The sequence below is a fragment of the Apium graveolens genome, chromosome 3 (assembly GCF_009905375.1).
Source record: "Apium graveolens cultivar Ventura chromosome 3, ASM990537v1, whole genome shotgun sequence".
NCBI lineage: Eukaryota > Viridiplantae > Streptophyta > Magnoliopsida > Apiales > Apiaceae > Apium > Apium graveolens.
This window is the reverse complement of record NC_133649.1, coordinates 271,924,942-271,979,762: the sequence shown is the minus strand read 5'-3', so window position 1 is coordinate 271,979,762 and position 54,821 is coordinate 271,924,942. Positions and strand designations below refer to the sequence as shown.

The following is a 54,821-nucleotide window of genomic DNA, read 5'->3' as shown; positions in this document are numbered from 1 at the left end:
GTGAGTGAGTGGAATATCTTTTAATTGATTAAATGGGTTAGCTACTGATGCAAGTATCCGTTGATACTTGAGTATTCACATTAGGAATAGGATTATGATGAGAGATATTACTTTTTTCTTACCTAGAAACACGTTATCGTGTATGCTTATTATGTCTAATTATTGCATAGTCATTCAAAGAGTCTCTTTAGTTTCTACTTTCTTTCTATAAATAACAACCCTTCACTCACAAAGCCTCTCATTAATTTTCATTCACAAAATTCCAAACCACTCATCTTCTTCAGAATCTATAGCCATCTTTTCACTTTCACATGGAGCCTACCGTCCAGTAGCAAATCCCGAATATGGGAGGTTGTATTTCGACATTGCTCGACTCAGGGCAATTTTCCACGGCCAAGACTATCACTACTCTGAGATTCCTCAGTCGATTATTGATCGACTAAACTCAGATGATACTGAGTCCCTTTGCCTCTTTCGAATAGACGTTCAGTTTGAAGAGATGAGACGAGCTAATGTGGATGCACAAAGGCATCTCATGGAAGAACAACGCCGACTTGTTTAGTTGGCATTGCAAGAGAATATTATTTCTCTTGCAGGCTCTATGTCAAGGATCTTCCATCGAAGGGAAAAGAGAAGATTAAAGAAGAAAAGAAGAAGAAGCTAGAATAGATAAATTGTTTAGGGTTTTATTTTTAAAATTCTATGAAAATCTTGTATTCTACTTCTTAATTAATTAAAATCTATTATCTTCTTTTGCTTCATTAAATGACTGCTTGTTTACTTCTTGTATGTATGCTTAAATGCTCTTAATTGATAAATGTTAAATCAGTATTGCATGCTAAACTTGTGATATTTTTCAAAGTTCATATGACTAAACTGATCTATGTTTAAGCTACATGTGACCACTTCAGCACAAATTGAGCACTACAGGAAGTAATAGTTGTCAAAGAAGAAAATTTAAGGAAAGATTTAATTCTTCATCATTAAGGGTTTTATAATCTTTGAGTGTTTCTTACAATTCAAAATCTTCTTGAAACTTTCTTTTCTGATCAAGAAAGTTGTCCACACTCAATCTCAAAATTCATATATCTTAAATCTTAAATTTCTTCTTACAACTGAAACACTTGAATACTTTTCTCAAATGTTGCCAAAAATCAAGTGTCATAATTCTTGAATTATGTTCACCACTCAGAAACAACATTTAGTTGGTTAAAGACTACTTGCTGAGGTAGATCTTGATGATACTAACAGAGACACAGAGGTTTCATCAGTTTTTACTGAAGACTCTATGATAGCTTTAAATAAACACATTCAGGTGATAGTTCTTTGCAAAAAGAATAAAAAGGTTTAAGATCATGGTACATGATAGTAACCTGATCAAATCCTCTCCAATTCAAATGGAGGTTCTCATTATTGATGAATAACAATTGTCATAACCACAGTATCTATTGTGAGTCCAATTATGAAATTTACAAGGTATAAATACTGGTGTTACTTTATCAACATTTATTTTACATACTGATTTAGTTCTTTCAGCATTTATAGTATAATTTTTCATGATATAAATCCTGTTGACATGATTACATCTAGACCTTAATTAAGGACTACCTCTAGTTGTATGATCACAGATCACCCTTCTTTAGCCACCTCTTATTTCTGTAGGACAATCTTTCTGAGCCTTTTATTGTGAGATGTGTGAAAAGATTGAGAGAAAAACAGAATTTAAGAGAGGCATGATCCTTCTTGGCAAAAGGAGAGGTAGATGAGAGATAGGATTTAGTAATTTTGTGAGGAAGCTCTGACTATTAAAAGTCATGATATGTATGGTGTGAGGAGTACTGAGACTACTGTAAAAGAATAGAGAGATTAAGTTTTATTTGCTATATGTTTGCAGATGCTCAGAGTACTAAAGGAACAGATGCTGAACAGCAGTCTGTTGAATCTCCTGAACACTCTGATGTATCAAAGGCTTTTATTCTCCCTACAAGTCTAAGTACTGATACTTTCTTGTAGCCCATACATTCTACTATTCCACCACATGAGATTATCCCTGTTTTTGTTGAAAAACAGTCCATTCATTCTACTTTTCTATCACCTGAGGAAATTCCTGTTGTTGCTGAAGATGTAGTAGCACAACAGTCCATTCATAAAGATACATCCATTTCAGAATCACCACAACATGTTACAGGAACTGAAGTTCTGAAAGTTATTGAAGCTCCAATTCATTTATCTACAATACTTGAAGATGTGGAGATAACTGCTGGAGGTGTTGAAGCTTCTGAAGCCACTGGATCAGTTTCTCATTCTAATCTACATACTGAAGCTAAAGATAAAATTCAGAAATTAGTACAAAATCCAGCTACTATTGAAGAATCTAATTGTTAGGTCACACACACTGTAGAGGGGGTGAATACAGTGTAAAGTACAATCAAATCGAACTTTAATATCTCAAGTAACAGAAAACAAACTTTATTGAAATAATAAACTCTGTTACAGTATGGAACTATTACCTCTCAGTGATGAACAAATATCACGAGAGCTGCTAGGGTTACTACGAATAATCTTCTCGAATATGATAACACTTATAGTGTAAACCCTATGTCTGTGTTTATATACTACACAGTTACAAGATAATCGCTAATTGATATGGAATATAATTCTGCTTCCTAAAATATATCAATCAAATATCTTTTCTTCCAACTATTCTATTCTTTATAGAATTCCTTCTTCATGCATATCTCTTCTTATGTTTATCTCGATCTTCTTTCCTTTAATCAGCTACTGTCCTTATCTGAACGTCCTTCAGCACTTAAGTTCTGATATCCATCTTCTGATGATTATCTCCTGATAACATAAGTACTGATATCCTTAAGTCCTGACTTCCAGTAAGTACTTATTTATCCTGTTTAAGTAATATCTGAAAACTAAACATAAATCATATTAGCCATGACATTATCAAATATATCTAACAATCTCCCCCAACTTGTAAATTAGCATAATATACAAGTTTAACATATATTTGATGATGTCAAAAACATTAAGTACAAATGCATGAGAATTAGACTAGATAACTACAACTTACAGTCCTTAAAGCTTTACCAACATTTAACTTCTAATAACAGCTTCAGTCTGTACAAATATCAGAATTTAATCAGTTGTAGATCTTGACTTGGCTTCATCTTCTGATCTCTCTGATATCAGGAAGTTGTTCTGAGATAGTTCTTCAACAAACATCTCTCAGCATATCTAAGTTCATCAATCATCCTCCTTTTAGCATCTTTAAGCTCTACATTATCTTCACCAATTTGACAGATTGCAGCCCTGAGATCATTAATCTTTGCTTTTCTTATATCCTGATCTAGTCTGATCAAATAAGCTTTATCAGACTCAAGATTGAATTCCACAGCCCTGTAACCCAGAAAGGTAGTTATAATTTTAGCAGTGTTGGGCTTCATTTCAACTATATCACCCTTGTGATCTCTGTACTTTGGAACATATGTGCTGTCAGACTTAACAGAATAAAGCCTTTTCTGTCTCTGAATCTGATCCTTCAAATAGTTTACAGCACTTCCTGTCAATCTGTCATCCACTTGAAGTAAGAATAGTACATGCTCCAATTCTTCAAAATACTTCAATGGAATGGCATTTTGCCTTACATGATAAACCCTACCATCTGTCATGAAGTACAACAAGATGTGTTCTTTCAAGTAGGTATGGTAAACCATTTGTACAGATTCCAGTTGATTCAATCTCTCAAGAGTTACTCCAATACCTGGTTCACTCAAGGAAGTTGGATCATTGGTAGTGTTCAGTATTCTTCTTTCATCAGAACTTCTCAATCCAGTTTTATCTCTTACTTCCTTTCCAGTAACTACTCTTGCTTCAAAACCACTTGCAGCAGTCTTCAAAGGTTGAGTCTGTTTTGCTTTAGTGAATCCTAGTAGGAGTGTCTTTGATCTATCTTCTGATATCAAGTTAACTTGAGCTATGTCAGAGGTTACTTGCTTCTTTAAAATATCAGAACTTACTGTCTCTTGACTCTGAACAACTTGAGCCATGTCAGAGGTTGTTTTAAGAACTTTTCTTGAAGTCAGAGCAAGATCATCCTTTTTATCAGTGATTTCTTCATTCTCAGGAGGCACATAAACCTTGATAGGTTCACCAACCTTTTCTTTACCCTTGGATCTTGGATCTATCTGCGGTTGTGATTTAGCCAATGTTGCTTCAGTATTTGTCCTTTCTTTTATCACAATGCCTTTGAGTTTTGGAAGTGTCTTTTTACCAGAAGCTTCAGATTTTGATGCGACTTTCTCTGATTTAAGTCTGGCTTCTTCTTCCATTAAACTCTCCAAGTCCATTTCTGGATTTTCCTGAAGAAATAACTGTCTTGACATTTCTTCATCAAGATCTAAAAGTTCATCAGAACTTATCCTTTTACCAGTAGCAGGAACTAATTCTTTTCCCAGTATCAGAACTTGTCCTGTAACTTGTGATTTCAGCTTTTCTTGATGAGAAACCTCTACCTTGACTATGACCTCTACCCATTCCAGGGTTTCCTTGATCATCTTTTTCATCATCGTTCCCTTTCAGTGTCTTGGCAGTCTTGCATTTGGACTTAATTACTCTCTCCCCCTTTTTGGCATCAGCAGGTAGTAGAAGAGAGACAAGCAATTCCACTGAGGCTTGGATTTTAGTAAGTTGAGATTGCTGAGAAGCTTGATTTTTCAGAATATCATCAATCTGAGCTTGTTGTTTCTCTTAAGTCTTCTCAATATAAGCAATCATGTCAAAGGTAGGTTGGAAGAACTTTTTCTTATCAATCTTTTGAACTTGTTCTTGCTTCATTAGTTCTTCCCTTAAGAGATGTAACTTTGCATGAGTATTTGAATGAAGACCTTGTAAATGTTTAGTTATCAATGCGGTGACTCTAAGCTGTGTTTTGAAATCATCAGTATTTAACATTTCATCAGCTATTGTCAAGTGCTCAGCCAGATTCTATGCAGAAGGAGCACAGGTGACTGAGTTCCATTCCTTAGTCCACTCCTGTCCTGTAGGAGTTTCACTCCAAGGCACTGGTGCTTCTCTTGTAATAAACTGCCTAACAATTTCAGTTTTAAAAACAGTTTGTTGAGGGGCATGTCCTGAAGGACCTGCTTCATCAGCATCTGCAGTCGGAGCAGCATCACCAGTATCTCCAGCATTTGCAGCATCAGAACTTACAAAATCAGAATCTTCTGATAGAACAACAGTGTGAGTAGCAATGGAGGCTTCAGCATCCTCTAATTGCTGATCTGGTTCTAAGTTCTGATCAACAGCCATATCCTGATGTTCACCTATATTCTGATCATCAGCATCTAGATGTAGAGAAGGTGTAGTAGATAACTCTGGAGTTTGAACAGCATCAGTAACAGGTGTTGTTGATGGATTAGTTGTTGTTGGAGCTTCTAAGAGAATTACTTCAGGCACAACCAAGTTCTGGATATCAATATCAGCACTTGTGCCTATATTAACATGAGATACAGACTTTTGAGCAGGAGACACAGATGGTGTGTTGGTCTGTTCAGGAATAGCGTCCTGAGTTGGAGTTGATGGAGAAGTAATGACTTTAGCAAATTCTTTTTCTTGTGAGATCAGAGATTCCTGATCTCCTTCCTTAGCTGCTGCTTCTTTATCATCTGAAACTGGCCTTTTTGCCCTCTGTTTCTTGTATCTCTTTGTAGATATGGATTCCTTGGGAGTTTCAGGAACAGTCATTCTTCTAAGCCTCTTGAGAAGCCTAGAGCCCCCAATTCCAGAATCCTTCTGAGAAGTCACTTTCTCAGCTTCTTTACCAATATGTTCTGAAGAAGGAACCTGTTCCTCAGTATCTGATTCATCTCTCAAAGCAATCTTCCTTCTCTTTTGAGGTGTTTGAGGAACAGTCTTTGTTCTCTTTGGCTTGGAAGATGAAGGCTTCATAGTAGATGCTGAGGATGAGGGTTGAACTGTCTGTGAAGTGGAGAGATAGGATTTAATATATTGCCTGAGGGTTGATTGAGTAAAATGAGTGGTATGTTCTGATGGTTGTTGTGATGTTTGGGAGGTGGTGGTTGGTTGGACATCAGGATAAACAGATCTATAGGAATCAGGATCAGCATTTACTAAGATCTGTTTTACAGACTGAGGAATCTGTAAAGGTCTAACCACTGGTTTCTTAGTGTCAGCATTTACCAGGTCATTAAAGTATCATTTTGCAACCTTAAAAGGTGGAGTTAAGGAACTGACTAAGTGAGGTGCATCAGTACAAAAAGTATATATAAGTTGACAGAATCTAGCAAAGTAGACAACATTCCTATCCTCTATCATCCTATCCCCAATAAAACCTATTATAGCCGTTGCAAAATCAAAATGAGTTTGGTTTATAATGGCATACACGATGTGCTGACTCATTATGAGGATAACATCAAAATTCAAACACTTGTTCCCAAAAGCTTTAGTGATGCAGTCGAAGAAGAAGCTCCATTCCCTTCTGAGATGAGCCCGTTTCAACTGCCCAAGCTTTGCCAAACTCTGTTCATACCCCAAACTGGCCATTAACTCCTGAAGAGCCGATTCCTCTGGAATTGAAAAAGTACATCCTTCTGGGAGATGTAGAGCCTTGTGTATTGTACCAGGAGTGACTGCAAATGAAGAATCACCCACTTCGAAAACAATACTAGGAGTACCATTTGGACCACCATTATCAAAGTTTCCGGTCCTCCAAAGTGTCAGAACTTGTTGGCTTGAGAATACTGAAGGTTGGGTCAATGCATACCCGATTTCACTGTGTGAAAGAAGATCTTGCACAAAGTGCAATTCAGATCGAGCTTCAGCATTATCAAGAATAGCAGCATAATTGTTTGGAACAAATTTAGCTCCATCAATGATTAAATCCTTAGGTGCCATAAAAGTAATTGAGAGGTTTAAGTGCCTGTTAGGTGTTTGATAGAATGTCTATATGAAAAACCAATGTTGGAAGAAGAAAGAGAGTAAAAGAAAGTAGAGAGAAAAAATATGAAAGGAAATAAAAGATTAAAAAATCTTCTCTCTGTCTTACTTATACTTTTGAAAAAAAATGTAACCGTTGGACACCTGTCAGACATGCAGTAAAAACGAATAGTTAAATTACATTCATGAAATTTAAATTACATCAGAACTTGTACAAGATTTCCCTAAGCTGCTAAACCTAACGTCAACAGCCTTTGTCCTAGCTCAAGAAGCAGGGCAAGGCTGATGATGAAGAAAAATAGGAAGAAGAAAATAAATTATTTCTTCTTTCTACTCTCGACAAACAGAATAGTGAGTCGAATGATTCGCTCTTGCTGGCGGAGAGCTTCCAGCCTTTCCTCCTCCAATCGCTCCAGATGGCGATGGTAGTCCATGTAGAAGAACAGGAGGTGGGTAAGTACCTCCTGGGGAACGGAGTCCCATATCTCATCAGGAATGGCAGTAACGTGTCATTCCTGCTGCCAATCGGCACAGCTTAGCTCCATGTTGAATGTTTCGTAGTTCAAAAACATATTGTAATTGACCATGGTGTTTTTGATAGAAAAAGTATGAAGGTGGGTTTGTGATAAAAGAGGTGATGGGAAGGCTGATGTGAAGTGGTTGTTTATATAGGCAAGAGAATGCCAGGAGATGCAAAGAAATTTAATGCTGACAGGTGGAGTTAATTCCACCTCGTCTCCCCAGACTTGGAAAAAGAAAAACATTCATTGGAAAGAGAAAACATGGTTTAATGCGCACAAGAAGCAAGTAAAAATTGACTGTTCATGTACGAGTACCACTATCCCTAACTATAGTGATTATTAATCTTCCACTTCAACAGTATTCTGGTTTAAACTGAGACTGTTGTCAAATTTTATACAAAAATAAGTCAAGTAAAGAATCAGACTGTAATATCAGAACTTAGACTTATATCAGAACTTAACAGTCATCAGAACATAATTTCTTAACTCGAAAAAGGAATGCCTATTTTAGTAAGTCCTCACATAAATTCTGATTTATATTCTTTAGAACTTAATCATCAGAACATGCAATCAGAACTTGTCCTCAGAATTTGTGCAATGTGACACAATGATTGTTCATCTAAAACAACATAGATCCCCTCCACATTTCAGTGTAAGTGAGTCACGATTGCTTATCAGAATTTATGCTATTATCAGAGTATTTCTCCAGTAATCATAGAGTGTGAAAAGTCACCAAAGAAAATATTTTATTTGCTTTTCTGATGCATATTACTTAATACCAGTAATGCACTTGGGTCTTCCCTTCCACATTTTTACTCTAGATCTCAAAGGAGTACCTGATTTTTAATCCTTGTTTCGCTTTCTTTTTCTTTTGATAAGTGAGGTTTATTAGCACTTAGTACATTCAACAGATTTACTAGCATCAGAACTTAACAGATGAGTAGCATTATTCTAGTTTGTGACTTAGTAATAAGATAGACAAAGTAAACTCAACTAAGCTCAATTATCAGAATTTGCTTGTGTCAATAGATTTCCACAGAAATAATTACTTCTTACATGGGATCCCTTGTTTATTGAAGACTACTAGGTCAGCATCTAGCACAGTTATCCTCATAGGATTGAATAGTTACCTAAACAGACATATCACTATCAGAGTTTAGAAACATTGATCAGACAACAGTCGGTACTTAAATATATTTTTCAATTAAGCACAGAATACACAAAGAGATTGAATTCTGTAAATACTGATCATAAAGTCTGATGCAACAGAACAAAACTAAGCAGATTTAGAGAAAGAACCTGAAACCATTCCAAGTTCATTTACCAATCTTGTAAAAGTAGCTTCACACAATGGTTTTGTGAAGATATCTGCTAGTTGTTGATCTGTTGGAACAAAGTGCAATTCCACTGTACCTTCATCTACATGTTCCCTGATGAAGTGGTACCTGATGCTGATGTGCTTTGTCATAGAATGTTGAACTGGATTACCTGTCATAGCAATAGCACTTTGATTATCACAGTAAATAGGGATTTTGAAATATGTTAACCCATAATCCAGGTAACTGATTCTTCATCCAAAGAATCTGTGCACAACAGCTTCCTGCAGCAATATATTCTGCTTCTGCAGTTGATGTGGAAATTAACTTTTGTTTCTTGCTAAACCAAGAAACCAATCTGCCTCCAAGAAATTGACAGCTTCCACTTGTGCTTTTCCTGTCAATTTTGCAACCTGCAAAATCTGCATCTGAGTAACCTATTAGTTTAAAATCTGATTCTCTAGGATACCACAATCCCAGATCAGTTGTTCCCTTAAGATATTTGAAAATTCTTTTCACAACTGTTAGGTGAGGTTCTCTTGGATCTGCTTGAAATCTTGCACAAAGATAGGTAGCATACATGATATCAGGTCTACTAGCAGTTAGATAGAGTAGAGAGCCAATCATACCTCTGTAATCAGTAATATCTACTGATTTACCACTATCCTTATCCAGTTTTGTTGCAGTGGCCATGTGAGTGGATGAACTTGAACAATCTTGCATTCCAAATTTCTTCAGCAAATTTCTGGTGTACTTAGTTTGACAAATAAAAGTGCCTTCTTCATTCTGCTTGACTTGAAGGCCCAGAAAATAGCTAAGTTCCCCCATCATACTCATCTGATACCTTGACTGCATCAGTTTAGCAAACTTCTTGTAAAGTCTGTCATTTGTAGAGCCAAAAATGATATCATCAACATAAATCTGGACCAGAAGTAAGTGTTTTCCATGGTTGAGGTAGAACAATGTTTTGTCTATTGTTCCTCTATTAAATCCACTTTCCAGAAGAAACTGAGCTAATGTCTCATACCATGCTCTGGGAGCTTGCTTAAGTCCATAAAGTGCTTTATCAAGCCTGTAGACATAATCTGGATGTTTGGAATCTACAAAGCCTAGAGGTTGTTCAACATATACTTCCTCCTCCAATTCTCCATTGAGAAAAGCATTTTTCACATCCATTTGAAAGACAGTAAACTTTTTGTGAGCAGCATAAGCCAAAAATATCCTTATGGCTTCTAACCTAGCAACTGGTGCAAATGTTTCACATTAATCAATTCCCTCATGTTGAGAATATCCTTTTGCAACCAGCCTTGCCTTATTCCTTGTAATTATGCCATCACTGTCAGTTCTGTTTCTGAATACCCACTTTGTACCAACAACAGATCTATTTTTTGGTCGTGGCACTAGGGTCCAGACTTTATTTCTTTCAAATTCATTTAACTCTTCCTGCATTGCTTGCACCCAATCAGCATCTTGAAGAGCTTCTTCCACTTTTTTTGGCTCAGTCTGAGAGAGAAAAGAATTGTAAAGACATTCGTTTGAAGTACCTGTTCTAGTTCTGATACCTGCATCAGGATTTTCAATTATCAAATCAGGTGTATGTGATTTAGTCCACTTCCTTGCAGATGGAAGGTTTTCTCTAGAACTAGATGCTCCCCCATGATCCATGTTGTCTTCATTTTCATTTTCTGATGCTCCCCCTGAAACTATGCTCTCTGAGTTAGATTCTTCAAAATTTAGATTTTCAGAACTATCAGAACTTGGCTTATCAAAACTTGACGAATCAGAACTTGAAGAGCCAGATGTATGTTCTGATGCTTCTTGAGATGTGGTATGTTCTTGAGTATGCGCCCCCTGCATAGGTGCATCTTCCTTTGGCGTAGTCATCACAGTTTCAATAACATCAGAGTTTAATCCATCAGAGTTTACAGTATCAGGACTTAGACTGTCAGGATTTTCAGTATCAGAATTTGAGTCTTCATTTTCAAATCTCAGCTGATCATGATCAATAAAATCTTCAAGACCGGTAATATTCTTGTCATCAAAAGAGACATTGATAGATTCCATGACCACTCTTGTTCTCAAATTATAGACTCTGAAGGCTTTTGTGGAAAGTGGATATCCAACAAAGATTCCTTCATCAGCTTTTAGATCAAATTTAGATAGCTGTTCAGGATGAGTCTTGAGAACAAAACACTTGCATCCAAATACATGAAAGTACTTCAGATTTGGCTTCTTTTTCTTCACCATCTCATATGGTGTTTTTCCTTGCTTGTTAATAAGTGTTGCATTTTGAGTAAAACAAGCAGTTTGCACAGCTTCAGCCCAGAAATAGGTTGGAAGCTTTGCTTCTTCAAGCATTGTATGTGCAACTTCAATGAGAGTTCTATTCTTCCTTTCAACAACTCCATTTTGCTGTGGAGTTCCAGGAGCAGAAAATTCCTGTTTAATTCCATGGTTTTTGCAGAACTCTTCCATTATCAAATTCTTGAACTCAGTGTCATTATCACTCCTTATGGTTTTCACAGAATCTTTGACCAATTTATCCAGATGTTTGACATGATCAATCAAGATAGATGCAGTTTCACTTTTTGTGTGCAAGAAATACACCCATGTGTATCTGGTGAACTCATCCACTATGACCAACACATATTTCTTCTTTGTAATAGACATGACATTCACTGGACCAAATAGATCAATATGTAGTAGATGATAAGGCTCAAGAATTGATGATTCGGTCTTGCTCTTGAATGAAGATTTTCTTTGTTTGGCCTTCTGACAAGAATCACAAAGGTCATCAGGAGCAAATACTGACTTTGGCAGTCCTCTCACAAGATCTTTCTTGACTAGTTCATTTATATTGTTGAAATTTAAATGAGAGAGTTTCTTGTGCCAATTCCAGCTTTCTTCAATTGATGCTCTACTCATCAGACAGATTGCAGAACCATCAGTACTTATTGAAAGCTTAGCTTCATAAATGTTACCACGCCTGTATCTTTTTAGAACAACTTTGCCTTTGGATTTACTCACAACTTCACGGTGTTCTTCAAAGAAATCAACATGATAACCTCTGTCACAGATTTGACTTATACTTAGCAGATTGTGTTTAAGTCCTGAGACCAGAGCTACTTCTTTAATGATGACATTCCCAAGATTGATATTGCCATATCCCAATGTTTTTCCAATGTTGCCATCTCCATAAGAAACACTTGGGCCAGCTTTCTCCACAAAGTCTGATAGCAGGGCTTTATTTCCAGTCATATGTCCTGAACATCCACTATCCAGAACTAGAATATTTTTCATGTTGCCCTGCAATCACAAAGACCACTAATGATTAGTTTTAAGGACCCAGACTTGCTTGGATCCTTTGGCCTCATTAAGTTTGTTAACATTTGCAGCGGATTTAGCATCAAAGTTTATGTTAACATTTTTCTTATCAGAACTTACACTATCAGACTTTGAATCAGAATTTACACTAGAAGGAACAATGGAAACTTTCTTTAAAGAAGGTTTTTTTTTTATAATAATCATAGTACAAACTATGATATTCCTTACAAGTATAAATGGAATGCCATAAACTACCACAATGAAAACAAGGATTTTAGTGGTTTATATCTAACAGACTGACTCTTAACTCCTGATTTTGAAGGTAAGGAGTTTATGTTCTTATTCTTCCTGCAAAAAGAAGCTAGATGATTAGAACTTCCACAGTTATGACACATTTTTCTAGGAGCATCAGGAACAGGCTTATAATCATTGCTTTTATTCACACCTTCCTTTCCATTCCTATTATTCCTAGGTGATTTTACCTTGTTTGCATTCTTAACATCTTTCAGCTTATGCTTAAGCTGCTTCTTAGTCATTAAGCCTATGTTTACTTCAACTGTCTTTTCCTGTTCTAGTTTGTCAGAAGTTAATTCCTCTTGAACTTCTGATTTCTCATTATCAGACTTTACAGTTACAAACTTAACAGGTTTTAATTTTGGCTTTTGCTTAACAACAGGCTTAATTTCTACAGTTCCTTTATCATTTTTATACTCTCCATAACCTAAGCCCTCTTTCCAATTTTCACTACTTAGCAAATTTTGAGTTGTTCTGCCAGAGTTAGTCCAAGTCCTGATAATCTCTTTTTCCTTTTCTAACTCAGTTTTTAGAGATTCATTCATTTTTAGCACTTCATCCCTAACATAAAAAGCATCATCTCTATCCTTCTGAGTTTGATGGAACATAACTAACTCTTTTTCTAAGAAATCATTTCTTTTCTTAAAAGCAAGATTTTCATAAGTTAATCTTTCACATGTTAAAGTTTGATCTCTGTAACTAACAAACATGGTTTTAAGATATCTTCTCAATTCATTAATATCATCAGTATGAAAAGCATAAGTAGTCCGAGGTACCTTTATTTCAGCAGCTTCAGAACTGCTCTCAGCACTTTCTTTATCAGCATTTGCCATCAACGCATAGTTCTCCTCACTTTCAGAGTCTGAGGTGTCTGTCCAGCTTTTCTTCTTTGTGACAAGAGCCTTGCCTTTGTCACTCTTTACTTTCTTGCAATCAGGAGATATGTGGCCTTTCTCACCACAGTTATAGCATTTGACATTGGTATAATCTCCTCTATCAGACTTTCCTCCTCTGCCCTCAGATCTTCTGAAATTCTTCTTATCAGAACTTGTGCCTTTCCTGGAAAACTTATTTCCCTTCCTGAACTTCCTGTATGCAATCTTTGTGATCCCTTTCACCATAAGAGCACACAGCTTCATCATCTCCTCATCAGCATCAGTCTCAGGCAAGCTTTCAGAATCCGAGTCATCATCACTTTCAGAATTTGATGACTCAGTATCAGACTTTGTGAAAAGAGCTTTACCCTTGTCTTTCCTTGAGGTAGCTGCCTTGGGGAATTCTTCTTCAGCCTTAAGAGCAACTGTCCTTGACTTTCCTCCTTTCCTCTTGCTTCTTTGTTCCATCTCAAGTTCATGAGTCTTGAGCATTCCATAAATTTCATCAAGAGTTGTTTCATCAAGATTGTAGTTGTCTCTTATTGTTGTTGCCTTCAAATCCCAGCATTCAGGAAGAGCTAACAGGAATTTAAGGTTTGAATCTTCAAGATCATACTCCTTATCAACCAATGACAAATCATTCAAGAGTTTGACAAATCTATCATATAAATCAGTCAATGACTCATTAGCCTTTGAGTCAAAGTGTTCATACTCTTGAGTGAGTATTGTCTTCCTGTTCTTTTTAATTGTATCGGTTCCCTGACACCTTGTTTCCAGAGCATCCCATATCTCCTTAGCAGTCTTGCAGTTAATTACCCTATTTGACATTACATTATCAATGGCACTATGCAGTAAGTGTCGTACCTTAGCATCCTTAGCAATTGATGCTATATCTTCAGCAGTATAATCACTCTTCTCCTTTGGTACGGTCTTTGCTGCTTCACCTGCAACTGCAACTGCGAGCTTGGTTGGTTTGTGAGGCCCTTCCTTGATTCTATCAAGATATTCTGGATCTGTTGCTTCCAGGAACATGGTCATCCTCACCTTCCATATGGAATATTCAGATGGTCTCAGTATGGGAACTCTGATGGTCTCTTACCGACTTTGAATTTGTGTCTTTGGTGGTTCTTCAATTTTGGTAGGCTTAGTTGAAGTTTCTGTGTCAGACATGATTGTGTTTGGATCTTTAACTGTATGTGCGTTAACAGATAGGCTCTGATACCACTTGTTAGGTGTCACACACTGTAGAGGGGTGAATACAGTGTAAAGTACAATCAAATCGAACTTTAATATCTCAAGTAACAGAAAACAAACTTTATTGAAACAATAAACTCTGTTACAGTATGGAACTGTTACCTCTCAGTGATGAACAAATATCACGAGAGCTGATAGGGTTACTACGAATAATCTTCTCGAATATGATAACACTTATAGTGTAAACCCTATGTCTGTGTTTATATACTACACAGTTACAAGATAATCGATAATTGATATGGAATATAATTCTGCTTCCTAAAATATATCAATCAAATATCTTTTCTTCCAAGTATTCTATTCTTTATAGAATTCCTTCTTCATGCATATCTCTTCTTATGTTTATCTCTATCTTCTTTCCTTTAATCAGCTACTGTCCTTATCTGAACGTCCTTCAGCACTTAAGTTCTGATATCCATCTTCTGATGATTATCTCCTGATAACATAAGTACTGATATCCTTAAATCCTGACTTCCAGTAAGTACTGATTTATCCTGTTTAAGTAAGATCTGAAAATTAAACATAAATCATATTAGCCATGACATTATCAAATATATCTAACACTAATGATGGTAAAGAAACTTATGTATCTAATTCTTTGTTAGATCCTGAGAATGATCTTTTCTTTCCTGAAGATATGTCTATGCATGTAAGACAACAGAAAATGAATGAGTTAGATGCTAAGAAGAAGCAGGATTATTATGATAATCTATGGAATGCTCATTGGAAAGATGCTACGTATCCTATTTCCAGAACTCGAGCTGTTGAACATCTGGAAACAACATAACAGAAGATTACAAATCCTGATGTACTGAATCATCTGAAAGCATCAACTTTGGTTCTCAGATCCGTACACACAGCGAAGCAACTACAACTCAAATAAATCAGATTAAAGGATCACCGATTGCTTCAAAACTGATTACTCATCAGGAAATTCAGATTACAAAAAACACTGGTGCACCCCATGGGGATACACTTGGTCTAGTCACTCCCTTATCAAACAATTCATGGAGTTGCTTAGTCAATTCCTTCATTTCTACTAGAGTCATACGATATGGAACTTTTGAAACTGGTTCTGCCCCGGGTACTAAGTCAATGGAAAACTCTATCTCACGATCTGGTGGCAATCCTGGTAACTCATCTGGAAAGATGTCCGGAAATTCCCTTACTATTGGAATCTCGTCCAGATTAGGTGTCTCTTTCTCGGTGTCCACTATATGAGCTAAGTAAGCCTCACATCCTTGTCTTAACAATTTATTTGCCTTCAATACTGAGAGAAATTTCTTTTCTTGCATTTGTTCTTGATAATTTATCCTGACATTATCCTCTGTAAACATCACAATCTTCTTCTTCTTACAATCAATCTTTGCATCATGTTGGGACAACCAATCCATTCTTAAAACTATGTCAACCTTTCTCCTAGCTCGAAAGATATTAGGTTAGCAAAAAAAAGAGTGTCCTACGATTTTTATCTGACATTTAGGACATAACTGATTTACTGAGACTCTATCTTGGCTAGCCACTTCTATGATCAAGGATTTATTTAAATCCCAACCTTAAATTTATTTTATTCACATAATCTTTAGATATAAATGACTTAAATGTTCCCGAATCAAACAGAACTTTAACAGGTACAGAGTTGGGAGAAAGCGTACCTGCAACTACATCAGGATCCTGAGTCGTGGATCTCTTGGTCATCTTAAAGGTCCTAACTCTAGCCGTACTGGTCGCTGGTCCTTGGGATGCGCTACCTCCAACACTGCCTTGAGTAGCAGTCCTACAATTCCTAGAAATATGCCCAACCTTACCACGGCTATAACAAGTAACTCCTGGGTTTTACAATTTATATTCTGACGCGTAGTGACCTTTCGGCTCGCATCGGAAACATTCGACATCCACCTTGCACTGACCACTGTGCTTCTTTCCACACAACATACAATCTGCCATTAGTGACTTTAATTAACTTAGTTGGATATGAACCAACTGAGGCGGTACCAGGCCTAGCCTGGGAAAAAATCTATCTCCTAAATCTTCTATCCCTATTCCTTCAAAATCGCTTCTGAAACTTCTGGCTAGACTCTTCTTGTCGCATCCTCAAACTTCCTCTTTTCATCACCTTTCTCCTTGGCGGCTAACTACTGGTCGCTTTCTATCACTAGAGCGGCCTGAACTACAGAGATATATGTTTTGAGTTGTAAAGCTACAACTCTGCTTCGAGTCTCTGGCTTCAACCCTTGTTGAAACCTCTTCACTTTATGTGCTTCCGTACTTACATATTATGGTACCTCTCTGGCTAATTCCGTAAACTTGGATTCGTATTCTGTCACACTCTTTTCACGTTACTTTAATTCTTAAAATTTAACCTCCATCTGGTTCTGCAAACAATCTGGAAAAATACCTTTCCAAGAACATTTCTATAACCCCGGTCCATGAGATAGGACCTTCTCCACAATTCCTACTTTTCCCTTCTTACTTCCTTTTTCCCCTGACAGTCAACTTTTGTTTACTTTCTTTATAAAGAATTTAGCACAAAAATGACACTCTGACAGTGTCTTAGAGCATCTCCAATAGAGGTTGACAATGGGTTTCCGATTCTTATGTGCCATGGAAATCTTGGTTGCCAACCTATTGGAAATATATGATTGCCAAGAGGTTGCCCAATAAGGTTGCCAAAACTTGGCAACTTTCCAAAATGGTTCACATATAAATACAAGTGTAAAAAGGTGGATATCAATCATAATTCTTTTAGTTTATGTGATATTTATAATTTAATTTTGAGATCACATAGGCAACTTTTAGAGGTTGCTAACTATTGGAGTTGAATTTTGTCAAGTTAATATAAAAAAATAAAATTCTAATATATGTGATGATTTGGCAAGGTTGACAACTATTTTCGCAACCCCTTATTGAAAATGCTCTTAGAGGTTCTCAAGATCACTAATACATGACCTCATTCTTATTTTTAAAGAACAAGTAGTACCTCCTATATCATTTATTTATAAAAAAATTATTTTCCTCTCTTCTTTTTACTTTTTTTCTTTCTTTTCCTCCTCACTTTTGGTCCATATCTTTTCAAATTTATTAATAATAATAATAATAATAATAATAATAATAATAATAATAATAATAATAATAATAATAATAATAATAATAGGGATTATTGTTGGAGTTAAAATTCAAAATCATATCCTAAATTGTTAATAGTTAATATTTTATATTATTTATAAGTAGGCTATTAGCACACTGTTGTACTTGCTCTATATTATTTAACCAGTTTTATAGCCCGTGTAATGCACCGGAATGCTCTAATTCAAATTGATGTTGTTTTAGCTCATGTTGTTAACTATATATTCATGTTGTCGCCCGGTGAATGAATAATTTATTTGTTTGTGTATGTCATTAATACTTTTCGGGGAGTGGTGGCGTTGGTGTATGACATATTTTTTGATATTTGACATTAAGCTAGAACAACACATGCAGTGATATTCCCTGCCACTACTGAGGATGATTTATGAAGGTTACTGTAAAAATATTTGTGGTTGTTTAAATTATTGTAGAATATGGTAGTTTGTTACATATAATTTTATTTTATAATTGTTATTTGATTTTAAGTCTTCTTCAATTTTTATTTTTTACGTAATAACTCTTCCCTCTCCCTCATTCAATATTAACAAATACACATCTTAGGAAATGTTAGGCGCCTCCTGGTTGCATTTGATACATAAACATTACCAAGATTATTCAGTTTTAGTCGATATTGTTCTTTCACGCTATGACGTGTATGAATGGAACCATACATCAATATAAACCAACATGATCATGTATGTTTTATAAAAACTATAAGTTAAACCTTATGTATAATAATTTAAATATAGAGCCACTTATTTATAATAAGTGAAAATAACTGATATACCCATTTTAGGGTATACCTTGACCCAGTAAACATGTTGTCAGTTTGTTGGCCATATAGATCAACCTAATGCACAAAACACAATAGCGTATTTATTTCAATATACGCAGTAATATGTACTCATCTTTCCCCTCAACTTCACCTCATTCCTATTTTTTCGTCATAACGGCCTCCAACGACCTCTCTGGGTGGTTCCTTCTCTCTTATCTTTCTTGCCCATATTTACACTTATATATACTAGGTAACTCGCTGTTACAAGTTATTGAATGAATTGCGTCAATTCAGATCTCAATGAGTACCATTAATTATGCACAGTCTTGAGTTAGTATTATTCTTTTTACCTTTTCTTGTATTAAAATTTTTGTTGGATAATTTGAAGACTCAAACCGATATACATAAATTTATTGGAATATATGTGAGTTTTGCTGCCATATCATATGTACATCTACCCCTTCCTGGAGACTTTGCATTTCATGTGTACTTCTTTACATCAAGTGTATCAAAATTATAATTGTACATCAATCATTTATGCATTAGTTTCTTTTGTATGCTTTTACATGCACTTTCATAGATTCATTTTCTTGCCATGACGCCAGATGAAAGATAATAAATAGTTTGTGGATTGTTTGCTAATTGGTGTGATATATTTAGTTAATATGACACTAAGTTTGCCATTTTTGTCGGTATTTTGATCACCTCCATCCTAGATTCAGCAATTTAATGTGTCTTTCATTTTCCAGTTTTTGTTATAATGTATATTTGACTATATACGTATATACTAATATATGAATGCATGTATTCGTTCATGATCAGTAAAAAATTATAAGTTATATATAAACATGCATATTAAATATGCACAACTAATAAATTCTAATAAAGAATGATGAGATAAAATAAATATTATATAGATAAAATTTAAACTTAGGTTAAAGATAGAAAAATAACCATTAACTAAAATATTATTATACATGCGCGTGTATATGCATGTAAGTATATGTACATTAATGTATGAATGCATGTATTCATTCATGATCATTAAAAAACAATAAGTTATATATAAACATGGATATTCAATATGCAATAACTAATAAATTCTAATAAAAAAATGATGAGATGAAATAAATATTATATAGATATGTAAGGGCTTATTATCTAAATGAATTATAATAATTTTTTTGTTTAAAAATTATATATGTATTTATGATCAAATATATAATGATGAATTATATATAAATATGCATTAATGAATTAGATATATGTATTTATGATGAGAGTGTTAGGAATCAAGCCTAAATCCTGATGATAAATAAACCACATTGCGTAATTATATTAGGATAATTTGTAGCCTTCAACGGCTAACCTTCCCAAGGGATATCCGTTCAAAGAGTTTCCCATCAACTGATGAGGATTTTGCAAGATTTTCTTATAAGATTTCCTGTGTTAGATAGCAATGATGTTGTTCATTCAGAAAATATGTTGAATCAATGGATAATTTAGAATAGGGTGGCTAATTGTAAATACTCAATGACATGTAATTCTGATTAAGAGAAAGTGAGTTATCAACTGCTATATAAAGATACAACATCAATGGCTAGCAATATCATTCCACCAACGGCTATTCAAGTGGCTATCAATGAGTAAGAGAAATCACATAGTTGGTGATAGCAACTAGATAGTGGTCAAGTCTTAAGTATAAAAAAGCACGTGAGATGATGGGAATCTCAGTGAAGAAAATGGTAGACAAGACAAACTTTGCATGTAATTGTGGATTCTGAAGATGAAGAAACATTCCATTTCCATGCATGACAAATTGGAGGGATGTTTAAAGCAATATATCAAGATACAATCTAGCCTCATTTGTCAAGCCTCACGGGAAAGAGAATGAGGAAGCAATCTTGCTGGACATGTGTTATGTATTATCTAACAAGTTTTGTAACTTGGTGATTCATAACCAAGAGTAGCAGATGTTTCACTGAAGAAATAGGTTTTACATTTTCAGGGAGCAAAAAGAGAGAGATCCTACTCTTAGTGAAATACTGTAAAGGGAAGCTGTGAGATTACTTATGTAATTATAACAGATTATTTTTTCAAATAAACCTCATGTGGTAAGTCAAAAAACAAACCACCCGGAAATTTTGAATATCGGTGTTCATATTCCATCTCTCAAGTAGAGATTATCTTGAAAATTTTAATTTGTATTCAACCCACCTTCTACAAATTAACCTAAATTGATTATTAGTGAATAACAGAAAGTATTAATAATTAAATTTTGTTATATATTAGTAATAAGTTAGATATAAATATAAGTATTAAATACATAATAATGAATTAGTATTAATGGATGAAATGAATATTTATAAATATTAATTAGGGTATTTATGATTAAATTTGCTTATCGAAACCCCTGTTGTGGTATTATAGATGACTAGCATAATAACCCGTGCGAGGCACGGGTCATTTTCTAGAGTTTTTTTATGCATCATGCAATTATAATGTTCTTAGAGCAACTCTAGCATTATCCTTATATAGGATCTTAAGTCAAATTTTGAAGAAATGGAGATAAAATTTCTCTCCAACAAGCTCTCTGTCCTCCTCTATAATATTAGGAGTTTCGAATGCTTTCTCACTTATATGAGTGAATATCCCCTCCTCAACTATTATTATATTATATTTTTCTTACCCATCTATTTAACATAAATGACTTTAATGAGTAAAAAAAATAGATAAAAAGTGAGTTTAAGGAGAATTGTTGGAGAAATTGTTTGATTTTGGCTTCTAAATAATTAGGAACTCATTTATTTATATTAAAGTATTTCTTTCAAATGAGTTGTTATACAATAATGTAAAATTTACATTACTGTTAGTATTAAAGTTGATTTTAATGAAAAATATTAGTTTTTGAAATTCAACGTATGTATGTATGGGAAAATATTAGTTTTTTATTTACAATACTGTTAACAAAGTAAGATTAAGTTATATGTATGTGTGTGTTAGCATATAAATTATTGTATGTTACATTTCTTAATAAATTATGATGGTTTCAATTATTTATATGCTAAATATCTGATTCATGTACATGTATAATCATTATTACATCTAGTGAGACAATTGATTACTTAAATAACATGCATTTATAATTATTCAAAAATTAAAATTATGTAATAAATAAATTGTTATAATTGATATATGGTATTCACATTATCATTGACAAACAATCCATATCTATTTTTTACGCAATCGACTATCAATCATGGTTGTAACATAAATATAAATTATATATTTTTAATACTTATTATTGATATTTATGATTTCTTTCAAGAATTTGAAGAAAAAATTGTAATTATATCGTTATTTAAACCGTTTTTAAGTTTCTTTTATTATAACCCTAATATTTCTTCATATAATAATTTTATAACATTATATACTATTCTCCTAAAATTAAATATTTTTCAATTCGATATTTTTTATAAATATCAGTTAAACTGGTTAATTCCTTCAAATTATTGAATAATATATATTTTTTCCTTAAATAATATAAAATACATTGAATCAAATGTTACAGTATAGTATAAATATAACTTTTATTTGAATAATTCAAAATATTAAAATAATTCAAAATATTTGTACAATATTATCTTGATCAATGAATATTGTTTATCTAAAAGAATTCTTTTTAAAAAACTAGTTTTTTTAAAGTGAAAACTGAAAAATAAATCGATTTAATATATCATCGTAGCTTTAACAAATCTCGTGAGAGCTCATATCAAATTTCGAATATTCTTAAAATCGGGACAAATCCCAAAAATAATAATGCGTTACCAGTGAAATTAGTAATTTTAATATAAATAATCAATTGACTTGATATTATAAAGACCTCAGACACATTAATTTATATTAACATAAGATATTAAAAAAAATCATATTATTGGTAAGATATTTTCGTCGAGCTTGTAATATAAATTTACTAAACATAGAATGTGACGATATTTTTCGGCCGGGTCATGTAGTCAAATTTCGAGTATTTTTTGAACAAATGGCTAGGTTCCAAAATGCATTGACTCATTATAATTTGAGTTTATCTAAATATGTAATACCAATATATATTATTTATATATAAGCTATCTATTTTCAATATTTTTTAAAAAATTATATATGTATATTTTAATTACTTTTTATAATAAAAATATGTTAAAAATATATGAGATATATTTTTAAACTAAAAAATGATTAATAAATAAGATAATTCCATTTATGTACTATGCTTAACTTTATATTTGGAATTCAATTCTTTAAAATTAGTTGTACAAATATTTAAGTAACTATCCTTTTTTTTGCGGAATTCAAGTAATTATCTTTAAAGTTAAATAAAATATGTATTTAGCACACTTACATATTATGTGTATGACAAAAAACACATATGACAATATGGTGTAGTGGTATGAGGTCGTATAGGTGAATGAAATATCTCGAGTTCAATTCCCACAAACCACATCTTTTATATAAATATTAAAAAATCAGGGTAGTTTAGTCTTTTCAATGAGACTTTTTTAATCTCATGAATATTATCCCTTTGTTCTCCTATTATATATAGAAGAGACTAGCATAATAGCCCGTGCGAGGCACGGGCCGTTCTCTAGTAGTTATCAAAATACCCGTCGACGGTCATTTTGGACGTGAGATGTTAAATTAAAAAAAATCGTTTTGTAATGAAATTTCTACATTCTTAATCATGCATGCTGAACGTGGAAGAAGTAGGATAAAACTGAAAACTTTAAAAAGTTGCAATTATCCATGACATGTAATTACATTTATATATCTTTTACGAAAAGGAAAACAAAATATACAATGCAAAGGTCTAAAATATGGATGTTAAATACTTAATATTTTTTTATGTTAAAAGGAAAAATATCTTTGTGGGCGATTCAGGATCTTTCTGTTTTTTCAACTTCGTACCAGAATTATTATTGTCGTCAACTTTTATAAGTGGTAAGCACTGAAAAACACATATGATAGTGTATTTCTCAAAGTGTTAGATAAAAAAATATATTTATATTTTTAACTTGGAATGCACAGAGTTTTGGAATGATATTCTTGATATAATATCAAGTATTTTTATGATATTTTCGGTGTGTTATATATTAATCTGGTCACTGAAATGGAGGCTCATATATCATTTTGTTCACCGATCTCAACAAGTTATCATTTGCAGTCACTTAAGGTGGTCTAATTATCAGTTTTCAGCTTTCAATTTTAAAAATAGGTTTAAATATATATAAAATTAAAAAAAATAAGGAGAAAATATGGTCAATAAAACCATATACAAAGTTTTGTTATTAGATTTTATCATGAAAAATAATAAAAAAAAGTCACTTTTATTTTTTAAAAAAACTTTAGTACGGGTTTTGTTAGAAAATAAAATGTATATTACTTAATAATCTATTTGAAGTGTAGTAAAAATATCACTCGAAACGGTTTATACCCAATGATTGTTTATACCTTTTAGTGATAAAATATTTTATAGTGTTTCAATTTTTTTTCTTTTCAGTCTTTTATGATTCTTGTTATTTTAGATATTTTGGGTAGATATAATCTTTGAGTTAAAGATTTGTCGATCCTAATCGTAGTTTGTGTAGGTCCAATATTTATGGGTATACAGGTAATTGAAACTTGTTGTATTTAGAATCGACAATGTCTCCGTCAACATTCATTGATATCGTATTAAAGTGTCTGTATAAAATTATTATATTCATGACGACGACGTGAAGTTAACAATATATGATGACCGTGTTGATATAGGTCATACATGGATTATTTTCTAGTATATGGATTAATATGCGTTATTTAATCTTTGGCGACTTTTATTCGTAAATGGTTTCAACATTTCTCCATATACTCATTTAATAATATTATTAATTTATTTTTTAAAATTATTTTAATAAATTCGACTTAATTCTCATAACTATTTGTTTAAATTTTTATATCCCTTTAAAATTTTATGAAGTAATTCTATGACACTTTTCGTGATTAATGTGATTATATATCTATAATTATTATATAATGGATCCAATCAAATAATATAATCTAGTGTATTTATATATATTATTTAATTTAAAGTAAATATATATTGTTAGTAATAAATTATGATAAAATATATTTATTGAACTATTGTATATATTCCATTATAAATGTATAATACTTGATTTCAATTTGATTAACCGTGCTTCATATCGTGTGTATTTAACAAAATATTACATATATGTTAATTAAGAAAAATATTATATAAAAATATGATACAAAATAACAACTGTAAAAAAAATATGATTATAAGTTATTAGTAAGTCTCAATAATTGAAATACCAAATATTTATCCGTTTAAAGATACATAAACATACCTAATATGTGTACGATTAGTAAGTCTCAATAATTAAAATACTAAATATTTATTCGTTTAAAGATACACAAACATACCTAATATGTGTATGATTAACAAACTCATATGACCTAAGTAGCACAATGGTTAGAATTCTTCCATAGCAATTGTAAGACCTAGGTTCGATTCCTTGAAAAAATATTTTTTCCAATAAATAACACATACATGGGTAAAATAGTCATTTCAATGAAAATAAAAAAATCTAATGAATTTTATCACATATTCACCTATTATATACATAAGAGGTAATATAAATATAGATAATATAGAATATAGATAGATAAATAGATAGATAATAGAGAATAAATTGTATATCAAACAACAAATAAATAAAATAGAATGGTAAAAAATAAATCAGTTATTAAACAAAAAGAGTACTAAAAACAATTTTTTTTGACAAAAACAACTTCTTTTTTTAAAAATTAAACGAAAATGACCTCTTTCAAATTATTGGCCAATAATGCCCGGTTTAATACATGATCGAGAAATGCGTATTTTGATAAAAAAAATTTAACTAATGTGACACTATGTATTTTGTTAATTTTTTTTAACTAATATGATACTGTGTTAAAGTCCGTGTAAACTGGATGGAATTAAATTAAAGAAAGTGGTGCCCATATTTTGGGATATCAGTATTTTATGTTGTGATGTTCTTCTGTCTTTTGTTAACGGTTTCGGTAGTCACTCTGAGAAGGAATTTATATGACATCTTTGGAGATCTGTAAGGCTTGTATCAGATATAGGACGGTGATAGATATCGCAAAAGCTCACATTTCACAACAAAAAAATGTTCGTATTTTAGGGACTTTTGTTGCTCTAATATCAGTTGATATAACTGATAGTTTTGAACATTGGGCTACAGATGGTGTTTATGTGAAAGTCAATTATGTTATTACTAGTTTCGGAATTGATGTAGGTTGTATTACTCGAGATGTCATTGTAATACTTTTTAGTTTAAAGAATTTGAATATTTTATGTGTTAAACAATCTGAAAACAAAACAGCTATATGGTTAGCTCGATTTTTGTTTCACAATCAGATTGTAGTTGATAGTTCGGGGATTTGTCATAGCTCGGGTTCAATGTTTTAAAGAATTTTGTACTTTGTTCGTCAAAGTTTTTTTAAAAGAAAGTGGTGAGAGGACATGATCACGTAGTGTGTACGATGTAACGTAATTGGAATGTAAAAGGAAAATTTATATTCATACTATAATGGTAATATGCAAGTGACATATACATATTTATTTTACTTACGCGAAAATGGAATATGTATTATGTGTTAAATTTCATAATACCCCAATCTCAAATATATACCGCTTATTACTCCAACTTATAACGAGTATTAACAATTAATTCGGTATAATATATGTATCGCACTTGCTAAAATTGACCACTTTTTTAAAATCGTTAAAATATCTTCGATAGCCTTTTAATTTAACTCTTCAATTGAAATTTGAGAACGGAGATAAAAAATTTTTTTGCTACACAAGACTCTTAGGAGACCCTTATTGGATCTTAAATTCACTGTCTCTCCTCACTTTTAAGAGCTCCTTTATCACTCTTAAATAATATTATATTATAATATAAAAATAATTTCTTTATTTCTCCATTATTTTTTGTCCCATGTGAATTCAACTTCTTTTTAATAATAAAAAATTAATTAAAAGATTATATAAAAAATATTGTCGGAGAATAATAAACATTAATTAACTAGAAGTTAATATTATATATTATAATTAGAGGAGAGATGAGCTGTCTCTCTTATTTTTGTCATTAAAATTAGCTAATTTTGTCTAAAAAACATGTGACCTAAACTATCCCGGTATTCAAATAACGGTACAGCTCCCAAACACGGTGCTAAACCCAAACTCGCTGCGCAAAGAATACAACACAACAACGAAGCGCAAACGCTGCTAATAATGTCGGTTCTGATTGTGACAAGCCTGGGCGACATCGTCGTTGATTTACATACCGATCGTTGTCCATTAACGTGCAAAAATTTCTTAAAGCTCTGCAAGTATGTACCTTTTTTATTCAATTCTTGCCTAATTAGTTATTTTTTAACATAAATTAAGATGTTTATCTATATTATTTCTGATACCCTAGGGCTTATTGATTGTTTTATGTGAATATATGTTATTTGTGTTCGTAGTGTTTTTACTTTTTATTTCAGTTGCTAAACCCTAATTTATATAATTGATGTAATTCGGTCAATTGGGATAGTATACGGTAATGAGTTGTAGGAGTTTTTAATTTCTTTCTCAAAAAGTTGAAATGTCAGTTCGGTGTTGTAATTGCTTCTTGTTGTGGTCTGTTTAATGCAGGATTAAGTATTACAATGGATGCCTGTTTCACAATGTGCAGAAGGATTTTACTGCACAGACCGGTGATCCTACTGGGACGGGATCAGGCGGGGACTCTATTTACAAGTGAGAAGTCAATTCAATTGTGTAGTTATGTGTTTTTGTATGAGTTATTTATCTGTTATTTTACGACTTTGTAGGTTTTAGTCTGTTACAATTGAAATTTTGTCCTGGGAAAATGTTTAATTGGAATGTCTTGTAAGTTGATGAGGTGATTAATGCATGTCTATCTTTAGATTCTTATATGGAGATCAAGCTCGCTTTTTTGGTGACGAGATTCACTTGGATTTGAAGCATTCGAAGACTGGCACAGTTGCTATGGCCAGTGGCGGACAGAATCTGAACGCTTCTCAGGTTTGACGCGTGCTGTCACTTAATTTATGTTATTAAAATTAGACTTTATTGCACGAAGATGGCATGGGCTATAATTTTTTTGCACAGTATATAATAATAGGCACCCGTATAACTCATACTCATGTATAATTTTTTTTCCCACCCGATTGCATCCCGTTACTTTGTTTTTAATTAACGGACATTAGGGTTTTTAATAATTTAAAGATTTAATTGCAGGAAGATGGCCTAAATTATAATATTTTTGCACAAAAATGGTCAATTAAGAAATTAAAAACCAAAGAGCATCTACAAGTTATATCAATCACAGAATTAAAAACCGAAGAGTAGCTACAAATTAAAAACAAACTTGTTTTTTTATAAAGGTAAACGACTTCCCTTATGTAAAACAACAGAATCGCACTTACATTAGAATCGGCTACCAGCCTGCTTTTACGTGCATGAAAATGCAGACTAATACAAGTAAAAAGGGGAGAAAAAATGTTAAGGGTTATATGCAGCAAACCTTCAAATTGTTCTGAAGACAAATGTTGCATTAATTTGCTTTAATGCAGAATAAGCTAGCTTCCACAAAGATGATGCACAATTTTACTTCACCTTTTCCCTCCAATGCCGTAATGCATCAACACCTTGGTATTTAGCAACAAATATGTTATTTAACCCTCGTATTTCTATTACCAGAATGCAAATGATCTAAATGAATTCCCATATGAATATTGAGCTGTAGTTGTTGAGTCATACCGGTGCCAATTATGGGTTGACCATTTTCGTGCAAAAAAAAAATTTATAATTCAGACCATCTTTGTGAAATTTCTTTTTTATTTATAAAAATCCTAATATCCGTTAAAGACAACTAACGGAATGCAATTGATTGGAAAGAAAACTATACATGAGACATACGGGTGCCTATTATTATATGTTGGTTGGCCATTTTTGTGCAATTTTTTTTAACTCGTGCCATCTTCTTGCAATTAAGTCTTAAAATTATTTGGTCAACTATTTATTGTTGTCATTGAGTATTTTATTTACATTCTTTAAGTGGTGCTTCATATTCACTCGAAACTATAAATTGTTCATATCTGTCAGGAGGATAATAATATTCATGTGATTCTAACTTCCTGTTTATCTTTTCAGTTCTACATGACACTGCGTGATGATCTTGACTATCTGGACGAAAAGCACACTGTGAGTTTCCTAATCCACATTCTTTCCCAACTATGATCCACATTCTTTCCCAACTAAAATAGTAGAGACAATAAACTGCGATTAACATTTTATTTAGAGCAGCATTACAATCCTAGGTGTTCCCATGGCTTGTTGACTATCTTATATGCTTAATTTTAAACTAATAATTACTTTTTCATTTACAACTGGTATATATAGATTATAGATGGGATGAAATACGAATGAGAAGTTCAAATTTTTTAAGCTTTTCCTCGATGTCCTTCTTTTTTACCTCATTTGGAATTACAGTTTTGCGGATGTTAAAAATGTATATAGGCTTGTGAATATAAAATATTAAGAATAAATGTTATGCTGTGAAAAACAAGCAGCAATTTAGCACGTGCTGGCAATTTACAACTTGTAGATCTATTAAGCAAATATTGTGCAGCACATGTTGTTATGGTGTATCAGGTTTTTAACAAATTAATCAGAGATAAGCAATGAGTTTCATTTAGAAGGAGTAATTACTAGCAGGTGTTCATTAGTAAAAGACACACTTATCAAGATAGAAATGACCAATCAAAATATTCCTGTTGAAAAACCTTAGCTTTTTAATCTTTATTGAACCAATACAAAATATCCTTTTTTTATTTCGAATAAATTCATCTATAAGGTTCTGTATGGTGGTAGTCAGGTCTACTAGCCTCCTTCTGCAACAGTGGTATTGTATGTCTAACTATTTCAATGAAAATATGGCAGAAATAATATGTACAGTATGAAAGTGTGTGTAGATCTTTCAGTTGGTTCACTTCATGTAAATGTATTTTTCGTCTATAATTGTAAAATATAGCATCGTAAACTCTCTTGTAGTTTTGTGGTAGGTTGTGCTTGTTAAATGTTGGTGGACTATTGTATTCTAATATCAAAAGCTGAGTTATGTTAAGGTGAACTTATGATAGTGATCATTAGTAGCTGATTGCTTTCTGAATAATTTTTATATCAAAAATCAATTTATGTGTTTTAGATTTTTGGGGAGGTTGCTGAAGGGCTTGAAACACTGAGTAGGATAAATGAAGCTTACGTCGATGAGAAAGGCAGGCCATACAAAAATATCAGGTTTCATTGTGCTTTTAATGTATTTTGATTGTTTATTCTATTTTACTCAATACATGTCATTGTCATCAATGCTTAATACCGAAACTAACATATTCAGTTTCTATTGACAGAATTAAGCACACTTATATACTTGAAGATCCTTTTGACGATCCACCACAACTTGCTGAGCTTGTGCCAGATGCTTCTCCTGAAGGGAAACCTAAAGACGAGGTGATAACTGAAGGCAACAGTTTCTTTTCTTGTTTAGTTATTGTATCCATCTAAATCGCTATATGATTGTTAATTCTATGTTTTTTATTTTAAAATATTTGATTTTTTATGAACAATCATCTTTTATAGTATTTTGGCTTGAAATATTTTTGAAAGTTCTGCCCTGCAGAAGTCTTTATCCTTCCAAGTCAGTCATTGTGCAATGTTGTCTGATGTCAAGTCCTGCTTCTTCTCCATTAGGTTGATGATGAGGTACGACTTGAAGATGACTGGGTACCCATGGACGAGCAACTGACTCCAGGAGAGCTTGAGGAAGTCATCAGAACAAAGGAAGCACATTCCAGAGCAGTAGTACTTGAAAGTGTAAGAAGTCTATGCAAATAAAGCCAGTTTGGAGCTAATTTAGAGTCGCATATATGTTGGATTAAGTTATTCTATCTCTTGATTGTGCCTTACAGATTGGGGACATTCCTGATGCCGAGATAAAGCCCCCCGAGAATGTGTTGTTTGTTTGCAAGCTAAATCCAGTAACAGAAGTAAGTCCTAATTTTTTTTTGTAAATGTCTATCTTTCATTGCTGTGACTAGAATATTGGATGTTTTTGCTCCCTGGCACTTTCTCTTTCTGTAAGGTTTCTTGTTCATTAATCTCAACTTCTGATTGCAGGATGAGGATTTGCACACAATTTTCTCACGGTTTGGAACTGTAACTTCGTAAGTTTTTAATTACTCTAGCATGTTATGCTTTGTCTTTTGTTCATGAACATGTTCAGTGTTTCTAAAAATGAATTACTGATGGCAGGGCTGACATAATCCGGGATTTTAAAACTGGGGACAGTTTATGCTATGCTTTCATTGGTGAGTAAATTAATATAGTTTTAGTTATCTGTTTGTTTCTGAATAATCTTTTTTGAACTTTTTGGCAAACCAATTTTCTAATTATCTTGCTGGAGATTAGATGCTTAATTTCCTCCAACTTATATCTGGTAGTTACATAGTACCTGTACAACTGACTGGTTTTCTATCAGAGCCTTACATTGAGTTCATAAAATAATATGTTATCTATTGTATATGTGCCGAGATCTTCCAGTAAAATCTGTATTGATATTTGTAAAGATCGTTTACCTGTCATCTAAATATGTCTTGGGAAATTAAATATCGTAACACAGGAAAGTGTAAATGTATATGACATCAAACCTTGAATTAAGTTTATTTCAGCAAGTGTTAATTGCAACTTGTCAGTTTAGCAAATTTAGTTGGATAGGTTATTTGAATGACTTTCTGATGTTTATCTTATGTAAATTCGAAATGATGACCGCCTAGATGTTTCTGCTCTTGCATTTGTGACGTTCTTTTAGATATTCGTGCATCTCTTATGTTTTTGTTTATTTTTCTTTGGGTTATATACTTTCTTTGAGCAATGTGAAGAAAATATATTTTAACTAACAATCAGAAAAGAGGAACATGAGAAAGCCCACTTCGAATCTTATTATTTTGCGTGTACTCTGTAGTTGAGTCTATTCCTTTGTCTTCTCCTAGTACCTTTTTCCGGTCAGGAACCCAGTGTAGGTCCCTGTTAAACTCGTGGTCCATGCTTAAACTGTTTCTGGGTGTAGTTCATCTCACTGTTTCTTTGTACTGATTGTCTCATGTCATACAATTCATTTTTTGTTTTGTTTTTTTTTTAATTTGGAACTATCTTTAGTTTAATTTAGTCGGTGCCCTGTCTAGAAGAAAGTTGGAACTCATTTATCTCCAAGATATGTTAGAACAGTGGACCGCAAGATTAGTAATATGCGCTTCATACCAAAAACGTAGTGCATGTTCTCCTCTCAGGCTGTTTTATTCTCAAAGTTTTAGACCTCTTCTCCATCCAACCATATAAAATTTGGGGAAGATGGATTTTCTCTTTTCTTTCTGAAGGCTTACTTATATATATGATAATTTTCTTTTTATTAATAAAATGTATTCTATTTTGAATAAGTGCTCTTCTTAACATGCCATTCTAAAATCATACCTAATCATTGAGTCTCATTTCACTTTGCCAGAATTTGAAGATACAGAAGCGTGCAATCAAGCTTATTTTAAGGTATGCTACATAATATTTAACTCCTCATTGTGTCTGTTGCGCCTGTATACTGTTTCATTTGATGATGCATGTAGTCAATGTATCTGATTAGAAAATTTTTGTATACATGTGTCTGATTAGAAATTTTTTGTCTCTGATTTTTAAAGAAATAGAATTTGGATACTTACAAAATTTTGTGGCAGATGGATAATGCTTTAATTGATGATAGAAGAATACATGTTGATTTTAGTCAAAGTGTTGCAAAACTGTGGTCTCAATACAGGCGTAAAGATCAGCAGAATGGAAACAGTGAGTTTGCTTTCTATATAACCTTGTCTTAAATCCATTTTCTGTTTTTTGACGTGCACACCCAAGAGCGGTTTTGTGCAACTTGTTAACATATTTTTTTTATTATTACTATAGAAAAAGGTTGCTTTAAATGTGGTGCTCCTGATCATATTGCCAAGGATTGTACTGGTAGCCCAACTGCAAAGCACCAACCTGCAAAGTACATCTTAAAAGATGACAATACCCAGCGTGGTAGTGACAGCAAGTCTAGGTTTGTCATTTTATGCATCTAAAGATGGACCCCTACATGATCTTCCATTAATTTTGTATAAGTTTAATATTTTTATAAAATTAACTGCAGGTATGATATGGTTTTTGATGGAGACTCTGGTGGAAGTCCACGACGGAAAAAGGCACATGGAAAATCTGATGTCAGGGATTTCAATGGAAAACCTAATGTGGACCACCTAAGTCAGAATGAACGCAAGTCCAGGGATTCGAGAAACAAGGACTTGCATGATAGGCATCGGCATATAGACAGAATTATAGAACAGAGAGATGATGAGAGGGATGGGGGTAGAATTCATTCACGGAGTGGTAGAGATCAAGGTCACAGCAGAAGGGAAGGGAGGGAGTTTAGAAACGAGAGTGGCAGTATTCACAGAGATGAGAAAGTGCGTGATGAGTATAAGAGAAGGAGTTTAGAAAGTGAGAGTCTCGAAGACGAGAAGCATGAGAGACAATATTCAAAGAGGAGTACAGATGAAGGTAGGCATAGGGATGCAAGGGAGTCAAAAAATAGGAGTCATCCTGGAGATAGGAGGGATGACAGACATTATGAAAAGGTAAGTGCAAAGAATAACTTGCGTATAGATACAAGGGAGGAGAGAGAGAGTAAACGGAGTGTAGAGAAGGATCATGCAGGCAGAGGGTATGATAGAGAGTACAGAAAGAGGGATGCAGAGATTGTATTCCAGGGAAACAGAAGGGATGACAGTGATTATAAGCGGAGGAGAAAAGATAACGATGTTCAAGCTGTTCGGACCGATAATGGAAGTGAAAGAAAGGGTAAACTATATGATAGTAGGCGAGACAGGATAGATGAGTCAAATGGTAGAAAGACCCATGCCATTTCTGATTTTCACAAAAGCAGCAAGGAGCGGGATTATGAAAAGAGAAACACGAAGTAATGCTGCTGCTTATAACAATTTTGTGGATGATTGTGACTGGGACTGAAGGAAATGGGTATAGAAGCGGGAACTGTTATAAGCCGCAGCTAACGTTGCAAATGTCACTGTTTTGTACCATACCAGAAGTCATTAATGTTGGACGAGTAAAGTTATTTAATTATTTTATTAGGTATGAGATTTCATATTTGCATTTATGCATCAGAGCTTTTTAATTATCAATGTGTCTTTCTAAGGTGACTACCAAACCTGTATCTAGTCAGGCAGGTTTCTTTGTAACATCAACTTGTATTGTTGCAAAAACATTATAGCAGATGATTCCTTGCCCATCCCGTGGAACTGTCAACATGTGGCTGTTAAAGTATGTTTCCAGATTTTTTTTTTGTTTTCCCGTTGAACATTAAAATTGTATGGTTGAGATATGAGAACAGGCTTCTATGTAACACCAACTACTTATTTGCAGCTGTTCACCTTATTTTTGTGCTTTTAAGGATTTTTTTTCCTGTCCTCAAGCTCAAGGTCATTTAGGTAAGCATATATGTGATCATATTTTAATTTTGCTAGCATTTCGATATCTATCAAATTTGTTAGTTTGAATTCGTAATGTGTGTATGAATTTTAAGTTAGCATTTTCTGTCTTGAAATTATAGGATAGTTCAATTTTATTAAAGTAAATTGCAACACTAATAGTTATATTGTACTTTCATCTTTAAATACTCTTAGTCTCTTTTTAGCCTTTTTAGTTTTTTTTTAAAACAAGTCTTTTTGGTTTTAGTTGGTACTTTCAAGAAAACTTGTATGTATTAAAAAATTTCTTTTTAAAAGAAAAAATTGTTAGTATTATTTGTTCCTGTGTCCCTCCTTATTCCTTAATAATTGTATTAAACTAGTTTCTTTTTGTTAGGAGATGCACTATTGAGATTTATTGTATCCAAATATAATACTCATAAAATGATCTTTTCTTTCATTAAATTAGGTTGAGTTGTTGTACGTGTGTATTAATCAAACATTGGAAACAATAGTAATGTTATATTTTTTGGATAAAATTATAGTTAAAAATTAGGAGAAAAACAAGCATTTAAGTTCATTTTTTAAAAGAGATAACAAATAGACGCAAAATAAAAGTATTTGACGGACATCATTTCTTGGTAATTTAAGCCTCTTCTCCTCTAAAACGCAAAAAATATATGATCATACCGTTAAATCTCTTTAAAGTAATAGGGTTGAGACCGAGAAAAAATATTACTTTAGCGAGTTTATTATGTCTATTATATTGAGACCAGAGAAAAATATTATTTTAGCGAGTTTATTATTTTATAAATTATTATTTCATCGAGATTTTACTATATAATCAAATCGTACAAATAATTAACTTTAATACTTTATTTGTCAAAATTTTGTATAATTAATTACTTCTTAAATAATATTTGAAATTTACACTCTAAATTAAGTTATTTGGAATTGAGCCTTAAAAATTATGGAGTTTAGTTTGTCACAAAATAAAAATCCTTTTAACTTTTGACACGTATTTTAAAATATAAAGAAAGTACTTTTCTTTTCTTTTTTCTGAACTAAAATTCAATATTTATATATTTATATAGGAAAAAGAATTTGAAAAAAATATACTATAGTTTTTCTTTTACATCTTAAACTGCAAATTAAAAGTTAAAACAATTTTTATTTTGATACACAGATCCACCCTTTTATTTATACATAAGGGTTTATTTCATCTATGAATTAATATAATGACACCTTGGAGAACGATTTCGATGCCTGCTGCATTTCTGTTATTTATTTACTTATTTACTTACTTACATATTTATTTATTTAAGTAGTAGAAAGACTGTTTATAAATTTGTAAATAATAAAAGAAAATAGGTTGAAGTCCCATACTAGGGTAGGGGAGTGGCGGTCACTGGGTCTTCTTCTCCCGGGTATTCGTAGATAAAATAAAACTTGCTCACACACCACCCCATTTCGTGTGGGAAAGGAGCGGACATACACACAGATATCTATGGCTCGAATAGCATGTCATCAATTGGTACCATCATCGATGGCTCTTCTTCCACTCAAGTCTACTCTACTCCATCCTACCTCTGCTCTCCTCTTGAACCCAAGCTTATCTTTAGCAATTGGACTTGGAAGCCGCCATTATTCTTCTAAGATTACCATGAGCTTGAGGGCTGGTATTGTTGGTCTCCCTAATGTTGGAAAATCTACTCTCTTTAACGCTGTTGTCAGTCCCTCTCTCTCTCTCTCTCTCTCTCTCTCTCTCTCAGAAAAAAGCTAAGACATCTGTAAAACAACTCAAATTTGACCTCCCTTCCCTCAATTTATAGCTTGATAACTTGTATATTTTTAAAGTTATGACCAAGTTATCTATATTAAAATTTACTAGGACCAATTGGTCGGGATTTGTTGTTGATTTTCCAATTATGTCCTATGTTATATAGTTTGTTGGATCACATTAATATACAGTTAATATTATTAATGAATGTTATCGTTGATTGATAAGGTGTTTCGTTCAGGTCTTGTACTACTTTTATTGTCAGACTAAGTGTGACAACATGAATATACCTTGCAGGTTGAGAATGGAAAGGCGCAAGCTGCTAATTTTCCTTTCTGTACAATAGAACCAAATGTAGGAATTGTTGGTGTACCTGATCCACGTCTTCAAGTACTTTCTGACCTCAGCAAATCTCAACGAGCTGTTCCAGCATCTATAGAATTTGTAGATATTGCCGGGCTTGTTAAAGGAGCTAGTCAAGGGGAGGTGATTTTCAATTATTTATTTAATTTCCTTTCATGTTTTCTTGGTATTATCTGTAATTTGTTCTTTAGGTGTTATCTGGTCTCTTTAGCTTATGTCACAAGCTCTATTATTTAAATTACTGCAGGGCTTGGGTAACAAGTTTCTGTCACACATTCGTGAAGTGGACTCCATACTCCAGGTAAAATTTTATATGCAAAGAGATGTTACTAGCTTTTAATAGCTTTTTGAAAGTTTTAACAGTGGGAGCGTGGTTAGAATTGCTATAAGTTTTACTTAAGCATGTGTGTTAAGAGGGAAGTAGGATTTGAGATGTAAACTTTACTTTGGATGTATGATTTTTATTTTGTAGTTTAAGTATCTGGAATGCATTATGACTTAAAAGATCTATAATATATTCTTTTTTTATCACCCTCCTTTTCTCAAAATAGTTCAACATGATATGTGACGTATATTTGGAACATGAGTGCAACTTTTAAAAAATTGTTTCATTTCACCAGCTTTGAGATTAAGAGGGCAATAGGACTGTAATGTAGAGACATCTATAACTTTGGGTCGTAGATATCATATTTTGGTATCAGTATTTAGAAGTTGCAGCTTTCTGTTTCAGCTTTATGATTGCTTACCCTGACCAATTTTAAATAATTTAGGGGGTGTTGTTATTCATGTAAGATAAATATCTAACCATGGAATCATCAGTTAAAATTTAATAAGAGGCTAAAAACTCTATAGCATTGTATCACTGACATGCATCATCAGTTACAGATAATTCAAAGCTTAGTAACTTCATCACTCTAAAAACTGAACATATGACTGGGAATTAGCATAGACCATGTCTGCATATATATTTTATTCTTCCTTTTTTTATATAATTATAGACGATTATGTGGAACTATTAGAAGTTCTTGATTTTGTATTTTAAATGTCAATTAATCCTTATTATTAAAGACTCTTTGCAATTTTCAGGTTGTTCGCTGTTTTGAGGATAATGACATTGTTCATGTGAATGGAAGAGTAGATCCAAAGTCTGATATAGATGTCATCAACTTAGAACTTGTTTTCTCGGATGTAGACCAGGTATGATATTATATATTTTATCTGCTATCGTAGAGGGAATATGAATATCAGAGGAGCTACTCTGCACATTTGTTTTTAAATTTTTAATCTGTTTACTTTAAAATCAGTTTGTTCCGGACATCATACAAGATCTAAGAAACTAAATGCACTAATGCAGTCATTGGATAGTTTTGAGTGGATAGTCATTATAGATTATAGTTTGCTTCTTATATCTTGCTCAAGTAAAGTGGGTGTTTGATTTATATAGAAGTACTTCAGAAGGTACTTATCTTCCTATTGTTGGTGGTAGAAAATGGTAAAACAAACGGGGGAGAGTTTTGATTATCTATCTTATTTTTATTTACAAAGAAATGCAACAAAAGAAGAGTGAATTTTGCTATTTGTATTAGAAAAAGGTGTAGACTCAGGAGTGCCAGAAGTCAGCGGTGTGAAAGTTTCTGATCTAGAGTTCGAACCTCTCTCCCCCCCCCCAGAAAAACAATCAAATGCGTTGGAAATTATGTCAACTACGCAAAAAAGGTGGATGTAGATAGTTCTGTTTGGTCCTGGTATTCGGTCCTGATTTACATTAATGAATATGTTTCTAGTGAGTTATAAAGCATGCTACGGATCTGACATGCGTCATCGGTTCTTTGTTGTATTCAGTGTCTCATGTAAGCCCCAATATTGTGAAATTCAAAGGCCCAAACAATATAACAATTATCTAACTGATATGGAAAATAGGACAGTCTCTTATCAATGAGACAGGCAATGATTAACCGTAGAAAGTAAAATGCTGAAATATAAATGTAGTAATATGAGAATTGAACAATGTAAAAAATAACAGGAGTTTTCACTTGGTTCGGCCCCTAATCCTAGTCTATGGCCTACGTCCAAGTCCCTATGCCAACTAGCATTGAGAATGTATTATATCAACTTCAATAAAAGAACTTACAATTTTTCCTTGATTACAAATGAATAGCACCAAAAGAAACCCTTTTCCTAGCAAACCTTGCTACCTAGCACACTTGCTAAACCTTAGTCCTCTGACTACCTTTGCTATCCTTTGAAATCAAGTTTTGCCAAACGCATCTTGATCAGGAGCTTTACCATCACGTTCTCGGAGCCAATCAAAAAACTTTGTCTTGTATTCTTCCCTGGTCATCCCAAAAACAGATGGAGGAGGAATGGCTGGTAAAGGCAGAGGAGCAGTAATCTCTTCAAGCGTACAGTCTCCTATCCAATCTTTCTTACGATGCCAGTACATCTTAGCCTTGTCCTGCATCGCAGACAGCTGCTGAGACAGGAACTTAGTCTCAGATCCTAGCTGGAAAAACAGCTTAACAAATTCCTTCTCCCATGCTTTGGCGGTGGTGCACATACCCTCTTGTAAAGAACCGAACTCAAAATCTACTGTCTTTGCTAATCTTTTATCGTGAGCATACAAAACATCAAGCTTAGAGTTGATAGCATCGAGTGATTGACAAACTTGTTTGTTTAACAATTCATAAGAGGTTCGCATCATGCTAACCTGAGAAGTGAGGGAACCTAAGGACTCTACTGAAGCAAAGTGCTGATTTAACGAGGCTAAAGCAGCAGAGTTCTCATTTAATTTGGCTAATAAGGAGTTGAGAACAGTAGTATTATCCTGGTCATTTGGCTCAGAAGCATAGTGTGGTGATTTGGGCAACCCACCAAACGAACGATGAGCATCATCAAAGAGTAAATCATTTGGATCAGAGACTACAAGACCATTTGTAGTCAAAACCGACATATCAAAAACAACATTTAACTTTTCTGACTTAACAGACTCAAAAGGAACACAAAAATAAGTAAAAATCTTTGTCAACAGGGCTGGATAAGGAAGGTGCATGGATTCATGTTTCGAACAATGACTCATGTTTTTAATAATTAATGATGCAACATCACAAGGGATTTTCTTAATAAACATAGACAATAAAATGGAATCCTGAAAAGTCACTCAGTCTCTCCCACTCTTATGAGGCAAAACGTTTGTATGAAACAATTTAAACAATAGCAAAGAAAGAGGGGTTAAGTCTGATACCGAGGGCTTCACGGACACATCAATGAAGTTCTCACCAACAAGCTTTTAAATGCTCTTCATACTGCAATCCAGGAACATCCATGAAAGCTTGATGTGTCGTAAACGGGTAAACACCTTTGTCGGACATATTCCCAATACGAGCAAGCATATCGGCCTTGAATAAGATCGGGGTACCATGCACATCAGAAAATACCAAATCATCATGTAAAAGCTGGAGATTAGCGTAGAACTCTCGAACCAAATCGGGGTAGACAACATCAGTTGGAGATAGCAACGATTCACAGCCTTGAGTTTTGAACAGATCAAACACACCAACACGAGTCAACAAATCCACATCACATAAACGCTCTTTCAGAATGGGCTTGGATAGAATCTTGGAACCGCTTGCTTTTGCATGTCGATCAAACGAGTCGTGAGATGCTCCACTGGAGAATTCTGATTCCAGTTTACTAATACGACGACGCTTGGAGCCTGAGGCACCAGCGGTTGGGGTTTGGTGTGTGGCGGATCTTGATGGAGTAAAGTGGGTTGATTGACGAGTCATGGTTAGAGAGAAGAGAAAGAGAGAGGATTTTGAGAGAAAAAGTGAAGCAATGAAGAAACTGAAAAGATTAGAAAAAGAAAGTATATATGAGTGAGTAGAGGAAGAGGTAGAAGTGGAAACGAAAGAGAAGAGTTAAGAGAGTACAGATTTTGAGATACATGCACGAGAAAAGAGGAGAGAATATGATAATGACATATCAAAGATTTACCAAATCTAGTTGCATGTACATGTACACGGTAAAACACGTAAATATTAATAATAAAATAATTATAAAACTTAAAACATACACAACTACCACACATTAATACATATAAAAATATATATAGAATATTAACGAGCTAAAACAAATATTCTGGAATAGAAATAAAAAAAATAAAGAAAAACAAGAAAAACAAATTAAAATCTCAAAATAATACACATAAAATCACGTAACAAATTACAAGGAACACAATACCTAATTCACGACGCATTATACAAAAATGATCTTCAGCTAAGGACTTAATGAAGATATCTGACGCTGTTTCTCAGTAGATATGTAAAAAAGCTCAATATTACCTTTAAAAACATTATCTCGTAGAAAATGGCGACGAACATCAATATGCTTAGTACGAGAATGCATGACAGGATTTTTAGAGATATTAATTGCAGAGGTATTATCACAATAAATATGAATATTTGAAAAAGAAATACCGAAATCCTGCAATGTTTGTTGCATCTACAAAATCTGAGCACAACAACTATGTACTCTCCTTCTGCAGTAGAAAGAGCTACAAATATTTGCTTTTTACTATGCCATGCAACCAAACAATCACCTAAAAATTCACAAGCACCACTCGTGCTTTTTCTATCAACCTGTGACCCTGCATAGTCAGCATCTGAAAACCCGATTAAGTCAAAGGAAGTGGAGCTTGGATAAAACAATCCCAAGTCACTCGTACCTTTTAAATATTTAAAAATACGTTTAACGGCATTCAAATGAGATTCTTTAGGTTGAGACTGAAAACGAGCACACAAGCATACACTGTACATAATGTCTGGATGAGAGGCAGTTAAATATAAAAGAGATCCGATCATACCTCGAAATTTAGTAACATCTACAGGTGTACCTTGTTCATCTTGAGTTAGCTTAATTGAAGTACTCATTGGTGTAGCTTTAGGTGTAACATGTTCAAGTGCAAAATTGTTTGAGTAGATCCTTAATGTACTTGCCTTGGTGAATAAATATTCCTGCATTAGACTGATTAATTTGCAATCCTAAAAAGTATTGTAGTTCACCCATTAGACTCATATCATATTCCTTATGCATGCAGTTAGAAAACCACTTACACAAAGATTCGTTAGTAGATCCAAACACAATGTCATCTACATAAACTTGAACTAAAAGAAAATGATCATGTTTATGAAAAATAAAAAGAGTAGGATCGAGTGTACCACGAGTGAAACCATTGTTTACAAGAAATTGACTGAGACGCTCATACCAACACCGAGGGGACTGTCTCAATCCATAGACAGATTTCTTGAGCCTGTAAACATAGTTAGGATATTTTTCATGAACAAAACCTGGAGGTTGTTTGACATATACTTCTTCCTTGAGATAACCATTTAGAAAAACGCTCTTGATGTCCATTTGATAAAGCTTGAAGTTTTTGTGAGCTGCAAAAACCATTAAGATTCGAATAGCTTCCAATCGAGCTACTGGAGCATAAGTCTCGTCATAATCAGTTCCTTCCTATTGGTTGTATCCCTGAGCAACCAAACGAGCTTTGTTTCGAATAATGTTGCCATCTTCATCTTTCTTATTCTTGAAAACTCAACGAGTACCAATGATCTTGGCATCCTAAGGAGGCGGGACAAGTTTCAAACATCACAACGCTCGAACTGATTGAGTTCTTCTTGCATTACAACTGACCAATGTTCATCTGCAACAGCTTCTTGAGCATTCTTGGTTCGAACTCAGCAACAAAAGCGCAGAATGCGCACAGATTGTGAAGTCTGCCACGAGTTGAGATTCCTTGATCCAAATCTGTAAGAAGATTATCAAGAGGATGATTCTTCACTGTTCTAGAAGACTTTGGAAGACGAATATTGCTCATTTCTTCTTCATTAGAATTGTCTGCCTGGAACTGAATAGGAGTAGTCTCATTTGAATGAGACGAACTCATTTCCGCTTGTGAAGATTTGACCCATGGAGAAGCAGTGAATACATTTGGAGAATTATCAGGAGTCTTTGAAGAACCACAAGAATTATCAGAATCTTGAGGAGAACCTGGTGAATCACCAAAAGACCGAGACGAGCTAGGAGAATCTTCACTGTTAGACTTGTCTGAAAGAGACTGACTCTTTTGAGAAAGAAGCTGTCTCATTTGAGAATGAGACAACAAATCTGCATCATCTTCTTCAATTTAAGAAAGATTACGAGTAGATTCATTGAAAGCAATGTTGATAGATTCTTCCACTTTGTTCTTGTCAGGATTGTAAACACAATAGGCTTTGCTTGTAGTAGAATACCCTAAGAAAATTCCTTCTGTTGATCTCGGATCGAACTTGCGTCGATTATTCCGAGTATCTACAATAAAACATTTTGAACCAAATACTCGAAAATAACTGATGTTAGGAGTCTTTTTATTAATCATTTCATAAGGAGTTTTAAGCAATATAGGACGAATAAGTACTCTATTTAAAACATAACAGGAAGTGTGCACCGCTTCAACCCAAAATTTTCTTGGAAGCTTACTCTCATGTAGTAGAGTTCTAGCAGTTTCCTGTAGTGTCATGTTCTTGCGTTCCACTACTCCGTTCTATTGAGGAGTACGAGGAGCTGAGAATTCGTGAGTAATCCCTCTTGATTTGCAGAAGGTTATGAAATCCTTCTCGAATTCACCTCCATGATCGCTACGAATCGTTTTGAGCTTAAAAGAATACTTAGTCTCAAGGTTAGTAATAAGATCTTTAAACTCAACAAATGCTTCATCTTTAGTACGTAAGAATAATACCCAAGTAAACCGAGACTTACATAGCGTTCAGGACCAAAAAGATCAAGATGGAGTAATTGCAAAGGGTCAGTAGTTGATACTCGAATTTTAGCAACAAAGGAAGTTTTGACCTGTTTTCCTAGCTGACATGCCGAGCAAGGTTCCACCTTGTATTTAAGCTTTGGAAGACCTCGAATAAGACCATGAGATGATATCTTTCGAAGCAAATCCATGTGTACATGACCGAGACGCCTATGCCAGAGATTCTGCTGATCTTGAATAGTAGCAAGACATATTTCTTCGTGCTGTTCATCAAAATCTAGAACAAAAATATTTCCTTTTCTTTTGGCAACTAAAGCAAACTCATTAGTTTTAGTACCAATATTACAAACATCTTTATCAAATTTGACTTTATGACCAGCATCAGTAAGTTGACTTTACACTAATCAAAATATATTTTAAACCATCAACTAAACGAACATTAGAAATAGCAAACCTGTCATTACCAATAGTGCCTTTACCAATGATACGAACAGTGTTAGAGTCTCCAAGTGTAACTAGACCTCCCTCTTTAGCAACCAGTGAGAGAAACTTGGATTTATCACTGGTCATATGGCGAGAACATCCACTATCGATTATCCATTTATTACGTGAAACATGGACCTTCAAGCATACCTGCAAAAGTTGCTTTATCTCTCAGGTACCCACTTAACTTTGGGTCCTTGTAGGTTAGTATCACAGATATTATATAAATGTCTATCTGATTTCTTAATCCACATCTGAACAACATTAATAGATGCATTAACAGATTTATATCTAGTAGACAATCTATATGATGAGTTAGAAGAGTGGCCCTTGTTACCACATAATCTAGATTCAGAAGTAGTGTGACCAGATTTGTCACAATCTCGACATTTTTCATAAGGTATCTTGTATTTCATTGGAGCTCGCTTGTAACCACCTTGAAATGTACGTTTCTTGATTGATTCACATCATAATCCTCCTTTATCAAGAGAAGATTTTTGTTCAGCAAGTAAAGCATTCAGAGTTTCTTCAACATGAAAGCACTTTGCTAAATCTTTTTCGAGCTGTGCCACTTTTTTTTCAGTTCAGGAACCAAAGGATCAGGAGCACTGTCTCTTTCGACAGTTTCTGGATTAACAGAGATTGTCTCTTTCTTCAAGGCTTCAAGACATACATCCTTCATCTCAATCTCATTCTTGAGATATTGATTTTCTTTAGTAAGCTTAGATATCTTTTCAACCAAAGATCGATTTTTAGCAGCCAGAGTTTCATCTTTCATAAGATCATCCATTTCACCGAGAACTTCACTTGATGCTTGTTTTAAATAAGCATTGTTTTTTTTTTAGTTTTCTATTCTGAGCCTGCAAGGTTAGTACCGTTTGAGATATATTGGAATGTTACTATATTGAACATTATGTACCTCATCATCGTCACTGGAGCTGTCTTCGATTCCAACAAAACATAGTTGAGCCACTTCATCATCTGAATCGATCTCAACATCAAAATCATCGTCACTCCAGGTAAGTAATGCTTTCTTCTTGTTCTTGAGTTTGTAGCCGTCCTTTTTGAAATGCCCCTTTTTCCCACATTCAAAGCAAGTATCTTTGCTCGAATTAGCCTTATTATCTTTGTTGGGATTAGATTTGAAATCTTTCTTTGGAAACTGAGACTTCATTGGCCGTCTTGATGCATTCCTTTTGGCAAGAAATTTGTGAAACTTCTTGGTCAAGAGAGCAATTTCCTCGTCAGAATCATCAGGAGATTCATCTGCATCTGCGTTAAGTGCAAGAGTCATCTGCATCTGTGAAGCTGATTCTCGAATTCTTCCAATTCACTAAAGAGTGTGAGAGTGTCCATAGTAGAAAGAATATTTGAATCCTGCACTATGGTGACCTTAGGAGCAAACTTCTTTGGCATAGCCCTGAGAACTTTTCGATTGATTTCGGATTGAGGAATAGTCCTTTCCAGAAGAGAGACAGAATTCATCAAGGTTAAGAACCTTCCTTGAGCATCTTTGACACTTTCATCTCTTTCCAACATGAACCTTCATAATTACTCATTAGCATACTAAGTTTAACCTCACGTACCTTAGATGTACCTTCATGGCTGACTTTAATAGTATCCCAGATTTGTTTAGCCGTGGTACAAGCTGATACTTTTCGCAACTCAGTAGCCACAATTCCATTAAGTAGTGAATTCATAGCTTTCGCATTAGAATTCAGGAGATAATTCTTTAATAGACTTAGGCTTGCCTTCTTTCATTGGGACTGTGAAGCCATTCTCAACAGCATCCCATTCAAAAGCATCATTTTGGAGGAAGATTTCATGTGGAACTTCTAGACGTAATTTTAAGCGCCTTGAAGCAATGGCGGGTAATTGTTTGAATACTTGTTTGGTTGGGCCATGGATCGCTAGCAAAATAAACACTAAACAGAGAATTAAATGCACATGCTCTGATACCAATTGAAATTCAAAGGCCCAAATAATATAACAATTATCTTACTGATATGGCAAATGGGACAGTCTCTTGTGCAGAAAGTAAAATGCTGAAATATAAATGCAGTAATATGAGAATTGAACAATGTAAAAAACACCAGGAGTTTTCACTTGGTTTGGCCCCTAATCCTAGTCGATGGCCTACGTCCAAGTCCCTATGCCAACTAGCATAGAGAATGTATTATATCAACTTCAATAAAAGAACTTACAATCTTTTCCTTGATTACAAATGAATAGCACTGAAAGAAACCCTTTTCCTAGCAAACCTTGCTACCTAGCACACTTGCTAAACCTTAGTCCTGTAACCTTTGCTAACCTTTGAAATCAAGCCTTGCCACAACCCGACACAAGTTGATATGAATACACGATTATAGGTAATAAGAATATAAATTTTAACTTAAACTATATCTTGTTCGACTGGATATTTGAGTGAAAGAATAGAGAACAAGAAATGTATTTCAGAAGAAGATTAGATGTGTAAGCATTAGTCACAATTCTGAAATCACGAGTTGTATAAATAGCCACAAGATCTAACAGATTTGTTGTTCAAACAAATGGATGAGATAATGTTGAAAACTAGGTGGTTTGAAAACAATTTGAATAAGTCTTTGAAAGGATAATCTGTTAGTTTGTTGAAAGAGAGAAACCAAGTAAAAGATAAATCTTGAATGTTTCAAATAAGGTTTATAGGATAGGGTTTGTTTGAAATAAATAAGGATATGTCAAACTTGATTTACATACAACCCCTAACAAATATACAGTCTCCGGGAATGTCTGTGCATTGCTTGTCTCGGATAAGATTGTTGATTTATCATTCCGTTGCTGAAAAGAAATCATCATCAGAAACCTAGTAGATTAACATATTGTCCTAGGTAAGACATAATTGGAATAATGATCCGTGGACATTTATGTGATTTGTGTGGGAAGTGGACATGTAGCTACATAATAGCTATTAGGATGTGAAGATTATTTCTGGAACTGAATGTGCTGCACTATTTCTGGAACTGAATGTGCTGCACTCTGAAGTTACCAATTTCTTTTTTTAGTTCTGACTACCCTTCCTGCAATCTGAAGTTACCAATTTCTTTTTCTTTTTTAGTTCTGACTACCCTTCCCACCGGCATTTATGCTCATATCTGGTCTAACCTTCTCTAAGAACCATACGGACATGTGGAACCAGCGCTAAGAATGTAGACAAGATTATAAAAAGATTGATGTAGGACAAAATAGTGAAAAACAAAGATTAAATACTATTGTGTGATAAATTTGCAACCTAATCACCGCCCTAATGCAAAGGCCGAGAACAATTGATGGCAACCAATATTATTCCAAAAAAGTTATGTATAAAATCCAATCTGAATGATAAGTGGGGATTACATCAATATATATGGAGAATAGAGTACCTAATTAAGTGACTATGGCCCTATGATAATTGGGCTTATTATATAATCTACTAACTAAAAAACTACTAGCCCCACATAAAAACATATATGTAAATACACTAATTTTTCGACTATATATATAAATAAGTTATTTACTAATGAAAATAAAAGGCTCCTTTTATCTTCATTCCCGTTTCTCATAAAAAATTGGCGAGTATTGGTAGTATTACAACATGACATTACAACAATTTTTTTATTGAAGGCCTTGCTCCAAAATAATTTATATCATTTTTTAATGGTTCATATCTGTGTGTTATTCGATTGTACTGGCTATAAGACCCTTCTTAGGCACCAGGAAGTGAACCACATTGGACACTCCTAGTTTTTAGACTCTGTTACTGTAGTGCGGAGTATGGAACTGTAGTGCGGAGTATGGAATATTCAGTCACCAGACACTCCTAGTTTTTAGACTCTATTACTGTTGTGCGGAGTATAGAATATTCAGTCACCAGGCTCCCACCAATGGTGGGCCACCATGTTTATCCTGTAATGTGACAGGTACTTCACCTCAATTTAGGACTCCCTTTATACAGATTACATCCATTTATTAACCATATGCCACAGATGTGCATCTTTTGTTAACTCCGTTCGTACTAGTATGTAGTGTTGATTGCTTTAGTTAAGATATAAGTCTTTCTGTTATTGTTTAACTCAGCACATAATGTCTGAAGGCCTCCCTGCCTGTAGGACACAGCCTGTAACTATTTTTTGCGATTTTCATATATATATATATATATAAGTTTTTTGTAAAGCTCCATTGTACCATACTAAATAAGTTAAACTAATGGAACTAAACTGTAATGTTTACAAGAAATGCAGATTGAGAAAAGAATTGAGAAACTGAAGAAAGGGAAAGCCAATCCCCAAGCAAAAGCTAAGGTAACTCTTGCTTCCATTTTGTTCTTATTTTTCCAGGAAGTGAGTGGGAACTTTGCAGCTGATGAGTGATGTTTGAATATGTTGTATTCTCATTTTAGGAGGAAGCAGAAAAGTCTGCATTGGAAAGAATTCAGCAGGCTCTAATGGATGGAAAACCAGCTCGATCAGTTCCTTTAACAGAGTTTGAAAAGGAGTCTATAAAGCACATGTGTTTACTTACAATGAAGCCAGTCATTTATGTGGCAAACGTAGCAGAATCTGATTTAGCTGCACCCGAAGTAAATCCTCATGTCAAAGACGTGATGAAGCTTGCTTCGGAGTTAAAATCTGGAATAGTAACGGTCTCAGCACAGGTTGGTTGTAACTTCTTACTAACACTGCACTGTGTGTGTCTATGTATATATATATATATACAGAGATTTCATCTGGTAAAGATCGTGAGTTTTATTAGTGAAAAACATTATAGATAGAAACTATCTGTCACAGATCTAGTAACTTCTTAATCTTTTTATGAGTATGATTTGACATTCCCCGTCTTTAAAATAAATAAGGACCCATTATCAATTATCGCTTTGACATACTTGATGATCATTCTTATTACTATTTCCCTCTAGTTAAATGCGATTGATCGTTTTTTATACTTATTTGTTTAATACCATTGTCACACGTTTATTGAGCACAAATGTTGCTAAGGCTAGTGCTGTTGTCTTTGGAATATCTACTAGTTACTCATTTAGGGATTTTTTGCAGGTGGAATCAGAACTTACTGAACTTCCATCCGAGGAGAGGATAGAATTTTTGAACTCGCTAGGTGTGGATGAAAGTGGCCTTGGAAATCTTATCAGAGCAACATATGACCTTTTAGGACTGCGTACATACTTCACTTCAGGGGAAAAGGTGTAGTAACTTCAACACTGTGTAATCATTCTGCAAATATTAATTTCGGACATTAACCTTTTTTTCTTTTATTTCATACAGGAAACCAAGGCATGGACTATACTTTCAGGTATGTGTTACTTTTTGATTGTTGTCATAGATATATTCCTCTTGTGTTGTAGTCTTCACTCTTATTTTGCTTTATTACGGCCTTAAAATGAGTTACCTCCAAATTTCTATTGGATATACCTATTTGTGCGAATTTGACCGACAAATCAGGGAAACAGAAAAATAATTTTCTAGGTGGATGCAAAAGGCGGTAAAGGCATTCACGATACCATTTAAATGTGTGGACAGATAGTAGTAATAAATTTACAAATGCTGCTTCAGTTAATGGTTGTTATGTCTTAGGTATGACTGCACCTCAAGCAGCTGGAGTTATTCATTCGGACTTTGAAAAGGGTTTCATACGAGCAGAGACGGTGAGCAGCGGTTTTTTCTTTAGGGCTTCCTTTCCTTAATATTTCTAAGTATAAATAATGAAACAATATGCCTGTTTGACTCATGCCATTCTAATATCATATGCAAAATAATTGTACCTTGTATTTGTTATTTGCTTGCTTTTAAAGCTTGTTTTGCAATTTTGTGATTTATAGTGTATCATCCAGCCAGCGAGTTTAATCTCATATTGTATCTTGCATCGTATTTGTTTCTTTAGGTTGCCTATGATGATTTTGTTGCAGCTGGTTCACTTGCATCTGCAAGGGAGAAAGGACTTGTAAGTTGATGTGTTTCCTTTCGTATGTAACTTTTGGTTCTTTGCCCATCATTTCTTATTATGGCTGAAGAAATAAGAGAGTCTTTTTTTTAAAGAAATATCTACCACTTCTAATTTGAGAAGAGCTAAGAATTTTGGAGACTGTTTTCTTCAAGTTTTCTTTTGGTACAGGGGCATTCCAGTATTTTATGTTGTTTTAAGTAGGCGTGCCCTTCACTTTTATAATTATTGCAATAATAAAATCATATTAAACATGTTATTTTTTCGAGTATTTACATTTTCCGATTTGTGTTGCAGTTGATATACAATAATAATTTCTATTTATTGTACAGTTGAAAAGTTTTTGAATTTTTTATATATGTAGTTATTGAAAGGTATATATGTTTTTTTAATATGTATTATTACTTGTATATAGATGATAATTTAATATTTTAATATTGAATATATTAATCCAATGTAATTTATGTTATATGATTAAATGTTTATATATTGTAATAAAATGGTTTCTTAGGATCCGTGTTTTGAAGAGTTTATATGGTTTGTATATGTAGACAACTAGTTAAAAAGTGAAAGAAACTTTAAGCCATTAAATTAGGATATATTGTTATCGTTTGTAAAATAGGAGTGATCTTTATCTCTCTATTACCTTTAGGACCTAAATTTAAATTTTTAAGCAAATAAGGATATTTTTTTAAAAAAAATGGGGGTAGGGAGGGGCGGGGGTTCTCTGTAGGACCTCTAGGTGTGACCCTGAAGGGCCAAAGCCAACTTAATATTCTGCTCTTAAAGTAGGATGTACGCATACCTCACCCGAGTACAGTGGCTGACTTGTGGTTTCCGGAAAAAACCCTCAGCTTACACAATGCAATATACAGTAAAATAAAACAGATTTAAGAGCAACATATGTCTGATGGAATACAAGAGACATCAAGTGTCAATATATGAGATACGATGCACTAAAGTAACAGCAGTCCTAATAAACTCAAAGTGTAAATCTAGTAATATGGAAACCAAGTATTTTCTGGTCATCTAGGCTTATTAATGAACCTGTCTAAGTTGGCTTCTTCGTTGTTTAAGGTTTTAAAAATTACATAACAAGCTAAAATTTTTAGGGGTAATGGTCAAGTGTCTACTGTTATCCATTAGGTCACCACCCCTTTAAACAACCTCTTTATAAGAAAGAAGGATAAAGTTGAAATTAAGACAACATTGATTAAAGAAAAATAGATTAAGTATGAATTACACAAGACTTGATATGCATGTTTAATTATTTACAATCCATGTTACAGACATGGGGGTTTATTAAAAGTTGAATGAAGAGGACAAAAATCAAACTGTCAACTCTTGATTAATATTATATATAATACATGATAATTAACCTTATCATAACGAAATTATGAACTTCAGAACATTAATAGTAATAGTAGAGTAACTAATATATTGGTTGGAAATGTAATGAACCTCTTTATAAGAAAGAAGGATAAAGTTGAAATTAAGACAACATTGATTAAAGAAAAATAGATATTTAAGTATGAATTACACAAGACTTGATATGCATGTTTAATTATTTACAGTCCATGTTACAGACATGGGGGTTTATTAAAAGTTGAATGAAGAGGACAAAAATCAAACTGTCAACTCTTGATTAATATTTATATAATACATGATAATTAACCTTATCATAACGAAATTATGAACTTCAGAACATTAATAGTAATAGTAGAGTAACTAATATATTGGTTGGAAATGTAATGATGGGTCACTGAACCATGCCGAGGACTCTTCATGAGTGTTCTTATATCTTAAAACACTCTTTAATGAATCAGCAAAAGTGAAAAAAACGAAAAGAACACACTTTACCATGTCGCAGAAGCTGATACACAGTACACTGGGTATATGTTTGGTTTGATTACTCTTTACTATGTTGCACTATCCTCGAACTTTACAGGAATTCGTGTCAACAGATGAACTTCACAACAATAATTGAATCCATGTAAATCTTGAAATAAATTAACACACAACTGTGTGTTTGTGTGTGTAAATTTCAAATATATGTACAGTTTAGTGTACTTTTGCTACTTGAACTGCAGTTATCGTGTCATATAGTAGGGGTTAAAACCCTCAAACATAAAGAATATCCTGCAGTCTTTTTTTGGGGGAAGAGGGGGGGGCATCTGTAAAATAAATCAGGTTGACAGCAATTCTACCATCATAACCACCGACTTGCATGCATGCTATATTCTCTACTCATTGATCAAATTGGTTCATATATGTTTGATGTCCTATGCAGTTGAGATCGGAGGGGAAAGATTACGTTGTCAAAGAAGGAGATGTTATGCTGTTTCGTTTCAATGTCTGATCAAAATGGTGTACACCAACCGGAGTCTTGATCTTTCCAATTATGGTGGATCTGTGTTCTATATAACATACGAAGTTCTTTAGCGAATTATAAAATTTTGACGGAGTTATTCAATGGAGCGGCTGCAGCAGGCACCAAGTTCATTAAGATGAAATATACTGTAGTATGTTAAAGTTAACATCTACAATACTTGCTTCACAGTGATACATATACGAGTCAATCAACTAAAGAATTATTTGAATGATGTAGTATTAGTTTCCTCTTTGCGTCCATATAATTGTTAGTGTTTCTGTTGCGTGTTTCCGATAATTTGCAAGGCAAAGAGCAATAACCACACATGAAGAAAATGAAATGCCTAAGTGAGGATTTAGTGAATCTAACAAGTGTATTGTCTGTTCAACATATTTGCATGAGAATTGATGAGTATTTAATTTCAATCCTAAATGTGCAAATGGAAGGACGAGCAGAGGGTCCCCTCTTTGTTGTAATAAATTTGTATTTACTTGCTTGTAAGCAATCAATCACTAAGATCTCTAAATTTTTGCTTCAAGGTTAAGTTTTAAGCATCATTAGTTTCCAATTCTAGTGTTTGTGAGGTATTGAACTGGTTGATATGTTTCTTTGGGGTACTTGACTACTTGGTTGAATAAATAATGATGAGTTGATGACATGTAATTTTGGGAATTTGTAGAATTACCTTACAATAAACTAGGAGCCTGATCATGTTTTATTCAGCTGCAGCCTGCAGGCCAGGTCTGTGTGCCGACAGTGGCAGTCAAAACTACTGAAAAAGTTATTACTCCGGACTCATTGTCCTGCTCCGAACATCATGAAAACAAAATTTCGGTTGGTAAATTAGAGATTTGGCAAAATAATTAGTGGATTAAAAGAAATTACAAATTTGACTAGATAAATCTTTTGATTTTGGTATTTGGTAATTAATGGATTGAACTGCAGTTCCGACTTGGTCCTTGTCATTATCAGAGTGAGTTTCGCCCGTGAACAAGCCACCCCGGGATACACCACAGGTTGGGTTTGAGAGCCGTGTGATGGTTCAAGATAAAAAAATTATGATTCGGATAATTTTTTTGAAAAAGAAAATAATGGAGGCCTAGAGGCTAAAATACCGTTACATTTTTTTCCCAAATAATATTATAAATGACAATTTTGCTGATAATAATATGAGATCATGTATGTGTATATATGCGTCTAACGAATTAAAATTCGTCATTTCTACCATATCATGTTATAATTATTTTGGGGAAAAAATTGGAGCGCTTAGATTTAGTTTTGTTTAGGTAGAAGATTGGTAAAATAATAACAATAATAACAGCTCATCGTTATTTATACAACTCGCTGTTAATTGTGAAATGTCCATCAACATTTATTATAATTAGGTTAACTAATCATTTTTCACCCTTAGTTGAACAATACATCTCTAAAGCTTTCAATCTGCAAGAAATCGATATCTGCCAAAGAAAACCAAAGGAAGGAAATTACAGAAATCTTTTTAATCTCCCGGCTCAACGTAAGCTAGATGTGGTTTAGAAAATGAGACAATCTTGGGGACAAGGATTACATATCAGATAAGTATAGGCCCGGATACAGAGATCTGTACTTTGCGTCACTTTGTCGTACATTAATTCATGGATCATATTTGAATCCATAGCATCCCATTATCCATGCATACGTCGAAATATGTAAAACAAAATCCGCAGATCCAGAGTTTTCGATCCATTTAGATATCTTGTCATCCATTTTCGTAATATTTAAACAGGGGAGATGGCTTGTCTTTGTCATTAGGCTCTCTAAACAATATATAGGGCCTTGCTAATTACTACTTGCAAGTTGTCGCTCTGGGGGTCCTCCAAGCACCCGCAAATAAAGACCCTTCACCCACTTATATTCTTCATCCCCATGTAATAATTTATTATTCTCTTTTTTTGCTAGATCTCTCTAGTTCACAGTGTATATCAAGCCTTTAATATCTGCTTAATGCTGTTAAGCTAATATAGAAGAATGAAGAAGTTGAATTTGATGTTACGGAAGTGCAAGACGTTGTCGAGACAACTAGGACGAAGCTCGTCTTACAGTAGTTTGCGGTCCAAGTCTACTAGAGATGCACTATGGGGCACTGATCAATATCATAGTGGTGGTGTTGCTAATAACGGAACTGAGCATCGTGAAACGATAATTGTTGGAAGCTCAAGACGACGATATGCTGTGAAGTCCGAGTTCTTAAGTCATCCTTTGTTGAGTGCTCTGATTGAGAAATCGAAGAAGCAAAACTCAGGATGTGGCAATGATATTATAGCGGTGAAATGTGAGGTGGTGCTGTTTGATCATCTCTTATGGATGCTTGAAAATGCTGATCCAACCAATCTTACGTCGGATTCACTTGAAGAACTGGCTGATCTCTACGTCGTCTCATGATTCAAATCATACATAATGAAGGAGTCCAAGACCTTTCTAATTTTTGGTTGCGGCTGCCTGCAGTAGTATCTTTCAGTAAGCCTGCAACATCATTGTATTGATTTTTTCTTTCTTTTTTATATCTGGAGTTATGCATCATTCCTGCACTAGCACATTTGGTTCAAAAAATGGATCAAGACCAATAAGTTTGATGTATCCCCCTTCATGTTGTTTTTGTTAAAAGCTTACCCTTATTTCTCGGTCAAATTCAATATTTTGATGTTTGTAGTTGTATAAATTTACACATAAAAGTCTGGTTTGTTATTGTTGTCGGCAGCAGAGTACTTTTCATATTTATAAATTTGTCAGATAGATTTAGTATCCGCTCTAAATATATGTTGCTAAAACCTAAACATAGATCATGTATATGGAATGTAACTATCTCAGCGATTCCGAAATCACAAATCCAATACTTACAATTTTCGAAAATCATGTTGGGTAGCGATTAGGGATG

General features: G+C 33.7%; 3 protein-coding genes across 3 annotated transcripts; all 3 read left to right on the top strand.

The window, feature by feature from the left end:
• The first annotated feature begins 26,700 nt into the window (after positions 1 to 26,700).
• LOC141713327 (peptidyl-prolyl cis-trans isomerase CYP59-like) lies at positions 26,701 to 34,130 on the top strand. The gene is made up of 14 exons (XM_074516690.1): positions 26,701 to 26,905; positions 27,213 to 27,317; positions 27,488 to 27,605; positions 28,737 to 28,787; positions 29,791 to 29,882; positions 29,993 to 30,092; positions 30,333 to 30,455; positions 30,551 to 30,628; positions 30,759 to 30,805; positions 30,894 to 30,949; positions 32,140 to 32,180; positions 32,363 to 32,468; positions 32,583 to 32,718; positions 32,809 to 34,130. The coding sequence occupies exons 1-14, from the start codon at positions 26,808 to 26,810 to the stop codon at positions 33,635 to 33,637; spliced, it is 1,980 nt and encodes a 659-aa protein (XP_074372791.1). The 5' UTR covers positions 26,701 to 26,807; the 3' UTR covers positions 33,638 to 34,130.
• Positions 34,131 to 35,524: 1,394 nt separating this feature from the next.
• Positions 35,525 to 52,270, top strand: LOC141713326 (uncharacterized). The gene is made up of 11 exons (XM_074516689.1): positions 35,525 to 35,870; positions 36,219 to 36,407; positions 36,532 to 36,585; positions 37,371 to 37,481; positions 47,823 to 47,882; positions 47,981 to 48,235; positions 48,633 to 48,779; positions 48,861 to 48,888; positions 49,170 to 49,240; positions 49,477 to 49,536; positions 51,827 to 52,270. Exons 1-11 carry the CDS (start codon positions 35,649 to 35,651, stop codon positions 51,893 to 51,895), a joined length of 1,266 nt encoding a protein of 421 aa, XP_074372790.1. The 5' UTR covers positions 35,525 to 35,648; the 3' UTR covers positions 51,896 to 52,270.
• Positions 52,271 to 53,914: 1,644 nt separating this feature from the next.
• Positions 53,915 to 54,328, top strand: LOC141715018 (auxin-responsive protein SAUR76). Its single transcript, XM_074518506.1, has one exon. It carries the CDS (start codon positions 53,915 to 53,917, stop codon positions 54,326 to 54,328), a length of 414 nt encoding a protein of 137 aa, XP_074374607.1.
• Positions 54,329 to 54,821: the final 493 nt, after the last annotated feature.

What these genes read in the sequence shown, in the direction of transcription:
- LOC141713327 (XM_074516690.1), top strand. Translation starts at nt 26,808, where the DNA reads ATGTCGGTTCTGATTGTGACAAGCCTGGGCGACATCGTCGTTGATTTA. An exon ending in GGCGGGGACTCTATTTACAA is followed by an intron (nt 27,318 to 27,487) that starts GTGAGAAGTCAA and finishes GTCTATCTTTAG; the next exon opens with ATTCTTATATGGAGATCAAG. An exon ending in TTTATGCTATGCTTTCATTG is followed by an intron (nt 30,950 to 32,139) that starts GTGAGTAAATTA and finishes TCACTTTGCCAG; the next exon opens with AATTTGAAGATACAGAAGCG.
- LOC141713326 (XM_074516689.1), top strand. Translation starts at nt 35,649, where the DNA reads ATGGCTCGAATAGCATGTCATCAATTGGTACCATCATCGATGGCTCTT. An exon ending in CTACTCTCTTTAACGCTGTT is followed by an intron (nt 35,871 to 36,218) that starts GTCAGTCCCTCT and finishes TATACCTTGCAG; the next exon opens with GTTGAGAATGGAAAGGCGCA. An exon ending in TAGTAACGGTCTCAGCACAG is followed by an intron (nt 48,236 to 48,632) that starts GTTGGTTGTAAC and finishes GATTTTTTGCAG; the next exon opens with GTGGAATCAGAACTTACTGA.
- LOC141715018 (XM_074518506.1), top strand. Translation starts at nt 53,915, where the DNA reads ATGAAGAAGTTGAATTTGATGTTACGGAAGTGCAAGACGTTGTCGAGA.